General features: G+C 38.4%; 1 long non-coding RNA gene across 1 annotated transcript; it reads left to right on the plus strand.

The window, feature by feature from the left end:
* The first annotated feature begins 38,216 nt into the window (after nucleotides 1-38,216).
* On the plus strand, nucleotides 38,217-41,896 carry LOC146894284 (uncharacterized). The gene is made up of 2 exons (XR_015002038.2): nucleotides 38,217-38,315; nucleotides 41,708-41,896. It is a non-coding gene; the product is annotated as an uncharacterized LOC146894284 (long non-coding RNA).
* Nucleotides 41,897-72,089: the final 30,193 nt, after the last annotated feature.

Raw genomic sequence — 72,089 nt, forward strand, 5'->3', positions numbered from 1 at the left:
GAACTCATTATCATAACTTGCATCCTGGCCCTCATGAATTTGACTGAATTACTATGATACCCAAGGAGAATATTGCAGTCTACATTGCATGTGTGTTGACTGCCTCTAATTTCATTGTAATCTTGAAATCATTTATATGTGGCAATAGCAAAGAAGGAATTTGAAGCAATTATTGTAAGTAAGCACAGGAGTTGACAAAAAATATGTCAATGATAAGTAAACAAGTTTATGGGAATAATAAAAGAATAATCACATAGAAATATTCATTACATATGTGTGTGGGTGTGTATAAATGCATACATAATGTGGAGGTTAGAGACCAACTCATGAAAGTCTGTTCTTTCTTTCCACCATATGGAAATGGAATTTAGGTCGCAAAGTTTGGTGCTAAGCTACCTTTACCCACTGAGCCATCTTGCCATTTCAGGAATTTTAAGTTGCAAGGTAAAGCACCAAAAACAACAGTTTCATTCGGAAATAAAATGAATAATTTAATATTAAGGAATTAATTTGCCTAGGAATGAGTATTTGCCTATGATGTACAAGGCTCCAAATTAATCCCCAATGCTACAAAAAACAAAAACAAGAAAACATAGTATTTTCCAACATGTGTGTGCTGTGTGCCTGTATGTGTGAGTTCACACCACACACACACACACACACACACACACGACACTATGACATACAAGCACATACATACACATAAATGAATAAATATAATTTAAGAAATTAAAGCAATTTTTAATGAAGGTTTAAGAGATGACTCCATGTTTAAGAACAGTTCAAAGTCCCAGTACCTATGTATGGTGGCTCACAACAGCCCATAACTCCAGTTTCGGAGAACCTAATGCCCTTTTCTGGATACCCTGAACAGTGCACTCACATATGCAAATACACATACATATACACACAATTAAAACCAAAGTAAGTGTGTTTTTAAAATGTGAAGAAATAGCTATAAAAATATTGTGAAATTGAAGAAAGTATAAAGCCGAAATCTAAGCTCAATGAATCTTAAGCAGAAGAAACATTCCTATGCCAAGAGAATCATAAACAAATCGCTTGGAATCAATGAAAACTGAGAAAAAAATTCTAAAAGCAGCAACATTAAAAATGTCAAATTAAATACAATAGAACAAACTAAAAGAAAAGACTTTTAGTCAGAATAATGCAAGTGAGAAAATGTGCTATAGTTTGGATGCTCGTGTACCTTTGAAATGTTTCCAAAGCTTAATTCCCAAGTACAAGACTACAAATTAAAGTTTTTAGGGGGTAATTAGATTAGGAGAGTCTACCACTCAGTAGCAGAATTGGTGTCCTCGTAACAGGTGAACAGAGAACCTGTTTAAAATTTCTCTTTCTTTTAATAAGTTCAGACATAGAATTTTCCTCTCTCCCTTTCCAAAACTTGAGGATGCATACAAAAAACTATCTTTACAGCAGAGTGTAAGGCTTCACCAGACACTGAATCTACTGGCTGATTAATTTTCAGCTTTCCAATCATCTAAACTGTCAGAATAAATTTCTATTATTTATAAACTGCCCAGTGAAAGGTAAAACTATGTAAATATCTTTTATAGACACAGATAAAAATATTTATTAAAATATGAAACAAATTCAACCACATGTAATCAGAAGGCATTCTGATAATGTGTGGCTAACCCTATAAAAGCAAAGTTATTTTAACATAAAAATATCTTTAGTATAATTCATCATATTAACTTAAAATGGACAATGCTATAGTCTCTGCTTATGAAAGTAACAAAATGAAATGTCAACTTACAAAAATAGTTTCTTTTATATACATGTGAGCAACTGAAAATCTGTGTGTGTGTGTGTGTGTGTGTGTGTGTGTGTGTGTGTGTGCGCAGCTGCAAATGTGTATGAGATGTGTATGCATGTGTGTACATCAACTATGGGAGAGCTAGAGTGATTTCTATCAAAGTATTGATAAGACCTGTACCAAGAAACTATCATACATATTTATTTAATAAGACCTAAATAAATGAAGGCTATACTATTTTCAATGATCTAAAATCTGAACAATATAATAAACTAGGCAAGCCTAGTCAGCAATTACAATAGATTTTTTTTCTTTGTAGAAACTGTAAAGTTAATCTTTAAATTTATTTTTATAAACTGATGTAATAAAGACATTTTGGAATAATGGACAGATAAAACACAGTGTATAACTGGATAAAATGTTCAAATAATAAATACAAATATTTAGAAAGTAAAAATGAATTTTAAAAAAAGAAAGAGAAAGATTCTGTGGTAGTAGAGGAATAGGACAAGAGAGTTCAGGAGAAATACCAATGTTACTCATGACCATTCCAATGTAATTGCTGGGGAAGATATTAATATGCAAGAGAAATGGAAAAGTAAGCTTCCATTGAAGCCTCTACGGTATATAAATATGACTTCAAAATTGATAGTAAACCTAAATATAAAGTCTAAATCTTTTAAACTAATTCATCACAATTTAGAACAATAAATTGTATATATGAAATATGAACTTGAAAATTCGGCAAGAATTAACAGTAAAAGCTGTTCCAGGCTTCAGGTTTGGCCAAAGCTTCTTAAGTGGAACACAAAACGCAGATGTTTGAAGCAAAAATATCAACAAATTGGCATCTACAAATTTATAAATTTTCTTTCAATGAGGCTGTCTGAAGACAAAGAAATGTTAGCCTGTAGCAATGATAACCCGCAGCTTGGGTGAGCACTTTTGAGAGCCATGTTTGTGGGGCTGCAAAAGTGGTTCCTGCTTGCTCCGCATGTTATGATCTAACTTTCGCATTCTCTTTATTTTCTAATGAAAAATAAAAACACACATCCATTCAAAAGCTAACACATTAATAATTCATCTTCACTTTATTTATAGTTGCAAATGAGAAGCAATATAAATGACCACAAACCCATCGGCAGATATAAACCCATTAAGTGGAGGACAACCCAGTTCAGAAAAGTCTATCAGTGGATAGACTCCAATGTGATAGATGTAACTGCAGGTGAGTCTAGGAAACAGGAATAAACAAAGAAAGGGTTTCGTCTACATGTTTCCAGAACATATAAACTAAATTATCCTAACAGAAGTAAAACCTGTGGTGAACTGGGAATGAGTGAAGAAATCAAGAATGGGGAGGTCAGGAAAAAGGAATTCAATTTGACAAAATGCATCAAATCTGATGCTTAAAATATGTGCACTTGGTTGCATGAAATTTCTACTCGATATAGGTAGTCAAATTTATCAAAAGAAATCCCTTGATTTTAATAAAAATATATACTTCAATGTTAAAGCTTTCGGCTAATGGCCCAGAGGATGGCTCAGTCACAAAGGTGACATGATGTAAGTTCAAGTCCCAGAACACATATTTTACAGTTACGGGTATGGTACATGCTTAGAATCTCATCACCGGACAGAGACAGGAAAGTATCTGGTCCTCCCTGACCAGGTGTTCACCATAATTGTTGAACTCCAGTCCAATGAGCACCCCCGTTTTATAGGAGGTAAATAGCATTCCTGAGAGAAGCATCTGAGCTTGTTTCCAACCTCCACACACTCCCCCACAACACATACATGCTCTCACAGAGTGACCCACGTACACACATATATAAGCACACATACACACATACATTTATAACAATTCATTTAGCTGATCTGGAAGTAAAGAATAATTCTTTGGTTGTCATATACCTTACATCAGGGTCAAGTACTGATACTGGTTTCTTCCTACCTGTCTCTATTCTTGAGACAAGGACTAGTTACTAGAAAAAAGAATCTCAGGCAGGAGATTTACCTGAGACAATAAAATTACCAGGACTATTCATATTCATCAGGGAATGAATACAAAACATAGGAATTAACCCATTTATTCAAAGTCAATGACAAAATGTACTAAAATGTATAAACTGGACATGCAAAAGCTCTGGAACTCCATGAAAATGCAAAACCTATGTATAGGAATACAGTAAAAAGAACAATTTCATGTAAAATTCATAGAAAATATTTTAATAAAAAGCATGAAAGAAAATCTCCCAAATATAGGGAAAAGAAGGGCATTCATATACAAGAATCACACAGGACATAAGACAGTACTAGAAATGCAACTTCCCACATCATATTATTGTTAATACACTAAATATACAAAGCAAAAAAGTATACTAAAAGTTTTAGAAGGCCAAGTCTTACACAAAAAACATTCACATCCCAATAACTAATGACTTTCATTCCAAACAATAAAATCAAGAAAGGCTTGTATTCTGAAAAACCAAAATTTCCCACAAAGACTGTCATAATTAAAGGCAAAAGAAAAACATTCATGATAAAAACAAGCTAAAAGAGTTTGTGACCACCAAACCAGCCCTTCAGACAATAATAGAAGGAATACTTCAGCCTGAAGACAAACAAACAAACTCAAGTGACTAGAGAGGGAAATTTTTAGCTCTGTTACAGCACTCATTAAACAAAGGAATGGTACGAAAGCCCCAAACACTAGCAAAAATCTTCAAGGTGACAGGGAGCAATGCATGCCTCTTAATAACAGCTCTAAATATCAACGGTCTAAATGCACTCAATTCACCATCAAAATGCATAGAATAGCATATTGGATTAGAAAACAGAATCTTTTTTCCCCTGTCTTTTTACAGAAAAAGGTAAACATTACCTTACGATGAAAGGATAGATGAAGTATTCCAAGCAAGTAGAAGCAGAAAAGAAGCAAGCATTGCTTGTGTAACTGTTCCCATGACAGCTACACAGACATTTTTACTTATCCCTGCTCACTTCACAATAGCTAGAACCTGGAAATAGCCAAGATAGTCAGCAATCGATGAGTGGGCACTGAAAATCTGGTACCCGTATACAGTGGAATTTTTTCTTTTTTGTAATTTTATTAAATTATAAAAGTTTCCATTTCAGCCCCTCCTCCCAACACCCTCCCACTCCCCCCACTCCCTCTCCTCCTCCCTCTCCATCCCTAAGAGCAGTCAGGGTTTCCTGCCCAGTGGGAAGTTCAAGTTCCTCCCCCCTGCCTCCAAATCCAGGAAGGTGAGTGTCCAGACGGACTGGATCCGCAAAATCCAGTATATGCAGAGGAAACAAGTCCCAGTGCCATTGTCAATGGCTTTTCAGAAAGACTCCGGCCAGCCACATTCAAAGAATCTGGTTGGAATTCGTCCTCGTTCAGTCCCAGTCCAACTGGCCTTGGTAAACTCTCATTAGATCCGTCCCCTTGTATCAGTGGGTGATCACATCCCTCGCAGTCCTTAATTCCTTTTTCATTTTCTTCCTCCTTCTGCTCCTCATTTGGACCTTGGGGGGCTCAGTTCGGTGCTCCAATGTGGAATTTTTTTAATCTGTAAGAAGAGTGAAGTTTTCTGGTAAATGGTTGGAACTGAAAAACATTATACTGTATGCATGAGGTAACCCTGACACAAAAAGTCAAATGTCCTATGTTCTGACTTACACACAGATTTCTGTGTTTCACATGGAGTAACCATAGACTCCAAGAAACCAGAGAAAGAGGCTAATCAAATGCAGGTGATATGAATGGGCACTCATGATGAGGAAGGATTAGGCGAGGAGAGGGCAGTGAGGTTAGGGCAGAAGAGTGTTTAGAAGAAGGATCACTAATACTGGAAAAGACATTTGAAAAACTATCATTTTATTGTTCCCTAAATATATACTCACATTCATAGAGAAGAGTTTAGTGGGAGTTACCCTACACAGGTGATAATTTTCTTCCCAGAGGACGAAGATTGCCAAATAAAAAGCCCTGTGAGAGGCGGGGTAATTTTCCTCACATGGTCGATCGAGGAAGTCATGTAGGCCCCCAAACCATACAAGCTACTGCCATTGTTCTTGGTGGTCCACCAGAACTTGTTGGTAAGATCTGATTGATGAGGACAGCACACATTTTGCTTATAGCACATAGAGAAATCAAGTTGATGCTGACTAAGAAGCTTTCTTTCGGCTGGTTAGCTTTTAACGTGTTAAGCCGGCTGCTGGAGAAAAACAGTCAACAGTTTTTTGAACTGTGAACTTCGTACTTTAATGATGACCCACATAGGAAGATATGCTCATGCATGCAGTGGTGGCAGGAATACCATGATGGTATCCAGCCATCTTCTGAGTGAATTTAATGTGTCCTTCATAAAAGAAATGAATGCCTGGTACTACAACTATAGCCTTGAACCCAAGGCTGAGAAGTTCATAAGCCCCAGGAATGAAGTTTACTCTTACTTTGCCAATTGTACAGAAAATTAGAATTATCTCCATACTGGTATATTCATGAGGCACTGTATATCCCAGACTTCATTAGCGAAGTTTCTTTATGCTGTGTACAGGAATTAACGTTGAAACTCACAAATGCTCCAAGTACAGAGAATAAGTGTTGATCACTTATGTCACCACCAACATCACCTCAGGCTAAGGAACCATCTCAAAAGAGGGATCAGAAGTATAGTAAGAGCCAGAGGGTGAAGAGGAGCAGAGGAAAACTGTCCTTGGAACATGTCAAGATTCTGCTACTCAGAACCTCACAGGAACTGTCAGTGTCTACACAAGATCTAGTCCGTCAGCATTCCTGCATGGAGAGGGAACGGATGCCTCATGAATCTGCAACCCTAACTGAGGAGTTATTTACACTCAATGGCCTCTGATTTAGGGAGACTTAGTTTTCTTTACCACTGTCGTCCCTGGTAGGTCTGCCAAACCAGTAGATGGTCCCACACCCATAAATGTCTGGGAAGCACAAGGCAGATGATTAAAAATAAAAGACAAAACAAAAAGTTGGAGGCGAAAGTGGAGGTGTAGCCAGAAGGGAGTGTGGGCATGAATACAATCAAACAAAGCCTAAAATTCTCAAGGTTAATAAAATACTATATATTTTTGAAAGATACACTCCATGACAGAAGAGAAGATGCCCATTCCCACGAGTGCTAAATCCTCTAAAGTGCGGCACACTATGTTGGGACCATTGTGAGTTTCTTGGTTCAATGCATTAAGATCTTTTATGCTGCCAATAATTGTCTATTATTTATTTAACTATTTTTAAATAAATAACTATTTATTATTATTTATTAATATTATTTTTTATTATAATATATTATAAATTATATATATAATATATATATATTATATATAATAATATTATATATAATATAATATAAATATATTAAAAAATATTATTTTTTATTAAATAAAAATAAGTTATTTATTTAAATAAATAACTATATTTATTTATACCCCATGAGAATAAGCATTCTGAGAATGGAGTCCTCAGGCTGATGAACCAGGACAGTGCATATTGCTTTTTCCATCCTCAAAATCTTAAAATGAGGGTGGCTACAGGGCTTAGAGGACACAGTGGGGAAAAATGGTGAATTCAGGTGAATCATATTTCTGAATTCAAACTATAGAATGAATAAATGGAATATATCATTTCTTGAAAGAAATCCCTAATTTAGCTCACTTGAAAAATATCTATAAACAATTATAAATTCCTTCCCTATCAGTAGATGCCCCTATTGTCAGTATTGTGGTCTCCAGAAAACTTGAAAAATCACTGATTCCAGGAATAGAGGGAACGATCTGGGATGCTTTATCAAACTAGAAAGCAAAGAGTAATCAAGAGCTGCCAGAGTCATGTCCAGATTGCTAAGAAGATACTGTTAGAGCAGATACTGTTGGCAATAATGACATAGTTTGATTATCATTAAGAATCATAACTACAATGCATTGAAATATATGAAAAATCTATGTGTCCCAGGGAAAAGCTTATATTTATCACCCCAGAAGTTGCTGAAAAATGATTCTTTATACTGAAAACAAGCAAATAAAGATGATCAAATGTTTAAATGTTTAGCCTACCCTTTTTATGAGCACTAAATGTTAGCACCATCCCTGCCACACCACAATTTAATACGATAGTAGGTGTGGGAATGGGCCATTAGAGCTGCTAAGATTGTAGTCATACGCAGACATTGAACTTCCTGGTGGAAGCAGGTTACAAGAGTAGCAAATATTCTTGTCAGAAATCGAAACTTGATCCAGTCAAGACTGTGTACCTGAATATCTGTTTACAAGCCCTTCCGACTAAACACAGTGTTAAGACATACTACATAGAGTCCAATGGCAACATGAAGACCACAGGAAACTATATCTGAAAAACAACAGATTTTCTCTTATGAAATAGGAGTAAAAAAGAAAGAGAAATCAAATGAGATAGAAATATATAAGAGATAGATGAAAACTGATAAAATATTTTCAAAGGGAGCATCAAGTGATTAATAACACAATGGACAGCAATACAGATCCAGGTTCAAACAAGTTTTGAAATGCAATTTGGAAATGTAAGTAATGTTGATAATTGGTTATATTATACTCTGAAATGGCCCCATTTGTAATTAAAAGTAATAATTATTTATTTGAATGTCATGTTTCACAATTGCCAGGAATTTTATGGCTAAGGGAAATAAAAGGGTGTCTGATATTTGCTTTCAATTACAATAAAGCAATAAGGGGTGGAGTTAAACCGTGATGAATATGATTGATCTTTGTTGAGGATGAGTAGTAGGTACATAAATTTTTTACGTTATTTTGTCCATCATTTTATGCTTAAATTTTCATAATAAAATGAGTAAGAGAATAAGCTAAGCCCACTCCTAACTCATAAAGCAGAAGATTTAAGAAAAGGATAGTCTACTATTTTTTAAAAAAAAATGTGCCTATCACCTGCTTAGAAGGAAACAGTTTCTTCAGCGCTTTTAAAATAGCTACTTATAAATCATTCAATATTAAACACGGGGCAGGAAGAAGGCAACGAATAAATGTAAATGACAGGCGCCTACATGAACTGGAAATTGAACATAAATGAAGTATAACTGGCTCTGAAATGATAATTCAAGTTTATGGTAAAGTGGCTTTGGATTAACAAACAGCACCCCGGGATCAGAACTATTTTGCAAAGCAAAGTACACTAGCAAACAAATATGAGAAAGATGTTTACCCTTTAGGAAAAGGCAGGCATAGGTAACTGTAACCAAGCTCCCAGCCTATTTGTAAACAGTGAGAGTGAATTTTTGCTGCCTTTCAGACCATGGTCTAAATATTTGGCATCTTTAATGTCTTTCAGAGATATTAAATGTTGCAGGCGTGTGAGAAAGGTCATATATCATTCCTGATTTGTTGCCGGCGTCACTGGCCAATGTGCACTTGTGCACAGCTATCTTTAATAAACTGCTAGCTTTCCTGTTTGTTATGTGCCTTCTACCACTTTGAATAATTTATCGCCCCCCCCCACATTATTGGCACCACTTCTGAAAGATGTGAGTAGAAAAGAGATTCTAATATATCACATTAAAAAATAAGTCAGAGAAAACTCTAAATCACTATGTTATTTTAAACAGCTTCTGCTCATTAGGGAGCAAATGTATGAATCCAAAGTAAAAATGCCTCCCAAACTGTGCAGTGAAGCAAAGAGCGATGGGAATGACTGTGTTGGTGACCCACTGATCTAATGCTACTTGGTGTGGATTCTGAGCTGCATGAGCTAAGCCTCATAAGTTTATTCTTTATTTAATCTCGTTTTCATAAAAGTATTAAAAGCATGGGGAATTTAATCTACATCCTCCTGACAGACTAACAGGTCACATACAAACAGTTAATCTTGATTGTCTACTTGACAGGATTTACAATCACCATAGAAACAAACCTCTGGGTTTGCCTTGAGGGATTATCTAGATTAAGTTAATCAAAATGGGAAGTCACCCACCCTAAACCGGGGCAGCATCACACCATGAACTAGGGTTCCAGATGGAATAAAAAGGAGGGAGGAAGCTGAGTAACTCCTCTCCATGGATCTTGCTTCCTGAGCTCAGACCCAGTGCGACCAGCTGTCTCAGCTTCTTACTGCTCTGTCTTTCTCTCCATGCTGGCCGATGCATCTTTGAACTATAGCTGAACTAAACCCACTCTTCCTCAAGTTGCTTTTTAAGAGGTGTTTGCCACAACAAGACAAATCACTAGTCTTCCCTTGTATTAATGTTGTGATCAGAATTACTGGAGCACTGTATACTGGTGCTCACTGACCAGCTCCCAGGTCCACCAAGGTTCATGAACACATAAGTTCCCCTGTAGAACCATGGTAGGAGTTCAGTTCTTTGTAACTGTGGGAGAGTTAAATTTCTGGCATTAGAGCTTTCTAAACTGACAGGAACTTCCTAAACTTGGCTGTGCCTCTGTTCCTGCATGTCCACTTTGTGATGACTGTCAAAACCAACATTTTCCCAACCTTTATAAGTTTTGAAAGCCTCTAGGAATGTAAGAGAGATATTAAACCTCACTACATAAACATAAGCATGCTAAAGAAAATATTACATACCATGTTGAGGTTTTTTTTTTCTTCTTTCAACTCCAAACATCCAATAAATGGCTCTTTCACTCGAAGGAAATTTTAAGTAAATATTATCTAGAGTTCTGCCTGATGATTCCATTTTGTGGAAGATATTCTTCTGATAAAAAAATCAAAGTGATTTTAAATGAGTCCAAGCTGCCACCTCTAATTATCCATAACCCAGCAAAGTGACCTGGGTTTATCGAAAGTGAAATCATTGCACATGATCTTGGCTTAGTATCCCAGAGGACTCGCAATAGAAACAACTGCCCATTTCTCATTTGGGCACACACAGCAGGTGCCAAATCCCTTTCTAGAATGTTCACTCAGCTTGCTGCCCATCACTTTCCCTTCCAGTAGTCCCAATCCAAGACTGTTAGACACAATACCCTGTTTCTCCTCGTACTCCAGAGACCGTTGACATTTCAGGCCTTGCTCATTCCTCTCATATACATAGTAGATTCTGTCACATGCTGTTAGTCTCTCTCTCTCTCTCTCTCTCTCTCTCTCTCTCTCTGTGTGTGTGTGTGTGTGTGTGTGTGTGTGTGTGTGTGTGTGCGCGCGCATGTGTGTTTCATTTCTGAAAATAGACGGTGAGATACTGGACCAAAACCACATGGTCAGATCTCCTTTTTCATTATTTCTAGAGTACACACTCCACTCAAATAATACCCACAGACAGAAAGTCCATTTATGATTCCTGTCTGTAATGTGTTTAAGAAATCGTAAGAATGCCATGAAATAATACAAAGGAGGCGTAACATGAAAAGTTATCTAAGAATTAAAGAGTAGACACTATCTAATATGTAAGACTATTGCAAGCTTAAAATGGTGCACTGTATAGAAAGAATGAATTTAAAGGAAACTGCAAGATTGCACTCGGAAGTTGAAAACACTAACAATAGGAAATAGCTTATAAATGCATTTTAAAAGGTCTCTCACCTTATTTTTTTCAATATCTTTTTTCAAACCTGAAAAGCTTTTGTGTTACAGAAACTATTTTTTTAAAAAAAAATCATTTTGAGAAGATGTTGGCTAAAGTAGTGTTTAAAAAACATACAGATTCCACTAAATTAGCAATGGTTGTAATTATCCATCACCCACCCTATCCTCCCCCAAATGGCTCATTGTCACCCTAGAAAGTAGCAATTCCTTTGCTTTGTTATGAATACCCTCAGCTGCCTTTGGATTAAACAAGGGGTCAGTGCCACTAGAGAATATAGAGTCAATTGCAAATTCTCAGCCTCAGAGTCTAATTAGAGGTAGTGTATGAAATGCCTTCCTTAATTACTTCAGAGTCATTGGGGTATTTCATTAGTCTCAGTTTTTATCTTGTAGCTTCATTCATAAAATATGTTCCTTATCAATTAGCTCCACTGGGATCTGATCGCGAGTCCTGTGCATCCTGCTCTCTGTGATCTCCCAGCCCTGAAGAAGAAGGTCATAATCATTCTGTATAACAGCACTTTCAGCTCTCCACCACACAGGATCCTATGGTGGGGGAGAAAATACTGTTGCTCATAAAACAAAATGCCATCTCCAAATTGTGATTAAAAATTAGTGTCCCTAAAGAAGTGGAGTAACAAATGTTATTTATATAAAAATTGATCATAGGTTCACCTTATTCTTCTCTCAGATTCAGTAAAAATTATACTCTCTAGAAATGATTTAAAAAGAGAAATTAATATGATACTCCAATCAGAAAAGAGATGGAACATTCATGTTACAGAGAGAGATTACCTTGGAAAAGAAGAAAATTAAATCTGGGTATCAACATAACTGAAGACCAACAAGGAAAAGAGCAATGTCACCCAATATGTGGCTTTGTCTGAGAGTCATCACACCAGGCCTGCAAGCACCCACTTAAATTAGTTAAACATCTAAATCCTAAAGCTATCTTTCTGTTGTTCTAATTCCACATTTATGATGATTAAACTTCATTGTCAACTTGGCTGCACCTGGAATCACACAGGAGAAACAGCACCAATCGTGACTGTGACAGGGTTTCTAGAGGTTTAATCGAAGAGGGAAGACTTACTGTGAATGTGGGGGGCACCATCCCAGTGGCTGGTATCTTGAATGGAGTAGAAAGGGAATCAAGAGAAAACCATAGAGGCATGAACTCTCAGGTATTCATCCTTCTTTCTGGATGTGGGTATCATATGAGCCATGAAGGACAGTGCCCCTTCTTATACCATAGACCAAAAACTAATCATCAATACAATACTCACAAAGCAATCCTACATTACAATTCATCTTTAAGGTTTCTATATGCCAACAAAGAGATATTTCTCAGTGTTCTTTAGACCTGCTCACTTCCTGGAGTGATTTTAGTTGTTTTAAATCCTTCACTAGGATAGTTTTTACTCTTATTCTAGCTTTTGTTTCAAGATAGTTCTCATATGTAGCTCAGGCTGTCCTTGAACCCATAGCCCTTTCAGCTTCCTACGTGTTAGAAATATAAGAATACACAATCATACCAAGCTCTATCTCTACATTTGTTTATCTAAAGACCAATTCCCCAGGATAATTTAGCAAAGAGGTCTATCATACATGGTTTCCCAGCATCGTTTCATTAGAAACAAACAGTGGGTTTTGACTTACTTATTTGCTAACTTGTTTCACTGAATATCCAAGGCAAGAAATATCTACTCATAGAACCATGAAAAGAAGGATTCATATTTTGTGGTAGCCAATAGCATGACCCTCAGACATCAGAGCTATTGATCACACTTATCCATTGATTAGCTGTTGATTCATATCCACCAGTAGCAAAACCAGTGGGTCAAAACCACCAGTCATTAAGTTGCTTAGGAGTATGGGCTTTATTGACTTGAGTTCTGCTCAGCTGGGCACCTCTACCATAATATGCAATGGCTATAGTATTTTTCATCACTGCTGACAGCAGGCTGTGCTTATGTTGCTCATATTGATCTTATTGCTTTAACCATCAGATTAGCTGAGGTTTGCAGCTCTTCGTTAACCATCAGACTAGCTGAGGTATGGAGCTCTTCTTGAGGTTATAGTAAAGACATAACAGTGTTGCTGAAAATACTCAAATCCAGTCCAAACCTTAGGGAAAAGGGGGGCACTTGCTACACAAGTCTGACAACCTGAGTTCAGATACCTGGACCTGCATAAAAGTCAGATGCAGTAAGATATTGAATCTTAATCCCAGCATTCCTGTGGGAAGATTAGAAGCAGAGTCAAGAGATTTCCAAAAAGCTTGTGGGTCAGCTAGCCTAGAGTACATGGTCGTGAACAAGAGACTGTTTCAAGGTAGAAGGCAAAAAATGACATCTGAGCTAGTCCTCTGCAACTCCACGTGTGTGCATTGGTTTGTCCTACTGACATTCATTATACATTCATATGAACACGCACCCATCCAACCCCCGCCACACTCACAGTCTCAGAGCAATTTTTTTTCCTGTCATTACAATGGAATGTCTAGGTCAGACATTATATATATTATATATATTATAATATATTATATTATATATATTATTATATTATATTATATATTATATATATTACTATTATATATTATTATATATAATAATACTAATTATTAATTATATTAATATATAATTATATTAATTATAATTAATATAATTATTAATTAATTATATTTAATTATATATTCATTATTATTTATTATTAATATTTATTAATAATAATTTATTAATAATATAATTAATATATTAATTATATTAATATAGACTATTATATATATTACTTGTATGGTGCTCCCATTGCCACAACTTAATTGTAGTTTAGTCCTCAGTATATGACATTGCAGGAACATGTATGAGAAGATCACATCACCAGATAGGAAGCCAGTGTGGTAGGAGTGGGTAAGATCTTTTGTGTTAGGTCTTATCCCTGAGAGGTTCTACCATGGTAACAGAGGTGACCATGAATGGACATATCATCACATCTGCCTCACACCAAGCTTTATCTCAAAACAGGTATTCCATCAGTCAAAGCAATTTAAAAAACTAAACTCAGTACCAAGGGAAAAGGAAATTGGCTCTTCTGTCTTAACAGAAAGAAGTGTGGTTACTTGAGATGGGATCTGGGTAAAGACATGAATGCAATCAGGTTAATCATGCAAATAGTCCATGAGGCCACATGCACATGTCCAGAGGCCATGGTAGATTCAGGAGCAGTACAAGATGTTCTCAAAGCTTTTTTTTCTAAAACTGAGATTGCTTTGGCTAGGCCACAAATGTGGAGAATCTTTGTATCTCATACTCAAATCTCCTAACATAAAGAATCTGACAGCATAATCATGACTCCCACATTCACTTCGCTGATATTTATGGAGCTCCTAGGTCCAATCGGGTTTTCTTTTCAGAGGCAAGCTTAATTTCTCAGTGTGTTAACTGCGTTAATATTTCCAATATGCCTGTATTTATAAAAATAGGCACTGGACAATGTTTTCCAATTACTTTCCACTCTATCTTGGCCAGTGAATGAGCTAACCTTTGCTTCCTTGGTACCATCTAAATATTCTTCCTGAATGAGCTAAGTCCTTGGTTGGTTACTGATCCCTAACCCTGACCACAGAAGTGGCCTTGACTTAAGTTTTCTCTTGTTGAGCACTGTCCTTAAAGAGGACAGCAAAGCACATCAGGATGGCACAAACACCTTCTTTCGTCTCCTAGAGATATGACTGGAAGAATGTAAGCAATGAGATGGTAGCATTGAACTATTTTACATCAATGACTTTGAAGGAGCAGCTGTACTGCACCCCAGACTAGCAAGACACATGTTACTTCCAGAAAGCCTACAGTCAGAAAGAAAATTGGGGTTGAACTCACAGACAAATTAGAATTCTTTTTCCTAATACAGTATTTCTGCAGTTGTTTGAAGGCAGGGAAAAACTCGGGGAACATTTGAATGTGTTACCGGAGAGTGCAAATTATCTATCAAGTAAGTTGCCAGAATACATTTCAATCTATTGTCATTATCTTGAAGGAAATGGTACAATTTCCGTTGATAATTTACAGAAGGAGCAATGAGATGCAAGTCCCATTGAAGGCGTGATTTCCCTTATAGGAAGACACTGGGAAACCAGCAGAGGAATCCTAAGTACAAACCTGTTCTGCCTGCACCAATTATGGAAAACACAGATATAACCTAATGTCTAAGCACTATGTACATGATCTATTGTTATTTTGTTCAAGGGCCCTGAGGCAAAAGAAAAATCAAAATAATTTTTACAATAGCACCTGTTTGAAAATAAGCAATTTATTCCATCCTTATAAAATATTTATGGATTTCAAATAGATGTCCTTGAATAAGGCCATTTCATTTCTTTTTCCACTGAGAATAGGTTAGTTAGAGAAAACTCTGGGTCTATTTCCTGCTAATTTAATACTGATCCAAACCTTTTGTGGAAAAGCAGCCACCCAATAACTTTATTTACTAAACTTTATTCTTAATGATTCTGCCTTAGCAATTGTACCAGCAACAGCCCATGGATCGTTTCACCTATTGAATAGAGAGGCACCGCTTCTATGCAATGAAATAATTTGATTTCCATCGAGAAAATGTATTTCAAAAAACCCAAGAGATTGAAGAAAACTATTACTTTTTATTACCCATATCATAATGTTCATCTTAATTACTGCTAAAGCAGGTTCACAGATGTAGTCTAATTGAATGTATAACTTTTTAATTGAAATGGGGAAAAGTATGAGATTTGAGTCCTAACAATAGGGTGAGCTTCAAGTTAGGTCCATCCCTTCCATCATGCGTTTCGGAGACAATGGAGGCATTTAGAAATGGTCTGATCCTCGGGTCTCAATAATGCATCAATCAAATACTTTTAAATTTGGAGAAACATAGAATAAGGTTTAGAACCTAACCCGAGTGCCAGAGTATTGAATATTGAAGCAAAACCTTTACCTTTGAAATTTTCATCCTTATCCCCAATAACTACCAATGAGGTAGTTTTTGGGGATACCAACGAGGTTTTAAGTACCAACGAGTGGGTGGAGTTCTCTCTTGTCTTTCGCGAATGATCCAATGAGCAACCTAACTCCATGGAATCCTATGAGCGATTTCCCTGAAGGTTCACTCTTGGTGACCACCACCTGAAGTCTCCCTCTGGAACAACATGCATTCAGGACATAAGACATCAGAACCAATCAATACCTTTGGCTCATTGAAACTCTGGTCCCTGACCAGTAAAAAACAACAGGAAGGAGTAGCCGGCTGCAACCTTTGCCCTTTGGGCCCATATAGGACTAGCTGTTTGTCTAAGTCAGTTCGGAATAAATGGGAAACAGTATTAACCTCCAGATAGCATTTCCCTAATAATCTAATATTCTATGTATGCTATAAACAGCAGGTAACACCTCACCGATTTTGTAAGCCTAGACGTTTTAAACAGAAAGAGGGTCCAAATGGTATGTTTGTATTATTGCTGTCCCATCCATCTAGAACTGAACCATATTTCTCAGATCTGTATTTCTGTGTTTCATATTAAATTACTTCACATTTCCCCAATAGATCACGTACTATCCCAACTTGTACAAAGAACATTGGAGTCTCTCAGGAATAAAAGCAATTAGTTGTAATAAAATACATAAGCGTTAGATTCTTGTTATCTGGGGATGTGTTCGAACATGAAACATTTTTTTCAGGCATTTCATTTTGCCAAAACATCAATTAGTCTCGCTCATCAAGTCCCCTCTTCATATTCTGTAGCATGAATTTGACATGTTTCTATTTATGCACCAGAAAACAACCTCTCAAACTTCCACTGCAAACAGCCTCTGAATACATAGATGATAATGATATCCTTAGACGGCAGTGGAAGTCTTTCACAACTATTTTTAATGTATCTATAACCACTTCAGATGTCTTTTTTGGAAACCAGCTGCAGAATCAATGTGTTCAAAATGGCATCATCCAGTTGTCGCTACCGTACCAATTTCTTCTAGGCCAGGTTCTCTGCTCACCCCATGGCAGAGGGAGTAATATGACTTTAAGGGGTGCGGGTTATAATTCAAGTATGATTGTATTAGCATGAAAGAACATAAGCTGCTTTTTCTGAATGCAAACACAGTCCCTAAACCGAGGATGTAAATTAGTATCACAATGAAAGCCGCCAGAAGGACAGAAGCTTGGAAGTGTGTGCTTCTCTGAGCAGCAGGGGACTGTTCAGGTCCTGCTGTTTTGAAAACCTTTCTCCCCCCATGCAGGCTGCCCTGCTAAGAGAAATCCATTTGAATATTTTGGCAATCACATAGGCCCCCACATAAATTATGGATACAGAAATGCAGAAGACAGTCTAACAAATGGAACACGGTGGAATCTGTTTTTCCACCACCATATGGTGTCGACAGAATGCCACTTTGTTTCTCAGGGAAACAGCTCATCATTAAAAAATAAATAGCATCTTTTCTGTGGGGAAAGAACCCACAGTCATTATTTTGAAAAATAACAAACAGGAAACTCTGTCCTTTCATTTTACAATCTTTCCCCCCTTACATTATTATTACTGCCGCACATATAGACGTTTTCTTCCAGGAAAATGCATCATGGTTTGTACCTTGTTGATGCACAGGGAACTCAGCATCATGTTTTCTTGATTGTGGAGCTGAGCCCAAGCACAACACACACCATGAAAAATAAGGGCACTTCCTTATAGATCTTTCTTGTGGAGAAAATCCTTGCAACCTTATATACGGATTTCACTCATCTCATGCTTATAGATACAATGCTTATAGTATAACCTACCGTGGTTCATGGAAAGCCGAACAATTTACAAATTAAATTAAGGTATCTTTATAATTTATGGATTGAAGTTGTTACTGGAATTCATTCCAGTATTTGATAATTTACCTTGTCTTGGGCACAAGAAAAACTTTTAGCACTTTGCACAATTAAATATGAAGCTTGTCTGTGCTGTTGTTCCCTTTCTACAAAAAGATCTTTCTGTCATCCTTAGGCTGATCAGATTGCTGAAAAATAAATGTTTGTGGTGCTGTCAGTATATAAATCACATTATTTTCAACTCTGCCTAATTCCTCAAGTATTTTTGCAAACACTGTTTTATTTGATATGCAAATGCTGAGTATGAAGCAGAAACCAAAAGAGGGTTAATATAACCACACTAAATCTTATCTCAGAGTTGGCACCAGGTTATCTGGCTCCTAGGAGGAGGACTTTTTCTATGTCACTTTATTGGCTGAGACAGAGACTTAAGGCCTTCACCGTCATTGCGCACATCCGCTCATGTCTTCACTGGAAGACTCCAATCGTGTGTATGTATTGCTTCTGATACTTGTAAAGATTCTCTGCGTTCCTCTGTCAGGCTTGCATTCTAGGATACGGCAGGGAAACAAATGGTTTCCAAAACCCAGTTTTCTCAGAGCAAATGCAAAGCTCACATAGATAAAGGTTTTAAAGGTAGTGTTTTTGTTTGTTTGTTTGTTTGTTTGTTTGTTTGGTAGAACTTTGAGGCCAGAATTATCGCTCCCATTTGCTGAAGTCTAACGTTGAATCTGGGATCATAAAAACAGTTGTGTGATAAACAGCTTTTCCTTATGGTGTGTTAATATAATGGTGTCATGAAACAAGTAGTAAGCACTTTCAGGAGATGTTCTGTTAGACAAAATGATAAAATTTCATTGTCACTAAGTTAATTAGGAGAACATAAAATCTTGTGGACCAAAAGTCAGGACCAGAAGAGAGAGTGCAGCCCATACTCTCCCCAAGCAGTCTGTCAATACAAAATTCTTTCCCAAACGCTAACATTAGGTCTCTGACAATTGAAAGAGAGTCCTCGGAGTCACAGTGGATGGAATACTTTTCTGTTAGTCCTTAAGAAAGCATACTGGAAAAATGGAAGTGATCTTGGGGTATGTATGTTGCTTTATTTCTTCTGTTCAACACCATAAGGTTTATCCTCTGGTATTGCCTGGATCTATATTTGTACTGAGATTTTTCCAACGGAAGAAATGGGAAAACATTTCCTATCTGCATAGTTCCAAGGCACATGCTTTGTTTCTGCTAACTTGAAGCACTGTCCTCAGGAAGTACTGACAACTGGCAGATAATTCTGCGGTGTTGTCGACAGCTTGTCAATAGTAGATGTTGATAGTTGTGTGCATCAAGTAGAATAAGCCAAAACTGCAGAACATGAACAAGCATGAAAACAAAGATTGGAAAAAAATGCAAAACCAGCCTTAAATCGATTACATCATTACTTTAAAGGTTGTTCGTTTTCAATGCTGTGATTGGGGTGTGTGGGGGGGTGAACACTGTATGTTAGACAATCTACCCAACAGAAACCTGAATCAGTGGAACACAACTGAAGCTGAGAGAAAATGAGGAAAGAATGTGTTATTAGTAACTGAAAACTGGTCATTCATCATTGCAACTTGCGTTATGTTCTAAGTATGACTTTCAGCCCTCGTAGAGATGCTTTGTTGGAGAAGATATAGATCAGTTGGTCCAGAGATAATCCAGACAATACTTAAGATTACTCTTTCATGAAGAGAACAAATAATTGAGGTGATACTTAACTCCAATTTCATTCAAATAATGTAGTAATATTTAGCTCCTCCTTCACAGCACCACGCATTTCAGGTACTCAATGGCTGTAAATATCTAGTGGCTATTCTTTCCCACTGATGTGCAATACATCCATCCTTTCTGAATGTGTTCTAGTACAACATAGATGTAAGTGTCCCTATGCAGCCTTCACTTTTTCAGCAATACCCTTTATGGGTGGATACTTCCCAGGGAGAACATCCATGCAGATCAAAGATTTAGCATAAAAACCCTGGGTCTGAGGAGCATGTGCAACTAGTTGCTTATCTTGTAAAAGAGAAGCCCCCATGGAAATCACTATATGGGCTGCTGTGAAGATACTATAGAAGAAACAAATAAACCGTATTGGCTAGCTTCCAAGTGTTCTAAGTGCTTTAATTATATTAACAGTCACAGTCAATAGATCATATCCATAAATTTAGTTCTAAGGAACAACTGTCAGGTCATGTTTTCTGTGTGTTAGGAGTTTATCACAACAACCATAAATGTTTATTGCTTTTTAAATATCATCTAGGTGCCTGTGTATCCCATTAGGGCCTGGTTTTGTTAAATACATTCCAGTGAGACAAGACCTGAAATCATCTCTCCACATCAGTCTTGATTTTCCTAATAGGTGAAGTTGAGATGACAGTAGTTCTTGTGAGAAAAAGAATCATGCTGCATATTTGGATCTTATAATGCTGACTTATGCATGGTAGGTAGGTAACCACCTAATAGCCATTTTTTATCAAACCTCCAGATAGTTGGATAAGCACTCTACAGCTATTACCATATGCTACGTCTTTTTAAAACCTTATAAGCTGTGTATAATCATACACAGTATTTGATTATAGTTTCTGCCTTGGTTAGAGAAGCTTTCCCTTGCAGTTGGAAACAGCTAAAACAGAGATTTCTAGTGCTGAAATTAAATGACTGTTGAGTGCTTAGCCCTAAAATGAATGAGACAGCTCTAACACATGGGGGGTTGATGGAAGGAGGGGGGAGAGCGAGAATATAAAAGCCGGGGAATGGGGAACCGTACTGTAGAACCCTGTCTTCTGAACATGATGTGACCATTGCACTCATGAACTCACAGCTGTGCTTCCTTGTATGAGGCTAGCACAGGGCAGATGTCATTAACATTCAAGTACGTGTGAGGGAGGACTGCAAGTTGCCCAAATCCCTAGCTGTGGAGCTACTGGCAGTTATGGGTTACTGAGAGGGGTCAAATAAGTTTTTCCAAGACACTAACTATGGATTAAGTGGCCATCTTTGGGTAGATAATCCCATACCCATACATATGAAAAGCAACCTAACGAAGCTTGGAGGATTACAAAAGAAGAAAGTTTTCATATTTACAAGTACTTAAGAGTAGAAGGAGATGTTAGAAATAATTCCAGAGGAACAGGGAAAAATAGGAGAGGAAAATGGGTGCAGTATCATCAGGATACATTTTATCCATATATAAAATTGTCAAAGACTAAACAAAAAATTTTTGTAATAGGAGAAAGAAGAGATACATGATCTTTAGTTCCATTGAACAGAGAAAACCGAGACTTACTAAGCATAAGAAATTTCACTAGTTTTACACAGAGAAAAGAGGTGAAAGCAGGTTTTTTTTCCCACTCCATTCTGTGATCTGGAGCCATGAATGTCAATCTCAGACCTAACCTGTAAGTTTATTGTGGAGAAAAAAGTTTTAGGGGCTAATGCATGCAAAGCAATTAGCAGCTATATTTTCAGTGAGTGTATTATGGTTATGCCTAGGCTCATTAAGTAATGCTTTTCAGTTTGGTAGCAATTTTAGAATTTAGAAGTGAGTGCATGGTTATAGTGTTATTAGAGTGGAGGTTGCATCTAAGGTTTTAATATTACAGAGCACTTTAGAGCCATCTAATATGCATCTTTTATGTTCAAAATGTTATTCTTCCTCTCAAATTTCTTTGTGGTTAAAAATAATAATTACAGCCACTCTATTCAAACAAACTGCTAAGCAAGGAATATGCAAGTGAGCGGCAGTGGCAATATAGTTCCTTGAAACCATAAGCTATCTTTTGTGCCCAAGTCTACTAAAAAGGGGAACTTGTAACTGCAGAAGGAGCTGTCCTCAGACATGGTGCTGAAGTAAGCATTCTGAACTTTGAGAACTACACTCAGACAGGGGTGTGCATACTCCCTGCCGATCTGGCATGGAATAACATCAAAAGAAATGTATGGCAGACCACAATTTTCCAGCGTGTTGCTGCAGCCTGAAGCACACTGCTAATATTAACATAAAGCAGCATAAGTCATTTTGGAAGGCACACTGGGGGAGACAGTATTTTGTATTGTTCCTTTTAGAAATGTGTTAAACTGCAACTCTGGATACATAAGCTGACTATTTCTGCCCCAAATGACATCTGACCTGTAAAAAGGAAAGCTCTTTAGGAACTAAATTCAAATCAAAGAAGACTTCTTGTGGGCCACTAAAGAAAAAGAAAAGTCAGCAATAAGAAATCATTTGGAAATTCGGGTTGAGGCTAACATGTTACAGTAGAAAATATCTTTCTACAAAATAAGTAACATTCTTTAGTAATAAAATTGGATAAATAAAAAATTTTGAGTTTTAATAAGCAGTAGTGAATGAGTATTTTAAAAGTTTGTATTTCTAAATAATTCTTACAGTAAGTACTGAAAAGGCACACAGGAGTCTTTAATATATAGCTTGATGTTGTGATTCTTTTTAAAAATGTGATTTGTTAGAATTACATTGACAAATTTCTGTGGAGGATACATTGTGTCATAGGAATTCTGGCAGAAAATGAAACAAAAGCATCCGGCTTCCAGAGTCTGGAGAGATATCTACAGTGGAACAAAAGCCTACTCAGTCAAAAGTTCACACAAGGCTCGATTGTTTTAAAACAGGTAGGCTCTTCAGATCACAGGAATACTTGTGCAGATTGGACATGGAACATCTCCAATATTACATTCACTCCCTATCCTGTTTGGATGTTCTGTGCTGGAGAAATATAACCCAAATTTCAGGTAGTTTATATTCCACATTAGAAAATCTTATAAAAGCTAGAGGGGTTGCCTATGTACAAAAGAAGTATTGTTAGCAAAGCAATGAAGTCTAGAAATTGTGCAGTGGGTGAGAGATGTCTGCACACAGAAGAAATTATAGCACTTCTATACATTAATTAATAGCAATTATATTTTAGGGTTTTTTATAATGTTCCATTGCAATCTCAAGTAGAACAATGCATTGATCATACATCTCCTTCCTCTAAAGCTACACAAACCAGAGGAATTTTGATTGCTTTCTTATAAGAGACTATTTGTTTGTTTCTTTGTTTGTTTTTCAGTTAGCATTGTAAATAGTTGATCGCCATGGGTTACAATGCACTTCCCCAAACCAGGATCCAGTATTGTTTATTTAGTTGAATATTTCCAGGAAGCACTAGTTGTGTTGTTGATGTCTCTCAACCTGTCAATCTCTGTTATTAAGTTAAATATTATTCACAGTCTGGAGAAGTTCTATTATAACTTATCTCTTGTTCCTGTTCTTCCATATGGGCAATCAAGGATATTTATCATTAACAACAACTTAAATGCCTTAACTGAAAAAGTTAGGCATTTTGTACCAAGGGTGCCTAATATCCAACTCAGTTTATGTACTCTGCTATCTACCACTTGGAATCCAAAGCAGAAACTAAAAAGGCATTAAGGTAGAAAATGTTCTAACTTAATTGTGAACACCAGCAGAGAGCAGATGATAGGTGTACAAAGAGGATAAGGAACAATCCTCCATTCAGTTCCTATGCACACATCCCTATTGAGTGGTGTACCTCAACAGTATAAGCCAAACCTGCCTAGGGAAAAAAAGACATATCAAATAGAAAGATATTTGAACATGAACATCACGTTCAGAAACAAAGTTGAGATTATTAATGAAACTATTCCATCCCTTTCTTTTTTCCCATCGCAATCTAAGTTATTGAGGATAGGAATTCAAATAAACATATCTTACCAAAAATAGCTATTCAAATAGGAATGTTTGTCATTTCTAGATGTATACTGGCAGAGGGGAATCAGAAAGATAAATGACTTTCCTGCCCTACTCAGGAGTTATTGTTATCTTCCAGTCTGCGATGCTCACTCATTATCCAGAGGTACTCACACCCAGGCAGTGCATAATTTGTGAGCCAAAAGTAAAATGGTGAAACATTTCTCAAGGTGCTCTCACCGTTTAAAAAGAATTAAATGCAAGAAGCATACCTCACATTGTCTCTTGAATGCATTAAAATTCCGCATATAGAATTCTGTGCATCATTTCCCCATGGTATGCTAAAACACTTTTCAAATCCCAGATCATGGAACTTCTGGGCTTTCTGGGAAAATGGTATGCTTTCCAAGGTCCCCAATACTCATGCACCATATTTTACAGATTTTCAGACTGAGACCTAGGCATGGTAAGCAGCAAGAGTCACAAAGTGAATATCTCCAGCCTGCTTACCAATGGACAAAATAATCACCTGAGCTGTTTACTTCCATTTTAATCAGTCAGCCAATCAATTCTGAAATGAGAGCTTGCTTAATTATGCTCTTAGCCCAGTGCTTAGCTCTGGCAGGAAGTACCCAAAGAGCATAGTGCAGTTCTGCCCTCTAGGAAACTTGACTTGGACACACCCAAGACAATTAGAGAACCAAACAGGATGAGATGCAATTAAGAGAGAAAATGTTAAGTGGAAAGGCTATAAGTGCTTTAAAGGGCTCAAGGGCGTGGCTCCAGCAGAGAGAGAGAGAGTTCTGAAGAAAAAGAGTTGCCTTTCTCTCTGCCTTGTCAACTTTCTCAGCTCTTTCTTACCACATCGTCAATGCCTACAAATGAGAGAAACCAAAAGATGCTTCCAGTGTGTTCCAGGGGATGTGGCTGTCATCTCAGCTCCTAGCTGCTTCTAATTTCATTGCTTTTATTTTTGCATGCTTTCTGTTTTTAGTTTTGTTTTTAAAACAGAGCCTCACTCTGTAGCCTGTGCTGGCCTCAGGCTTCTTTGTGGCCGCCCTCCCACTGCAGTCTCTCATGTGATATGATTGCAAGTATGTACCGATTTGCCCGCCTTCTGATCTTTTCCCACTCACTGTGTTACTTTGGTTGATGCCCATGTGTCAGTCTGAAATCTTCTACTGGCCCACTGCAAACATCTTCAAAGCTATCCTATGTCATTTCTCAACAGTTGCCTGAATCCATCTCCTCTCTTACCAATTGTTCCATTCATATACATTTTCAGAATGCACTATAAAGTGAAAGTCATGCACTCGCTCCTCTAACAAGACTATGGCTCACCAAAAGGCTACAAGGGGACTTTCAAAATTAGAGATGTTTAAAAACAAGAATATTTCAATTTTCATCAGGGTGGTCTCACACAGTTTGCCAGTAATATGAAGCAATCACGGTGTGATAAGGCCCTTCACTTTATCCCTTTAAAGATGATTTAGTGTGTGTGTCTGTGTGTGTATTAGAGAGAGAGGGAGAGAAAGTGCATGTGTGTGCACACATGTGGATGTGAGAGGAGGATGACACTTGATTTCCTGCTGCATCATTCCTCACCTCCCCACCCTATTCCTATGATACAAAGTCTCCAAGGGAAACTGGGGGTAGGCTGGTGGCCAACAAGCTCCAGAAATTCTTCCATTTCTCCTCCACTCCCATAGATGCATGTGCAATGTAGGACTATGCCTTGGTTCCTACATGGTTATTGGTGGTTTTAATTCATATCTTAGGAGTACAGCAAGTACTTTTACCTGCTGATCCATTTTACCAACCCAAAGACACAAACTCATCTAGATAAATGTAGAAAACCTAGTGTTTGATTGCAGATGAACACTTGAAGAAAAACAATTAATCTTTTGAAGAACATTTTTTTTGCCTACACTCAAATTATTTCTTTTTGCCTACTGGCTATTACTCACTGGCCAATGACCTTCATCTTATCCTTCTTATTACGCAGCCAATGACGACCAGAATCTTGTGAAATAGAATGCTTACAAAGGGGAAATGGAAGGAACCATTACTCCAACCTGACACTTTCTTCTGTCTTCCTTTTTTACTAAGTAATATGTCAAACTAATTCAATTCATGGTGTCAATTTTTCTCCAGCAGATCAGAAGCAAATGAATGTGCTCTACATAATCAGGAAGGCAATGAAAATACAGAGTTCAACATGGACCAATCCAAGACTATAACATGCTCAGAGATAAAAATATTTAATGCAGAAGTTAACATTAATGCAAAAGTTAACGATTCATATATCACTTGTTATCGTCACCTGTCAACACTTCAGACAGTCCATTATAATATTTAGTATTTTTTCATACTTTATCTTGTAAAAAGAATTTTATCCCTCTTTCACTGTAGTCCTCAACATGGAAAAAAGGCCAGAGCAGAGCTTTAAATTTTAGACGAGAAGGCTGATAACCAGGTTTTCTGGTGACAATGAAATTCCTACCCTCATAGGAAGGACTAATTTTTTTCAGCCATTGCCAGCAGGTTATCACCAGAACCAATTCTAAATCCATCCTAGTTGATCAATGACAGCTTTGCATCATTAACCATGCTTCTGAATGCCAGCCAATCAGTGACAGCCCAATATTTCTGAAAAATAGCCAATGAGTAACAATGATTTTTAAGTAACCATGCTTTCATTGCTAAAGGTCAACCAATATCTAAACACTCTTGCTTTTGATATTTTTGTCAATGCCTGAACTCTACGATTGCTAACCCCTTATATAAGATGAGGTCACAGCTTTGCTCAAAGTGGCCCCACAAGCATAGGTCTCCATTGTCATAAAGCTAACATTGTGTTTTATGCAAAAAGTGATATCCCTGCATGAATAAACTAGTTCGATCGCACATTGATATATTTAAAGATTTGAATATCTTTTGCCTATTTATTTATGTTCCCACTTATTTAAAATAGAATGCTCAATGGTTAAATATCACAAAAGATCAGCAATGGTCCAAGCTGCAATGTCAAAGTTTGTCTTTAATTAAAGCTTGATGTGTCAGCTTGTTCGGAGGAAGAATTTGCATCAATCACCCATATTTCTGCCCCCCTTTTCTAATGAGTCCTTGTATCTGAGCATCAAGTAAATTATCACACAATAAATATGGAGATTACACCAAAAAATCACACTGTTGCAACATGATGTGCAAATCAGGCCCTCCAACATTAGCACTCATCTCAGAATTCTCAAAATCCTCAGATAACACACGCTTGAAAGAGGCTCTCAGTGCCTGTTCCAACCTGCTCAAACCTAAGGTAAGAGATAAAAGTGGGCACTTTCTTTGACGATAGTTGGAGCGTTGAAAATCATGAAGTGTTTTCCTTTCTGAACAGCAGCTGCTTTTCTAACCCCAAAGGGCTTCCTTTGGTGACACTACAGACACCAAGCCCAGCTTCCTTCAATAGATAAGTTGTATTTGTCAAAATATTTTCAGTAAGAATATAATATACAAATAATATAGAACTTCAGATGGCATTGTTTTTCTTAATGTTGCTTTTTAATGTTCTTATATATCATCCCTACCTAAACTTATGATTATAAAAAAACATGCCTAAGATGCCACATAATATAGATACTCTTGTTATACAAAAGATACATCTCTAAGACTTATTCTTAAAACTATACAGAGGCCTTTCTGTATTTTATATAAAATAAATATCAAGTTGCTGATATATTGTATTTATCCATGATAACTACGGTGACTGCTGAGGATCTCTTAACTAATAGACTGGTCTTCTTCGTCTGTGCACTACCCACAGTACCCTCTCTGATCTCTCAGGTTCATATCCCACTGCTTCTGCCCTACGTTGTCACTGAAAACAGTTCTTCTGCTACTGCTGTAGCTATACCTGCCCGAACCCAACACCTCCTCCCCAGACCCTACCAAACACTTAGGATCAGACGCTATTTTATGAGATTGATATTCTTCCTATAAAATCTCTTGCATTTTAAGTCAATGTCTTCATTTATATATTACTTAAAATATTATTCTAAAATGGTAGTACATTAGAGAATATACTGGATTTTTTGATAATTCCCACCTGTTGCCTTGCATCGTAGCTATTGGTGAACTATAGGTAGCTATTATCCTTCCTCATTAGTTTTCAATGTCCTTTAATGTAAAATGATGCATACTTCCTATCATATGATACTTACCAGAAGCTGTGTAAATGAGCAATGTGTTCTCTTTTTTATGGGGCAGGGAGGCAAGGAAGGCTCCTCGACATGAGCCAATTACAGTATATGAGATTCAGCTATCAAACAAGAGTCTGACCTAATCTAGCTTATTTCTACTTATTTTTTTTAATGTTTCTTCTACAGTAGATGAATCCTGAGCTCTATAAGAAATAAAAGTCAGAGCAGTGTATTCACAGAGTATATAAAATAGGTTTTAAAACCTCCAGGTATTAGTAATTGTCAATCATTCAAAAGAGTCTATCAATTTAACTCCGTTGCAGCAGAAATGTGTGTGCTTGGCTATCCCTAAGAACACTATGTACTCCTAAAATTGTCATGTTTATGGATCCCTCAAAGTACAGAAGATGCCTCACAGAGGCTTGTTAAGATGACTAACAGGAACCAACATCACACAAGGAGTCATAAGGACACTACCATTGGTCCTTGCTGGATGGAGGCCTGAGCAATTGGTACCACTTCTTCATGACAACTAAAGGTATCAGTGGCTCCAAAAAGACTTGGAATCTTTATTAATACATATACCAGCCTGGGTGCTTTAAGAAACATAATGTGAGCTAAGGAGAGAAAAACAAATTTGGATAAAATGAAACCTGAGTCTAGATGGGCTCCTGCTTCTAAGTTTGCCAGTTTCCATCCTATGAGGCTTTTGTGGTATGGGCTCCTTCTTATGTAGTGCCCTCCCCTGACCTGGGTCTGGGCAGCACCTCATACTCACTGAGCTCCAGCTGGCATCCTGTCTCCACTCTCTCTCCTCCTGTGCCCCCCTCTCTCCTCCTGTGCAGGAGTCCCCCTGAGACTGTGGATTCTATCCCTTTTCTTCTCCACCTGTCTCCTCTCGGAGTTCATCTGCTTTCAGCACTTCCTCTCTCACCAGGATGTAAATGACTCCCAAATCTATTTCTCCACTTTACATGTCTAGCTCTCTCCATCACCGTGTGCTTACTGCATGCTGCTGACAGGCAATCATTACTTGGCAAATACTTGCTGCCTGATTGTGGGACGAGATGGAAGTGATCTTCTTTCAAGTAAATGAATAAAGGGCTTTGCTGGGTCAAGATGGCCTGCCCTTCCTAAATTCAAAAATTGAGAGAAAAGGATACAATTGCTATAGGTAAACTCCTTGGAGTAAAAGACTGTATAATCTTTGTTCATTGTCTCCTGTTTTATTTGCTGCACACTGCCTCAAGAAAGTACTTCTCTCCCTTCATATTTGTGCCACCATCAGGAGGCTCACATTAGTGTTAGGTCTCCCTTTTATTTCTGTTTTTCATTCAACTATCATGCTTTTAAAAATCATGGACCCATTATACTGGCACTTGACTCAAAAGAGGCTAAGTCTCTCATCTGTGGGATTTTTAAACTTGGAACTCAGAAAGTTCTCTCTGCTGGTGTCTGAAACTGGAAAATAAAAAGTACCAGTGATGTTTCTCATCAGTCAGTCCCTGATGTTATTACGTGCCAGGTACCATGAGGTAAAAACACTAGAACAAAAGCGCTTCTTGTTATTACAGAAAGATAGAGGATAAAGAAGCAAGTGGATGTGTAGGATGTCAGAAGGCAGCCATTGTCCATCACTAGTAATATACAAACCCAGGATACTCAATTCTCAATGAAAACAAAACAATCATAGTACCCATTATAATACATCCTTACCTCCCGTTCTTAGATGTATGGGTGTTGAACATAAGAACAATAAATATCAAAAGTTGTGTGCTTACTGCTGGGACCCTGGGCAAGAGCACTGGTTAATCTCAATGGAGCATGAAACAAACAAATAGACATGAAGCTAAGAGAGATGTTTGTGAGGAGGCTGGGAGATGGACAGGGACTGTAGGGAGCTTGGGGAGGGGCGTGTGAGGGGTCAATATTCATTGCATACATGCTCCAATTTGATCAAGAATGAATTGAGTTAATAAAAAAGAACAGTGCCCGTAGTAATCACAAATGCTACTGTGGGAGTTTGGGGTGCCATGCGTTGCATTAAGCATGGTCGGCAGCACAGTTTGTCCAGATAGACAAGCTTGGAACATCTGCCTTATTTGATAGCTGAAGACACTGGGATGCTGGTCAAAATCACAGAATGGGCAACAGAAGTGTCACTGAGCCCCAGCTTTCTCCCTTGTAAACTTGTTACTTCTACCCACACCATACCGTTGCTAAGCAGCCTGTGGGTACCGGAACCTGTGCTAAATAAAGTACATCTTTCCTTAAGTAGCTCACATCCCACCTGGGGAGGCACATCCAGAAGGAAGCAAGTCAAATTAAGTTGCTTTTCACCGAATAGGCAAAATTGAGTACTCATAGAGAAAACGAGTGTGGATTTTAATTCTCAGCCCCATTTAACTACTTAATTCTGGGTGGAGCAGGTCTGGCCTATTTGTGTACTACCTTCACTTGAAGCTGGAGACAAGGGCAGTTGCTCCAGGGTTACATGTGGGCTAGGCATCCCATCTACAGGGTGGTACCTTGGATAAGTTATGCTGGGAATTTGCTGATAGATAGAAAAATGGGAAAATGACCTCCTAAAATGCCTGCCTGACTCAGCGCCTTTAAGATTCACTCAAAGGCATCCTTGGATGTGCTTGGATCCTGCTCCAGGGGTGTGTACTTGGACTGTGAGCTCAGGAAGATGGATCAGCCCAAACATTAGTATAGCCTTTGATGAAGGAATAGCTTTGACTCTTCATCAAATGCATATTTATCATCCGAAGTGCAAGGATATTACTGAGTTGTGATTTTGAAAAGTTGTTTTCTTCTTCTTTGCTACTGTAATATATTTCTATTAAGTTAGCTGCCAGTGAATTAAAAAAGTAGAAACCAGGAATGTGCAGGCTCCCCTTCTGTCATTTATTCTGTTTTCCTACTTCTCGACACTCCATTTGGCCTTTCTCAGAAATCCCATATCAGGAATTCTGTTGTCCCAAATCCCTTGGCCTGCAGCACAAGCAGCAACCCATAGGGACATTGCAGAGACAGGAGAGGGACCAGGGAATGGAGCAGAAAAGTAGATTAGGAAGTACCTCTTAGAAGCTAAAGTGCTTAGAAATTGAATGTCAAAACTCAGCAAGATTTCTCGTCCCTGAGGGCACCTTTACTCATCTGGACAAATATTAAGTTCATTTCCTCACTACTCTCCTGGAATTCACATGTGAGTTAGTTCAGGAAACAGAGGGAAACCCAAGACATGTCACCGTCTCCATAAGTTCTCCTTCATACTCAGTCTAGGCAGGATTGCTGCTACCTCGTATCTGTTATAGCTATGTTTGTGGTCCCCATTGCCAGTGATATCTATGTTTGCTGTCCCCATGGTTAGTCCATCAAGAACTCTGCCTATTCTTCATTGATAGTTTTATGGAGCTCACAAGATCAAAGAGACTCGGAACTGATGAGGTTGAGGTCTAAACTCAGACAGACAAATAAGTTAGTGACTGAAAAGTTACAGAACCCACTCTGAGGCTCTATTTCCCTATCAGAACAAAGGACGATAATAATAACCCATGCCTATCCAGGTTCTTTGATAAAAATAAAGGAAACAAACAACAGCTCACAGTTATAGAGAAATTGCTTTGTGCTAGACACTACTTTGAGCTATCTGAGTGCATATGCATGGCCTCCTTAAAACTTCCCGACATACTAGAAGGTGGATTCTGGTATGAATTCTATTTCACAGTGACTTAAAGTCTGAGAACTGTTATATACTTAAGGTACTTAGCCTAGAAAAATAAACATGATACCCACAGTAATAAGACTAACTACACTCTCAGGCACATTGAATGTATACTGCAGGGGGCACAGACCCTGTCTGCAAGAAGTAGATAGGCACAGCTTTAGAATGTATGTCAGGGCTGGATAGATGATTCAGTGATTCAGGATCCAGGTTCAATTTCCAGCTCCCATATGGAAGTTCACAACTTCAATTCCAGGGACCCCAACACCTCTGGCAAAACACCAGTGCACATACAAATGTATGTCTGATCATGGTTTTGTAACACCTGAGCTGTATCTGTGCTCCTCATGTTTCCATCTTTATAAACTGAAGGAACTTGCTGAGATTTTAGTCACTGTCAATGTGTAACCCTGGCCTTCCTGAGAGAGTCTTTGAGTGTGATTATTGCTGACACCACATATATCGCAACTGTACTAGAACACAGCCCCTTAATGCATTAAGTCAAGCTGCCACTATGGAGAGTTCTCTACTCAAACACATTAAATTTCTCAGAGAAAACATAAGTTTCAGCACCTACACATAGTGGCTTTCATACATTTTTTTTTCATTTCTTCAGGAAATGGAACCTGAAAGATAGGATGGGGAGGAAGCTTCGGGGTGTTTGATGTTCAGCCAGAGTTGTTCATTCCTTGGAGAAAGCCAGCTAGCATACCAACTGCTTTATATGGGAACCAAGGCCCACAACATTCATTCTAGGTGCCTGTGCTTGACCTCATGATCACATATTTGTAAAAAAGTATGAGCAAATAAACAAACTAAAGAATCTTGTATAGGCTTTAGTGTCAGACAACAGAATATGAGTAATTTAAACATCTAAGAGAAAGTTGACTCTATGATCTGCTACCTTGGTACAATATCACACATCCATGAAAATATTCACTATGAAGATGAGATAAACTAGAAAATAATACTTAAAATATTTACAATGTAAAATTAACTAAAAGGAAAGCATCACAATATGAATGTTCTTATTGAATATAAGAGCACTTGTGAACATTAATAAAAAGTTAATATAAAAGGAACTAAACATTTGTATTAGGATTATAGGATTCTGGGCAATGTTTCTTTATATTTAATACATATTCTATTAGCTTGTAGTAAAACATCAACATTAAATGTCAAAACCTTAAGAGAAGAGGCAATGACTAACAACTGTGCTTGCTGTCATTTCCCTGCTCTACTGAAAGTTAGCCCACAAGACATATCCATGTGCTGATGATCACCTGACATTTAATGGTGCAGGAGAACTGTCTGTATTCTGTCAATCATGTTGTAAATAATCGCTGATTGGCCAGTAGCCAGGCAGGGAGTATAGGTGGGACAACCAGACAGGAAGTAGAGGCGGGGCAATGAGAACAGGAGTATTCTGGGAAGAAGGAAGCACTCTCCCCAGTCCTGCCCAGATCACAAAACAAGCAGGATGTGACCTGCCTCACTAAAAAAGGTACTGAGCCATATGGTACATTTTATACATAGATACAGATGCATTTACACATAGATACATAGGTACCTAGATAAGGATAATGGATTAATATACATTATAAGAGCTAATACGAAGCCTGAGCTAATGGGCCAATTAGTTTATAAGTAATGCAGACTCTCTGTGTGATTTCTTTGAGACTGAATGACTGTGGGACCTGGTGGGAGGACAGAAACCAGGCAGGACAGAAACCCCAACAAACAGCCCCTCCTGTTACAATTTAAGTCATACTTAGGCCTATTACATACTTCTCCACATCCATTTTCAAGTGAAATACAGACTATTTGGGGACTTCTTAATGACTGTAACAGAGGGTTAAAAGTCATGAGTCACCTTGCACTTTCCACAATTGCACATTCATTTTCTGACCCACAGTTGAGGGTTGTCTAATGAATGTTCTCTGAAAGTCACAAGAAATTCTCTTCATATTTTACATTTTATTGTATCAGTTTTGGTTAGAGGTATAGACTTGCTGGCAAAGCTGAAGAAAGAGTACCATTGGAAATGGTGAAACATTTTGACCAGAAATTACCCTTTCTCTGAAGCCTGTTGAAACCGTCCCAGAGTGGACCCCATGATCATCTCTCATGGAGACAAGGATACCTCAGTCGTAATTTTCTGGCCTGTATTCTGAAAGCCCATTTCAAGCCACAATCCACACTTTGCCAATTCTCCTATTCACTTGTTGGAGTCTTATATCGCTGAGTTAAGAAGGCTTTGTTCTGCTCTGTTCTGGACTGGCTCCAATTGGTAGCACTAGTCTCCCTGTAAAATGGAAAGCTTACCCTCTGTGCCAGAGGGGAGAATTTAGCAAAGCATTTGAGACATCATAAACATTCCACAGTCAGGTTCAGCAGCTGAGTCAGTTCACATCCTTCTGGCTTGCATCTTGCTCACATTCCAGGGCAGTAGAGGTAGGACAGTCACCCCGGGCAGGAAGCTAAGGCTTTCTGTCATTATAGGTAAAGTGTTCTGTTTGAGGGACAAGGAGTCACTAAAAGATTTCTAGCCCATGTGATGGGGCCAACAGAACATTCTACATCTGTATGGCAAAATAGTTATGTGGGAAAGACACTGACCCAGCACTTTCTATATAGGTATTCTAAAGGCACACTCAAGAAACACATCCAGACATGAAATAGGTCCTGGAAGTTAAATTCAGGTATTTTGAAATGTATAAAAATAAATTTATGTCTGTGCTAACCTGGGATCTAATTTCCTGTGCTAGCCAGTATCTCCATGTAATAAAGTCAGAAAGACTGCCTATCTCAAATGACTTGCCTTTTATTGAAGTGTCACCTTACCTCCTGCATTGGCTGTGGGTCATGATCTCAGTTGCTAGCTGCAGATGGAAAAGGTTGACTCCTGGGTCTGTACGTGACCACCCTACTTCAAGGGAGTCTGAAACACTTCCCTGTGTTTTAGCTTCCATGTCATCTGCCACTGACACCCCCCTCATGCAGGAAAGGACAAGAAGATTGAAAGAGTCTCCATTTGCTCACAGGTCACCTTTACTGGAACACTGGCTAACATGCTTCTTAACTCTTCATTCCCAGGCACATCTGTGTTCCATGAAATAACATGGCAGAGTGGAGAGCTCTAGTCAAGACTCTTGGTCCTATTGTTCTGGAATGTGCATAACGCTCACAGGGCAGGGCATTTCAAATCCTGCCTCTCAAAATCAGCTTTTAAAAGCCTGGTTTTGTAAGAAGTCATCACCCAAATGACCATGACATCCTCTACAATCCCAAGGAAGGAAAATCAATAGAACACCACTACATAGATTTAAAGAGAACTGAGCTCTGAGCTTCACTGTAAATATTTTTCCTCCTTCAATAAATTCTCATTTCTCACCACTTTCTTACTTTAATACATTAAAAAATAAGATTTATTTATTTATTTTTATGTGCATGAGTGTTTTACCTATGCCCTAGTTACTTTTATATCTCTGTGAAGACCCATCATGGCCTAGGCTACTTATAGAAGAAAGAGTTTATGGGGGGCCTTGCAGGACCAAAAGGTTAGCGTTTGTGACCATCATAGCAGGGAGCATGGCAGCAGGCAGGCAGGCTTGGCACTGGAGCAGTAGGTGATAACTTTATCCATAAGCACAAGGCAGAGAGAGAGAGAGAGAGAGAGAGAGAGAGAGAGAGAGAGAGAGAGATGAACTGGGAATGGTGTGGGCTTTGAAAACACCAAGGCCCCAGGTAGGCAGATTTTCTTTGGGCTGTCAGCTCACAAAAAAATGACACAGAGACTTATTATTAATTATTAAAGCCTGACCTATAGCTTATCTTTGTCCCACGAGCTCTTATAACTTAAATTAAATCATTTTGATTCATCTACATGTTGCCATGTGGCCCATGGCTTTTGCTTCTTCTCATATATGTCCTGCTTCTCTGTGTCTGGCTGGCAATCCCTCCTTTCTTCTCCCCAGAGCTCTCTCTGCCTAGCTGTTGGCCATTTAGCTTTATATCAAACCAATTACAGTGACATATATTTACACAATGTAATTAAATATGTCTCAACACCCCATATGCCTGTGACATACCTCTTCCAATAGCCTGCACCATTCAAATACTTCCCAAACAGTTCAACCAACTGAAGGCCTAGTATTCAAATATATGAAACTATGGGAACCATTCTCATTCAAAACACCACAACCTATGTATGTGTATGTGCTCCATGTTTGTGTCTGGTGCCCACAGAAGCTAGAGGAGTGTTAAGAGTCCCTGGAACCTGAGTCCTCTGCAAGAGCAATAATTACTAGGCCATTTCTCCATTATATAACACTTTTTTAAAAAAAAAATTCAACAAAGCATAAAATCTTGATGATTGTATAGATGGTTTTATTTAGCTAATAGTTCTTAAAATTTCTAGTTCACTGAACAAGATCCTGGAATTCTTTGATTTTCTTTGACCTATTTCGTTTTCTATTTGTGATGCTTGATCATATCTGGGATCAACTAAAACCCAAGCAGCTGGACACATCTTTGAGAGGATTTTTTTTTCTTCTTTGGTTTGGATCATCTGAGGTAGGAGAACCACCCTAAATTTGGGCCGAACCTTCCCTTCTGATGGCAGCTCACATAAAAGGACAAAGAATGAGGAAACTTGTGCTCTTTGCCTGATTGCCCTCAGTCTCACTGGTAAGGTCATCTGTCGCTCTTGAGGTATTTCTCCATCTGGGGTTAGAACCTCCTTCTTCAGGACTACAATATAGACTGAGACCAGCTGAGACATCCAGCCTCATGGATGGAACAATTACCAAATACTTCCTCTTTCCATCAGGAGACAGTCATTGTTGAACTAGCTGAACCAAAGCCTGTAAGCCACTCTAATAAACACATACACACACACACACACACACACACACACACACACACACACACTTACACACACTATTTCTTCATCTAGAGAACACTAACTAATAACTGTTCAAACTTAAACTCATGAAAGTACTCCAAAGATGGATGGACATAGGATCATCTTCTCTTCATCTGTTTACTATGCACATTGGGGCTCAATTTGTCAATTGTAGTCTATTAGCACATTGGAACACCTATATTAAATTCCATGAACTAGATATCTTATAACCTGGAGGAGTTACTTTTTTTCCATTGGTAATCAAAGTAGCCATTAGGTTCAACCTCGGTTGAGGATCCACTTTCTGGTTCCTAGAAGCTGCCTTCTAGCTACATTTTCAAATGATAGAAGGCAAGGTAGGCACCTGGGCTTGTTTTTAATAGGAAAAATAATTTAATCTGGAGGGGTTTTATCTTGTGAATTAATCAGTCCATGTAGACCTATCTACTGTCACCACATTTAGAGAATAGGTGACAATATGCAGATGGGAGGGGGCACAGACATGCAGACCATCATAATAAAATGGCATTGGAGAACACAGAACACCCTGTGAGTCCTAGATGCTTTGCACACACTGTCCCATTTAAGACCAATGCTTTATTTTACCGTTTTACAGGTAAGAAACCTGAAGCACAAATCACCTGTGGTTCAGAGTACTAGGTCAGCTCTCACTTGGTTTTACAACCAACAATCTTAACCGCACCACTCAGCTTCCTTTCTGCCGTACTAGTAAGCAACCAGCTCTTGCACTTCAATGTCTGACCTTAAATCAAGTCCTGTAAAAGATTTACCCTAAAGTAAGCCACAGGGAGTGGTGCCCTTTTATGATTCCTTCTATTTGGGTGCACATGGAACAGAGGGCTTATCTGTAGATGAAATAACATGGCTAAGTTAATGGAAGAGTTTCTCATGGTAGTGCTACATTATATGAGGGTCAGTCTTAGCACATGGACTGAGAAGTTTTCCTATTAATTCTGTAGAATGAAGCTGGGCTGCTACCGAGGATCGATGCAGGGGCCTCATGGTAAGCGACTGTAAGTAGGAATCTCAAATTCAGTGCAAGGAGTCAGGCTCTGAATCTCTGGCAGAAAGAAAATGGAGCATGTGCCTTACGATACCAAGAATCTAAATCTAGTCGAAAGTCACATAAGTGAGAATGTGGCCAACCCAACACTTTATGAGAACCTAGCTGACCCATGCCAACCTTCATGAATCCTAAACGCTACGTGAAATACATCTTGTTGTAAGCTGCTACTTTGTAGTCATTTGTTGACCTTCCAATTGTTTGTTGGGTTTGCTTGTTTTGGCCAATGTTCTGGCTTGCGTTTATTTCATCAGCCTCTTATATGGTGCGGGAGAATTGTCTGTATTCTGTCAATCATGTTTTAAATGAACACTGATTGGCCAGGCAGGAGGTGTAGGTGGGAAAACCAGACAGGAAGTGGAAATGATGTAAGGAGAGCAGGAAAATTCTGGGGAGGAAGAAGTTGATTCCTCGCATTCCTGCCCAGATCACCAAAGCTGCAGGATGTGAGCTGCCCCACTGAAAAAGGTACTGAGCCACATGGCTAACAGATCAGAAAAATGGTTTAAACAAGGTGTGAGAGTTAGCCAGTAAGAAGCCAGACCTAACGGGCCAATCAGCATTATAACTTATAGAGATTTCAGTGTGATTTTTCTCTAGGACTAATCAGCTGGGGGTACCAGGCAGGAGAGAGAAACACAAACAAACAGCCACTCATGTTACACCTATAGATCTCATAATCTATCTTCCATTATTTATTCTTCCAAATTTCCCTAATATGGGCATTAGGGACTCTCTCTATGCCATTCTCCAACGTCAAACTTAGCAACAACACGATAAAACCTACTGGGTGAAGCCAAACTCCCAAATCAATTGTAAATGGCCACCATGAACTCTTTCTGAGAGTTAAGGAAGTCAATTTTTGTGTCTAAGTCTCAGTGTGCTCGCATGTAAATGTTAGAACTGACACCTACGTCACAGTATCATTGAGAGGGATTAGGCTGGATGATAGAAATAAAGCTATTAGCATAATGCTGAATACAGAGTGAGAAACCAAAAAAGTATTAGGCACAATCACAATCAGGATGTGAAGCTTGGATTTGCATTTATGGACATTTATTTTGTGAACAGAAAGGGAAGAAGATAGGGATCCGAGAAAGAGAGGCAAGGTGGAATGACCTGGGGCAGTAAGACTTATTATGCGTGTGGAATGTTGAAAATGTGGTTTCCAGGTAGGTGGGGGGACCAGCTGAGCAGATGCCTGAAATAGCAAGCCAGACAGGGCTGAATTCAAGGAGGAATGGGGGCACAGAAGAGAACAAATGGAAATCTTCTTCCATTTCTTTTACCAGCGCCCACCTCTATTCTCCAAACAGGATAAGACTGGGTTTTTATTCTACTGCATGGACTGACTTTGTGGGAGCCTGGTTTGTTTGGATGTTCACCTTTATAGACCTGTATGAAAGGAGGAGGTCCTTGGACTTCCCATGGGGCAGGGAACCCTGACTGCTCTTAAGACTAGAGAGGGGGTGAAGGGGGAGGCAGGGAAGAGGTGGAATTTTTAACAAATAAATAAATAAATTTAAAAAAAGAAGAAGAAGGATATTCTCACTGTCTGAAGCATTTTCAATGAAGGAATCCTGCCTAAGGACATAGATATCACAGTTACACCCCATTGTGCAGACCAGCAAAGTGAACCCAAAAGGTGGAAAGTATTTGCCTTGGGGGTCATTGAACTATTAGATGGAAAGTCTGAGATTTGGACCCAAACAAATGGAAAAGGGAAGGATTCTCCATGCAGTGCATATTCATTTCCAAACCTACCCACTCTCACAGACCAGAGCAATCATGGAAGGAAACTAAAAGCAGCCATAATAATTTGCTTGCCGAAATTAGTCTCTTTAACACAAATTTTAAAAAATGACAGAAAAGAAAACCTAGGTTGGATTTTGATTTCATAGTAAAATATAAAGTTAATGTGCTAAGACTAGACTTTAAGAAGCATCAAAACAAGAGCTTTAGTTGTTAGTGAATATATCTTCACACACGGTATACCCATGCACATGTGTTTGCATATTTCTTTGTATGCATGAATGTTTGTATAGATGAGTACATGTCAGGGGTATTCATTTAGCAGAGCAACTCACTTCTTCCTAGAGTTGTGTCCTCTGATGCTGTGGACACGACATTCAATATCAGATGTGGCCTTCCAGTAGAATATAACATAAAGATAGCAGCCTTTTCTACCACTTCAAGAATAACATACCGAAGGACCATCTCAGACAGAGTTCTTGGTGAATAATTTGCAGCTTGCTAAAAAAGAAAGAAGAATATTTAAAGTGAGCAAAATAAGAGCTATAATGCCTATATGAGAAAGGGCTTGGTATAGAATATAGATAATGAATTCAAAAGGCCTAAGGTCACTAGACATATTTTTGCTTTTGAATTTCCAAAACATGCCTCTAAATATATTCAGGTTTCACACATGATTTTTTTATTTTCATCATTTAATAAGTATTTCTCGAATGCCTACTAAATGTTATATACAGTGGTCCATGCCTTAAGGGATGTCAGAGAGACACAACCCTATGTAGTGCTTACTATATAGGAAAAGGAAAGGAAACAAAGGAAACAAGCATTTATATGTATGTATATATATATATAATTTATATGTATATATTTATATATAATTTATATGTATATAACAAAGTTACATAATATGTGATATTTGGAGGAGTAAAGACAGTGTTTGAGGATAGTGTATTAATTAATAGGGGCCGTGTGACTTTTTAGAGAGAATGGCGAGCAAAGGAAAATGTGAAGATGGTGAGAAAAGTAGGCTGTTAGGTATCTGGATGAGAACCTTCTAGACAGAAAAAACACTTAGGACAAAGGCCAGGGGATGAAGTTGTCTAAAGAGTTTAAGGTCTATCAAGTAGGCCAGTGTAGGCTCACATAACATGACCAAGGCTACAAAGCAATGAGAAGACAAGGAAGAGAGCTAGGCCATGAAGGTCACATAGAACCTTCTGTTCCACTTTGAAGTGCAGAGTCACTGTGGAGATGCAGCAGAAAACTCTCACAATTTGACAGAAGTTTGTAGAGGTATGCTGTGCTAACCCAGGTGGATGGTGGCTCATGTCTAGAATCTTCTAACAGTGGTTAATAGAGGCTTCTAATAGTGGTTAATAGAGGTGGTGGTATTGTTTTGCTCTTGGTCACCATGCAACATGCTTCCTATTGACTGGTTAGAGCTAACAATGTAGTCTTAGGCTCTATTATTCATTCTCTGTATTATTTTAAAACTATGAATCTATGTTAAGGCTAATCAATAACTTCTCAGTTGGTATAGCCTTTGTTCTTATCTACCTGTGATGAATCTTACTGCTGATTTTTCCGTGTCAAGGTACCATTGTAAACACACTGTGAACTTGGACAGTGCTCTTTTATTCCTTGCATCTTCATTCACAGAAAAATAAAATTATAGTCATCATCCCAGTCACAGAATAGAGTGTTTTCTAATCTACTGAAGTTCTGTTTTCTTTCTAGTATTTGCTGCTGTCGAGTTTCTAATTCATCCCAGTCACAAACTTGATAAGATCAAGACATTTACATTCTTGAAGTGAGGTCTAAATTGCTATAGGTCATTATTGTTTAACACACTGGTAACATTAAATAAAGTTATGCCCTAGCTTTATTTACGGTTTTTAGAGTTATTATCCAAAGTAAAATTGGCCTGCTGGTTCTTACATTTGCCCTTTTGAATTACAAACACACACATGTATGCATGTATACACGCATGGATTTACGTGTGTTTGTATGCATACATGCAGGTATGCATGTGTGTATTCTAGAATTTAGTTTGGGTTGAATCTTTGGTTATTGATGGCTGTTGTTTGTTTGTTTTGCTTTATTTTCAGACATGAGCTCATGCCGATCAGCCTGGGATGAAAATCACCATATTGTCAAAGCTCCAAGGCTCTCTTTAAACTACTGATCCCCTATCTGGGCCTTTAAGAGCTGGCATCAGAGGTATACAACTAATGCCACTTGGCTCATGCTTTCCACTATCCTAAAATAACTAAGCAACAATAAAAACCAATAAAACATGCTTGATATTTCTTTTTTTTTCTTTCTCCACCATCCTGATTTCTAAGAACTAATAAAGATTTCCATAATCCATTTTTTTATTTTCAGGTTTAAAACTATCAATACTTTCAAACACGTTATTCATGTTTAATACCATATTCTTTTCTTATAATTCCTGAAGCTATTCATTGTTTTTCTTCCCTTTCAAAATGTGTTAAGAATATTAGAATGTTTAAAGTAGCAATGCACCATCATTATGTTATTGGTATCTATATTTCTAGTTTATCTTCATAACAAAAGAGCATTTCATGTTTACAGAGAGTGTGTATATATGTGTGTATGTGTTACATGATAGGTGCTTGTGTTTGTCCCTATCATCCATGCTCTTGTTTAGCTCTCCTAATGCATGCATGATAATGAATCTTTTGGTGTTGTTACATAAGTGGTGAGTAAGCACTGTGTGACCAAAATAGAGTTCTACAAAACCCTCCCATGGGAATAAAAATTGCGCTGAGCGTTAAAGCTGAGGTCAACAATGCATCCCTGAGGATTCCGGGTGAACACGGCTGCTGGCGTCTGTATACATTTCTCTATGCTAAACCAACACTCAGCCAGACTCAAACTCGTCAGCGGGCAGCTGTCTGCTCTCTGGTAGCTTTGTTTTCCTCCTCATCTTTCATGGTTTAGAATGTCACTTCTATATTTCAAGCTATAAATTTGTTTTTTTGAACGATCTGAAATCACCAGTTTGTGATTTTGAGCAAGGACCATGAGCTTCTAAGCAAATTCAGTCACTACATAATGCTTTTTACCACTGTGTCTGTATTTTCTTTCAGAATACAACTACATAGCTATAGGTTTGGAATTGTGGATTATACCCGCATTTACTTAAGGATTTTGTTTCTTGTAGTCTACTTCCTATATTCTTTAATTTCAACATTTGCAAGTTCCACGTGTATTGTGTATTAATGTCTCCAGAGAAAGAGGATGAAAAGATGTATAATAAGATATACAGGTATAACAGATTTACTTGATTATGGAGTTTGGCAAGTAAGTCTGCTGTGGACAAGCAAGTTATAGATCCAGGAGAGCCAGTGGCACGGGTGAAGTCTGAGAGTGGTCTGCTGGCTAATTTCTTTTTTTGCTTAAAGTCAGGTTTTTGCTCTGTTTGGAGCTTCAGAAAGTTTTAAGAATTAGCCATATTGTGGTGGGAAATCACCCTTATCTAAACTTCCCCAACTCCAATGTTTAACTCATCCAGAAAGACCTTAAACTGCTGCATAAGAATTGCCATCATATTAACATTGTAATTTGACTCTTTACATGGTTTAAGTCTATTCATGTCTTAATTAAATGTCCCAAAGAATGAATATGGTTCAGTTATTTACTTTATGACATCTTAAGGATATTTATTTTCATTATTTAAAATAGTACAAATTTCATTTTGCCAGGAAAAATTTGTAGTGGAATTAGAAAGCCTTCTTTCTTGACTTTTGCGATTGCCCTAGGGTTCAGAATTATTTCCAAAGTTTCCTGTACCTGTTCTCAACCTTCTAGTGTTGCATTGATTCTAGAAGCTTTATAGACTCATCTGGGGATCTTTCCCTTTATTTTCTGAGACATTTTACTTCCCCTTCTTCCCTCCTATCCTCGCAGCTTCCTCTAAAAGGAAGGATCTGGGAAATGTTCTGTAAAAGATGATGTCAGCCTCCTCTTCCTGGCTGTGGAGGAGACACAGATCCTGTCTCCAATCTAATAGGAAACACTCTTCCCACTTACTTCCGAGTCCAACTCCTGTCTCCCACCTCTTGCTTTCTCCCCAGCAAGAGCACCTGTGGCCTCTAGATACACAAATGGCAACGCGACCAACAATCTGGTCAAGAATACACACAAGTAAGACAACCTTGTGAAACTGTGAAGACTTCAGAATCCGTGTGATGGGAGGGTCCAGACTCTGGAAAATCAGAGCCCACTGAAGTGACTGTGGCTTTCTGGAAGCCATGTGTACCCCTGACGACACTCCTCTCCTTGGCATAAGAGGTGGTGCTGGAGATGCTTGGCAGAGCCTGCATGGTGCAAGACGGAAACCCAGCAAAGATGCTGAATATGTATGTCATGAGGCTGAAGTTTGAATGTTAAATGGAAATCTGCAGCTTCCAAGGCTGCAAGGACTTGAGGAAAGATGATCTGCGAGAGAATGAACTTAAGGGAATTGCACCTGCACTTATTGCTTAGACCGGGACTTCCTGTCTGCCCTCTACAATACTGAAGTGGCAGCCAGATAATTCTTCATCATTGGTGAAGCAAGGTAGAAAGGGGGGCCAACCTACTTATTAGACAGTGTTTGGAAATGCCCTAGCCTCAGCATGCTAGATATCGGTGGCAGCTCAGCCACCTTTTTGCACAGCTGAGTCTTCCATCACTTCTCTGTGTCCCCTAAGGAACAAAACTTCCCCAGCTGTGATCCCCACTCTACTCTCGTGAACTGTTTGAGAAACTATTAAGCTGAGTAAGAAGGGTAAGAAGACAGAGAAATAAGTGGGTAACCAAGTAAAAATTTAATTCATACAGTAGCAATGAAAAAACAAAACACATTTCCTGTGGAGAGGGATCCTCGCAAAGAACTATGGCTCTCAGTTGTCGCCTCTAGAGAACTGTGAATCATGCGTGAGACTGAATATATCCATGCCCCATCCTCAAGGAGCCTAGGCAGCGACTGGAGGTGATACACTCAATTAAAGCTGCCTTCCAAATAACAAAGGCAATCACACAGCGAACAAAGAAAATATTAGCCTACAAATATGTTGGGCAGGCCAGATGGTCCAGTGGATAAATACATCTACTGCCAAACCTGATAGCCTGAGTTTAATTCCTGGCATCAATAAAGTAGAGACCCAACTACTGCAATTTCTTCTCTGATTTACCCATGTGCATGACCCTCTCCACTCCCCAACATACACACATAAGTGTAACTTAAAAAAATTTAAGTGTATTTAAACAAAATATTCTTTATCTATCTAATACCTAAAGTGCATACCAAGTAGAATCAAAGGAAAATAAAGCCAAATGAAATGGACTTGCAGGCAACATTAGCATTTGGAACTCTTAAATATGATTGATAAAAATTACTACCAATCAATAAATTAATACAATGACATGATTAAAGAAAATTGGAAGTTGGAAGATAAATATGTAAAGTGATCAACTAAGTACTCAACTGTAAATTTGTAACTAAAAAGTAAATTGTTAAAGAAGTAATAAGGGAGATTTAGCAGTAGATGGGGTGCTGCTAAAGAAATGGCATTGGCCAGTAGCACAGACACTGATAGCAGCAATTAGTAAATGGGACCTCCTTAAACTGAGAAGCTTCTGTAAGGACATAGTCAAGAAGACAAAATGGCAGCCTACAAAATCATAAAGATCTTCATTAACCCCACACAGGACAGAGGACTAATCTCCAAAGTAGATAAAGAACTCAAAAAACTAAGTATCAACTAATCCAATAAAAAAATGAGTAAAGATTTAAACATAGAATTCTTAAACAGAAGAATTATAAAGGTCCAAAAGACACTTAAAAAATTGCTCAACATCCTTAGCCCTCAGGGAAATGCAAATCAAAATGACTCTGAAATACCATCAGAATGGCTAAGATAAAAAACACCAAGGTCCTTTATGCAGGAGAGGATGCTGAGTAAGGAGAACACTCCCTCATTGCTGGTAGAAGTGCAAATTTGTGAAGCCACTTTGGAAATCAAAGTTGTGGTTTCTCAGGAAATTAGGACTCAATCTACCTTCAGACCCAGCAGTACCACTCTTAGGCATATACCCAAAGGATGTACGCTCATACCACAAAGACATTTGCTCAACTGTGTTCTTAATAGTGTTATTTGTAATAGCTAGAAACTGGAAATAACCCAGGCACCCCTCAACTGAAGAATGAATAAAGAAAATGTGGTACATTTACAATAGAGTACTACTCAGCTGTCAAAAAGTAATGACATCTTGAAGTTTGCATGCAAATGCATGGCACTAGGAAAAACCCATCCTGAATGAGGTAACCCAGATCCAGGCAGATAAACAGGGTTATGTACTCACTCATAAGTGGATATTAAGCATAAAGCAAAGGATAACCAGCCTATAGTCCATGATTCCAGAGAAGTTAGGTTACAGGGAGAACCCTAAGAGAGTCATACATGGAACCCCTGGGAAGGAAAGACAGTCAAGATATCCTGAAAAAAACTGGAAGTGGGGGAGAAGGGAGGGTGAAGAGGGAGGGAGAGCGGAGAAGAGGGGAAAGAGAAAAACATGATAGAACAGGATGCTCAAGAAGTGGGAAGGACAGAGAGGAAGGAGAAAGGAAAGAGATATCTTGATTGAGGGAGCCATTAAAGGACTAGCAAGAAACATGGCACTAGGAAAATCCCCAGGAATCCTCAAGGATGACACCAGCTAAGACTCTAACCAACAGTGGAGAGGATGCCTAAACTAGCCTTTCCCTGTAATCAGATTGATGACTACCTTAATTGTCATCATAGAACCTTCATCCACCAACTGATAGAAGCAGATACAGAGATCTACAGGGAAACACTGGACCAAGTTACCAGAGACCAGTCCAAGAGAGGGAGGAGCGATAATATGAGCAAAGAGATCAAGACCATAGTGGAGATACCTACAAAAGGAGCTGATCTGAACTAGTGAGAGTCACTGGCTTTGGACTGATAGTGGGGCAACCTGCATAGAACCAAACTGGGCTTACTGAGTGTGGGGGACAGTTGCAAAACTTGGGAAGTATGTGGGATCACTGGCAATGGGACCAGGATTTATCCCTTGGACAGGTGTCTTGGAGCACATTCTCTTTGGAAGGACACCTTGCTCAGCCTAGATATGGGGGGAGGGCCTTGGTTTTTCCTAGAAGTGAAGTGTCAGACTTTGCTGACTCCCCATGGGAAGCCTTACCCTTTCTGAGAAGTGGATGGGGAGGGATGGGAGGGAAAAGGTGGAGTGAGAAGAGATGAAGGACGGGGAATGGGGATAGGTATGTAAAATGAGAAAAGATTGCATCTTTAAAAAATTCTTTCAGAACAGTGTTTAGGATGGAAAAAGGCTTAGTAGAAAATATTGAGACTTAATTGGGAAAACAAATGAGATGGGATGTGTAGAATTGGCACAGCCATTGTTGTTACCTGGTGGCAGTGACCTCGCTGTAACCACAACATCAAGAAGAAAATGCACACACACACACACACACACACACACACAAAATGTAGCATGATGATAGTACATTCTAAATCTACTATTTTTCTAAAATATTAAAAGATGTAGCATTACACATTATAAAGCCTACAAACGATGAACATATTGAATAAAAGGAAAAAAACAGGGTGAATAACACTAATCTTTTTGGGAAACTAACAAGTAAAAGAGAAATATCGTATTAGGACAAAGCAGGAAATGGTGATTCATGTCTGTGGTCCCAGTACTGGGGACCTAGGTAGAAAGATGGTGAGCTGCACCCTGAACTACAAAGTGAGACCCTAAGAATTGGCAGAGGAAACAGTGTATAATTTCAGAGGAAATGTTAATCCTCAAAGTGAGAGACATACACTGCTCTAAATTCCATCCAGAGTTCCCCATCCCACAGAAACATTATGAAATGACATCACAACACAGTTAAAATTAAATCCTTAGGGAGTCTGTCATCAGTAAATATAAGTAAAAACAAGAGCATAAGTGAATAAAAAGAGAGGCTTTGGCAAAAAGTAAAATGACACTAGATAAGAATACAAAAGAGTGAGAAAGAATTGGAAGGGGCTACCAAGGCTTAAGGTAAAGGCTACCAAGGTAAAGGCTGACAGAAACCTTCATTGATTTTCCTGCACATCAGTGGTACTTTCAGGAATTACAGTGTTAGTTGAATTATAACACAAAAGAGAAAACAGCAAAAAATGAGGCAGAATAAGTAGAGTTTAAAGTGTCCTATAAAACAAGACTGGGATAGACCATGGGACAAATGACCAATTAATAATTAGCTTGGTTTGCATTTCCTATTTCAACTCTAATGGTCTACCACCAAGTGAGTGGCTTAAAATAAAACTCATTTCTTATGTCAGTTCTTGAACCCAGAAGTCCAAATGGCACAGCCAAATTGCACTTCTAGAGTTCTATAGTGCAATGTCCAGCAACCAAGTCTATTTGTTCCAATTCCAGAGGCACCAGATTTCCTGACTTGTGAGCCTACTTTCATTGTTGCTACCATTTTTATGTCTGCCTCTCCTCTGACACTTGACATTTTTACCACTTTTCCATGAAAACCTTTGTTGTAGGAGACTTGGAGGTCCTCATGCTCACAGATAAGCACCAGGGGAACCTAGAATGTTAAACACATAGGGTTATTCTTTCAAAGGCAGAGATGCTTCGCCTATTATCCAACATGAAGGCTGAGAGAGGACGTGGTTAATAGCCTGTTGACTTTGCACTGTGTAGCAAAGACCACACCAGACTCTTAGAGTAAGTTTGTTTTCCATACTCAACCTATAGAATCCATATGGAAGGTGTCACATGGACTTTACAAAGGATTCTGATGTAGTCACATCTGATGTTTATTTAGCTTACAGTGTTCCTCATGGAGATTTATGTATGCTTTATTGTGCACACAGATTTGAGTTCATTATAATCAGGAAAGTTTTTTTAACCAAATTGTGATTTGCTTAAATATGTCTAAAATAAACTACTCGAGGTCAGATTCCCAAAGTTTGAACCAGTACCTGCTATCCATGTTGAATTGAATTGCCTGATTGTTACTCTGTGGGCCAATGTTGTTGCATAGAGTCACAAAACTTCTGACTACATTGGATGGTGGATAAAATATAATAATCCACCACTTCATGTTCTTCCATTTAATTGCATTTGCAAAATTTGTTTTTACCTGTAGATGAATGTATATGCAAATCTAAAAATCAGGATACAAATAACTTTGCTTGTGAGGGTGTGCATTAGAAGTTGCAGACAGGAATACATGGATATCTATTATAAATATTCTACATGGATTCAAAAATGTAAAAGAAAACATGACCATGATGTGTATCTACATTGGTGTGTAAAATACTACTGAAAGAATCTAAGGGCAACAATAGTGAGCAGGTATACCATGTTCATGGATAGGGACATTCAATCTCTCATAGTTGTTGATTCTTCCTAAAGCAGTCAAGAAAGATATTGCTTGTTTATTGGTTTGCTTGCTTGCTTTTTTGGTTTTAACAGAAATTGATCTTTTGGTTATATTTATTTATTTATAGTTTTAATTACATTTATTTATTTCGGTGTGAATGTGCATATGTCACAGTGTGCAAGTGGAAGAGAAAAACTATGTTAGTCAGTTCTCTCTTCACACCCTGTAGGTCCCATCATATTTACTGGAAAATGCCTTTACCTGATGTGGGATGTCCTTCTGTACAGTGTGAATATGTGTTGCTTTTATTAGTTGATGAATAAAGCTGCTCTAGCCTATGGTAGGGCAGAATATAGGCTGGTGGGAAAGCCAAACTGAATACAGGAAGAACAAGGGCAGAGTCAAGGGAGACACCAGAGGCTGCTGTAGGTGAAAGATGTCAGAGTATCACCAGTTAGCCATGAGTCATGTGGTCATACACAGATTAATACAAATGGGTTAGTTTAAATGTAAGAGCTAGCCAATAGTAAGCCTGAATTATCAGCCAAAGAATTCTAATTAATATTAAGCATCTTAGTGATTATTTCAGAAGGAAATACAAGACCCAGGTGGGGCACAGAAAAGCCTATAGTTACATTTACCCACTAAGCCATCTTGTTGACCTGATTTTATCATTTATAGAGAAACTCAAACAATGTAGAGTAATTTAAAAAAACAGTTTTGAAAACCAGTAAAAAATAAAAGGCTTACACTGTTGAATTTGAGTTCTATAAATCTATGATCAGCAACGATCAAAATGTGTTGTAGAGTGTTTTAGTCAAGTAAATATATATATATATATACATATATATATATATATATATATCTGTAGAGAGAAACTCCCTCTCTTTCTGTATGTGGAGAGAGAGAGGGAGAACAATTTACATATATGTACAGGCAGAATCTACTTAATACATGGTGATTTTCTATCTCAAAACACTCACCATAAATAAAAAATTGTGCCAGAATGTGTTTGGTGTCCCAGTAAATCCATCATGAAATTTCAAAAATATAAGGCAGTCTCTTGTTATTTGAGAATGAAATTATACTGTGAGTGAGAAGCAGAGAGTAACAGAGGGGGTGGACGGAGGAAAGGAAAACAGAGGCTGTGTGTGTTTGGACTGTTGAACAATGGGAATAACGTCTGCAAAAGAAATGCGACCTTAGGCAATTTTGTCATAGACTTCACTTACATAAATCTAGAGAGCAAAGCATATTATACTCCTAGTAAAGCCGCATGTGCAACCTGTGCTTAGGGCAAGGATGAAATGAGCACCGAATGGGAGATTAAATCAAGCACAAGGGAGAGCCATGCAATAATCACTGGAACGGAACACAGGATCCACAAGTGGACTGATGTGCTGTTTTCCCAGCAGCATTTCCTTTTTAACAGTTAGCAAGGTGAGAGTGGAAAAGAATGAACTGCTTCAACTCAAGGTCCTGGTTCAAATGCATGCATCCGACTACTGATCTTTTCCCACCCCCGTCAATTTGCACAAATAAACCTGAGATGGAATTTAGAGCTGAATAGAAGAATAGAAGAGTGGAAGCTAAAGCAATGTAAGGAAATACATAGCAGAAAATCTTTATAAACTTGCTTGACAAAGATCCCTTGGCATAGGAAAAGCACAGACCATAAACAAAAATAAAGTGTATCTTCTCAAAATGAAAAAAAAAATACCTTTTCTCTTCACAACACACTTTTAAAAACTTTTCAAAATTATGAAAAACAGTTTTACAGCCTATACTTCAGATAAGCTTGTACTCATAATAGATAAATTATCTCAACTCAATAGTAAAAATCCACACAATTCACATTTTCAAATGGGCGATAGAGTTGACAGTCACTTTACCACATAAGACAAATGAGTGACAAGTGCATGCAAAGACGTTTAACATCGTTAGTCATCAGTAAAATGTAAATTAAAACTGCAGCGAGGCATCATTACATTCGCAGTAAAATAGCCATAATTAACAACACTAACAATAGCAGGTGCTTGGAACCATTTAGAGAAACTGTAAGTCTTATATGTTGATGACAGGAATACAAACTATATAGTTGTCTGGAACACTCACTGGTTCTTACTGCAGAGGAATTCTCACCAGGTGACTCAGAAAACTGTATCTTTAGGTATTTAAACCTATTAATACATGTGGCCAAATGGTTCCAATGACATTTTAGCAGAAATTTGTTTCTGGGTAACAATAAATTGGGTATAAAACTATTTATCACCAATTGGTGAATAAAGAAATGCCTTTTTATACATGCCACAACCCGTAAGAACCACAAACCATACTATGGAAATGGCACATGGCACAATTGAATTTCATGCTCATGGAATTCTAGAAAAGTTGAAATGATAAGATAAAAAAATACTGTGCTTTCTTAGAATTTTCTGGCTATTTTAGAATGGGCAGAATCATAGGGAAACATTTTGGGGTGATACAAATATTCTATATTTATATCTTATGGGTGGCAGTGCTTGCAAATATATATATATATATATATATATTGTAAAGAATTCACTGAATTACATATTTTAATGTTGTCTGGGATTCTGTTGATGTAAAATACTACTCAAAATCAAATTAGGGATAAAACAGTTCATTTTATTGTACAGTGCTATCATTAAGGGGGACTCAAGATAGAAACTCAAGGCAAGAGCTTGGACAAGAAACAAAGGAGGAACACTGGTTACTGACTCCTCCCAGGCTCACATTCAGTTACTGTTCTTACACAGCCCAGACCCACCTGTCTAGAGACTGTACTGCAAGAACAGATGGGACCTTCTCTCAGCTAGAAATCAAGAAAATGCTCCACAGACAGGCCAATACAATGGAGATGGTTCTTCAATTAAGTTTACCTATCCCCAGGTATGTCAAGTTAATAACCATCACAGATAGGATAAATTTTAATGTATACAAATTGCATCACAATGTAAGTCTTAGAATCCAGACAAAGAAATTTGAATTTGATGTTAGAAACAATAAAGAATTAGTATACTTGTGTCATAAATAAATAGCCTTCCTGAGGTTTAAAAAGGATTCAAAGGGCTTGGATGTTATTTTTTGGCATCAGTAATTATTTTATTTTTCTAGTTATAAGGAGTCTTAGGGATTTATTTAATTAAAAAAAGTTAAAATATGTATTTTTCACCGTATCTATGTAATAAAACTGCAGTTGGTAATGTGGAAAGATGGATGCAGGTGGAGATAATTTCCCAGACCAGTAATGAGTTAATGGATTCCCTTAAAGATGCTGTAAATTGACTAAATTTTACATCTCACATTCAAATCTAACAGGAGCGGAAGGAAAACGCACCTGCAGATATAATAAATATCCTTTGACCCAGCAGCCTGAAACAAAACAAATAGGAGCCTTCATCCGTGTATGCTACCCTTAAGAGAATTTACCTGCTATGACATGATGAGAGTCTGATCAAGCCAGACCCAGATGAACACATGCTCTGCAGGTGTGTCACTTCTCTCTTGAAAGAATCTGTTAAACCATGAAGGGCATGTCAGAATCACTATCATGTTTTTCTGAACACCAAGGAGTTTGCCAGGAAGAACTTTGCGTGTATGCACATCAAATCAACCCAGACTAGCGTGCAATTTCATTAACTATTCAGCTCTATGAATTACTCCGTGTTTTACATATAGGATTGGATTTCCTTTGGGACTGAAGTGGTGTGAAATCCTTGTTACACAGCACCATTAGGAACAAAAAGGCTCCGTCTGATTTTTATTGACATAGAAGTGATATGAAATGGCACACACCAATCCACAACTGCCAAGAAATCACATTAGACAATAAATTTTACAAGACAATTTTTTCCCAAAATTCTTGTAAATAACTAGAATAAAGAATTCGCTTTGTGTATTAACAAAACTAAAATTGCTTCATAAAGTAGGAAACCAACGCGAGTGAATGAAGACAGTAGATAAGGAAGAAATTTTAAGATATAAATTATTATCCATCTTCACAAAAATATTAAAAATGCAAATTAAAATAAAAATTAAACAATTTTTAATTTGTGAAACTGACCCAGACATTTGAAAATGTCTCCTCTAGTAGCCAATGAGGGTGAAAATATTGCCACAGTTAAAAACTGACACCATCATTTCTGCAAAACATTTTAACAGAGAATACCAAAAAATTTAAATCATATGTGCTTGGACACATCAATTCTTTTGTAACAGTTCTTCTACATAAATATTGACATGTTCACAGTGATATATATTGCAGGGATGTTTGAATAGGAAAATACTGGAAACCATCTTGATAGCCATTAGTGGACAAGTAGGATTATTAATTCAATTCTACACACATTTACAGAATATGCCACCATATACCACTGTATAATACCAAATACTATCACTTCCTAAGTCTCATTTATATATCATCCTGTAGACTATTTGGCTATTTTTGTAGTGAAATTTCTCTATTATTTAAAAAAAAACTATTTTAAATTTTAAGGTTGAATTTGTGTGTGTGTGTGTGTGTGTGTGTGTGTGTGTGTGTGTGTGTACCACATGAGAGCCTGTGTCCACAGAGGTCAGAAGACGGTGTTAGATGCCCTTATACTGGAGCTATAAAGGGTTTTAGAGTGACAAATGACCCAGTGTGAGTGCTGGGACCAGAACCTGGGTATTCTGGGAGACTAGCAAGCTCTCTTAATCCTTGGCTGTTTTGTAATCACTGGAATAAAAACAATTTAAGAAGACAGACCTTGACATGATCCAACAGAGCCATTCTAGTTCTCTTTTTTCTTTCCCTTTCATAGTCTTTTTATTCTCCATCCTCATGTCTCCCTCTCCCCTCCCTTCTTTCATCTCCTGAGCATTTGCTGAATGGTTTCTATGAACTAGTTCTATATACTGATAATGTTAGTATGGGAAATATATAAAAACAAATTGAAGATATAGTAGATTATGTTTCTACACCAGAGACTCAACTTAAAGTGTTATTTAATGTTTTGAGCATGAGAGAGGGATGTCAAAGGTAAAAAGAATTTCCCAGATGAACAATTAGAGAAGGCTCTTTCATTTTGAAGTAGCAACCAAAATTCAACATTAATCAATCAAGGTTTTTTGATTGATTTGTTGGGAAATGAGAGAGAGAGAGAGAGAGAAAGAGAGAGAGAGAGAGAGAGAGAGAGAGAGAGAGAGAGAGAATATGATATAATAATTCTATCTATAAATTTAGAGGAGAAATATCATAAGGCTTCGTTCCAAGGAATGTCAAACTTCTGATCCCACAGTTGGCAAGCACACAAATTGTTTATACTCTCAATTTTCCAGGATAAGAATCTCCAGAGTTCAGAACACTTTCCTCCCCATTAGGTTGTGGGTTTGTTTGTTTTTGTTTGTTTCTGTGTGTTTGTGAAACTTTTTATTCTATTTTCAAATTTCAAAAGCATTAATGAAGCCACAAGCCAGCACAGGGTGATCATGAGACCATCGGGGACACAATGCTTCTAATTCGTAATTTCTGACAATCACAGTGACTAAGAGGACCTCAAAAGAACAGCAGAGGCCTTCTGGGGAAAATACTTCCTATTGTTTTGGGTAATAGAAAGAAGAGACTTGAAGTCATTCGTCCAGCACCTCATTACTCAGGCTCTAGAGAGCTACAATTGTGTGCAGCTTTGCCAGATGCTCCAGAGCCAGCCCCTTTCCTCTCCCAGGACAGAGGCAACACCGTAGACATGCAGCAGCACCCGAAGGAGACAAAGGCTTTTGGTGCTCTTCTGCTCTGTTCTGTTCTGTTCTGTTTTGTTTGTTCTACTATAATAAATTTAGTTTAGATTTTAGGGCAGAAATGACAATGATACTATTCCACACAATATTTTTTATTTTTGTTTTTGTTTTGCTTTGCTTTTTGCATAATTCTATTGTTAGAAGGATGTAACTTCTAAATTTGACCATCAATATACAACCTTATTTTCATCTAAAATTGATTAAAAAAAATACCTGATGTTAAATGGGGTATGGAGGCAACATGCCCAGAATTGAAATGCCACACTAAAGTTTTTATTAAATTAAACTTAATTTACACTTTGAATAGCAAGGATATAATTCCTAAAGCCATGGAAAGAATTTTTTATCAAGTAAATCCTTAAAAGGAAGGTTGGTCATTGGCTAAATCTACATTTACATTAGAAGGATTCTAAAAGGCTCTCCCTATTCGAATAGGATGTATGTTTTTTAATGTTAAACATGAGTTTGTTAAATTGAATTTTGCTAAGAAAGTGAAAAGACTTCCCTTTACCTTGAAAGAGAAGTTAAATGCTAGTTAAACATACACTTCTCCACAAAACTTTCTAAGTGTCTCCCTTTGGTATTTAAACTCAACATTGCTCAGTTTTAAATTAGTCATACTTTGAGGCTCTGTATTTCTCATCAACAAGATGCTTGATTGCCTTTCTATTATCACAGTGCTTACAGAGCACCTCACCTGGTTTATAGTAGCTATTTTTCTGCGCGAATTTGTAGAGGATTGCGTATCTATGAATTAAACAAGCCAGGCTTTTGTACTCCGTGTGTGTAAGGCAGACTTTGAAGAGCTCAAACATGCTTGCTGACTTTTGAAGAGAATTATGTTTTCCTGTAATAAAATAAACACAACGTTCATCTGGAATATCAAACTAAATCTACATCAAAAGGACCTAAGGAAACCTGGGGCAGTACAGGAACACTTCCACCCAACCTCCTCAAGAACAGAAACAAGGATGTGAAACTATTTGAAGTCTGAACTGGGGCAGGGGGAGAAGAAGTGAGAAATTATTCTTAAAAAAAGAACTATTTTAACATATGTTAAGTATTTACTTACTTTGTGGCTGAAAATATGAAACTCAAGGTATGCTATAGTTTAATAAGTGTGTAGCACTTCTCCTGCATGGTTGTAAAGTGTATTCCAATGCCAAGAAGATCTCTGTCTGCTACACAATAAGCATCATTCGAAACAGAGAGGCAGTGAATAGACAGGATCAGTCATAACATGATCAGACATTTTCATCAGGATGACTAATGATACGGGAGTGAGCTTCAGCTCTAGAAAAAAAAATGAAGATATAGAACTCTAGATCTATTGGTGCTTCTGTTTGTCCAGATGGGGTCTGTGCCTGGAGAGAGGAGGCAAGGGATAGACCAAGAGTGGAACTGGCATTTTGAATGATATGTCTGTAGGTTACTGCACCACAATCTGCTCAAGAACGGGTTGCCAGGAAGATGACACTGCCGTTTGACATCCCAATAATTTCTTTGATAACATATGCAATCAGTTCACAGACCCAGCCCAGCACAGTTGGCTGGAATTGCAGGAATGGGCGGGGACTTCTTGGCACTCCCAAGAAGACAGGTGGGGAAGCTTTGGATTAAGCTGTTTGCTCATAGAGCAAAGAGAGCGAGAGGTGGCAGGAGCTTCTTCAGATCTTCCTCCTACTGTACTAAATACACTGTCTAGTAACCTGACCAAGCCTGGCTATGAAATAATGATAAATCCAATTGCATAATCATGAGCTAATTCTTTTATGTCTGTTTCTAAGTCAATAGATAGAAACCTCCCGGAAGACAGAAAACTGGCTTATTTTTGACTCCCTCCAAAGAAGCCTTCTATATTTCAGACATTATTTAAATAATAGACTATGCATAAATGTACTTGATAAAGTGCTTAACTGTTCTGCTTTATTTAGAAAGAAACTAAAGCATAAAGAGCAAAAAATAGAAGTTTTAAATTAAAAAAGAAATCAGAATTACAGGATATCAATGCCACACCTTAGAAGAAAAGTCTCAAACTCTGTAATAATTCTTAATGCTGTCATGTTTCTCTAAGGACCTTCTTTTATCTTCTTTTTTGAATAAAAATTGAGTGTGCATTAGTGCACTTGAGTCCTCTTTGGAATGCATTGAGAATACAAGTGCAATCATCAGGCAATCATAAAACTCAAAATGGGGAAAAAATATCTAACAGTGCATTCTAACTATCATGGATGAATACCCAAATATGGGCAGGTTCACAGGACAAACCATAAGCCTGGGCTTTAAAAGATCACACCTGGCTTTATCGGACTCCAAGTCTGTTTGAGAAGTTCAGGTCTCTGAAGACCCAGAATGTGAAATAGAGCCAATGTGCCCAGGCACAGTGACACATCCCAGTAAAACTGTGCCTCTGTTCAATGACACAGAAATTGAGGCTCATGAGGACACTGACAAGATTTAGTGGATAAAATAGTACAAGGAATTCTATTAGCCAGTGGGTCCTGGATATGCTCCTTCCCACTCTTAAGTTGCTTCCCTCACAAGGAAACTGGCAGTTAAAGCAATGGTGAACCAAAACCAGATCCTGAGAGGTTGAGAAGAAACCACGAAGTGAGACTACGCTGCTGCCTTACTTAGCAAGAAGGGACTGGAAGGAGTTGGTGGGATGGGTTCTCAGCAGCCTCCCTCTATCTACAATGAGATTAAAAATAATGACAGAAGAACAGTCAGAGGGTGGGAATGGGAAAGAGAAATTAACAGAAATATAGATAGAAGGAACAAAATGAATATCCTCAACACATGGATTTAAAATTCAAGAAAACAAGTGTAAATAGGCTCCCAGACTGGCCATGATTGTAATTGAGAAATAATCTTGATTGATTTAAGGAAAAAAAAACCTTACTGGGATGTAAGTGCAGGATAATATGGGCAGTCCAGGAAAAGAGAAACATGAAGGATTTGAAGCTTGCAGCCACGGGTAAGGCAGTGGGAGACCACCCAGAAGGGAGCTAGGGCAATCAGATTCTTCTTTCTGTGCTTTCACAGCAAAGCAAACAAGGCTGCAAATAAATAGGAACCTGGGGTTCACCCATGGGTCTAGAATTTAAAATGCAATAGCTATAGGCATGGGGCAGCATCCAGCAAACCTGCCTTACCCTAGTAGTCAAAGCTAAACAATGAGCTGCCCCTAACTTAGCTCAGACTCAGGCCAGACAAGACCCCTCTCTAGACTGACTCCCTTCTTTGAACAATGGATGTAGAAAGACGCTTTTGGCAGCAACATCTCTACCTGACTTCTCAGTCACTTCTAGTTTCTTTGGGGGAGTTGATGACCGACTTGCTTGTGGTCAGGGCATCTCCATCTGGCTGTAACAGATGTCCCAGTAAAAGCTCTGCCTGCATCCATTTCACTCCTCTCTTTGCTCCATCTTTTGGACAACAAAAATGTGGCTCCAAGAACATACAAAGAGCAATGCACTCGAGATGTGAGAGTGGCTGAAATAAGCAGTTTCAGAGGCTGCTGAGCAGCAGTTCAGGATTCAGAGATGAGGAGAATTTCCTAGCCCTTTTCTGAGGATGTAGAAGCAAACGAGAACAGTTACAAAACAAATTTGGTAACAGCCAGTATTTATTGAATTCCATCCGCCTGCCAGTCACCACGCTAAGTGCTTTCAGTGCATCTGTATCATTTACTCCTCAATGCCACTCAGAGAGAGAGAGATACTACCCGTCTTTCCATTATGTATGTAAAACAAATAGGTTAGGGGTGCTTGGGCAGCCTCCCATCTTCAGGTGCCTAGGAACCAGAATTCTGCTTATAACTGTCAATCACTCCTCTCATTACATGTTTCTTCATTGATATCATGTAACTTTGACTTGAGATTAAAGAGTCCAGGGCATACAAGGTACCTGAAATTTTCTTGCTGATAGAAAAGAAAAGGAACTTTAGACATTTGCAATCATTAATGCCAAGCGTCCTTAAAAGAATCATCATAGCAAACATCTCAGACTCAGCTGACTTTCCTGCCTCCCTTATATCTGCTTAACATAAGCCATGTTCCTCTTTCTCCTCAGCTACTGTAACACCTCTCCTAAGTCTCCCCCATTCTTCAATATCACCTATGCTTATCTTTGAAGTTGCAATGATTCTTTCAAAACGAAAACCAGATTATGATTCCTTTTGTCTTAAACCCATCCAGAGTCCAGATTTATCACTTGCAACCAGTGTCCAAGCTCCCACAATGGCATATAAGACCCTACATGATCTAGCTTCCTATCTGGCCTCACCTCCTGGCTGCTTCCTCCCTTCCTTCCCAGCATCAGCCACAGTCAGCTCCTGACTGCAGTCTCTGGTCTCTCTGGCAGGAACACCCTCCCTCACACAGTTCCACACATGATTTCCATGCCACATTCTCCATATTTATAATCAAGCATCAACTTATAATTTGGACCTTCCTTGATTGCTCAAAATAAAATGGCATCTGCACGCATCCCTACCCCCACCCTATCTTATTTTCCTTTATAGCACTTATCACGATCTGACCTTCTAATTATTATGTTCACTGTCTGCCTTCTCCCCAGGAGCATGCACTTCAAGAGGACTCTCTCTTCGCTGATGGATCTCCAATGTCTGAAACGTGGAACCAGTGAATACTTGTTTGATGAATCAAGGCAAAAAAAAAATAGTTTAGTGGCTGCATCTCCTGGATAGTTTATTGTGAATAATGAGAAGATAATTAACGGAGAGACAAGGACGCCAGACTTCTGGTGGGTAAAGCAGAGAAGAAGATTCTAAAGAAACTGGAGGACAGCAGCAGATGGAGTCGGTCGATAAGCAACAAAAGAGATTCTGAAATCATTTCTATCCATTATGAGAAGCGGGGAGTATAATTCTCAAGAACAATGAATGACACGTTTTGAGGCCTGTTCCTTCTGCTATTGACGTATGGAAGCCTAGGGACCCAGTTTCCGAGAAAATCCTTATCACCCATCACTGTCCAATCAATTGGAGCTCTTGAGTAGAGGCAGGCGGTGAGAAACCGAGAGCTCTGGATTAGAAACCATCCAATTAGATCGCCAAGCACTCCACTGTAGCCTGATGGCCGAAGTGCAGGCCCTCAAGTCGATGAGTCTCGTCATTTCCAGGTGGGTGGGGAGGAATGCACATTTTAAAAAAAGCGCTGTTACTTCTTAGATTTAGCCGGTCACGCTGATTCTCTTTCAGTAAATGGCATCAGCCAGCAGAAACTGTCTGATGTTGAGTCTTCAAAAAGGTACATCTGACAGTCTGGAGGTGACTCCGGGGTCATCTGTAACATGCTAAATACATCTAATGCCGAAGGCAAATTTAGAGCCATCAAAATCGATCTTTTTGTTCTCAAGTAGGCCAGGTGTGCTCTTTATGGCTTCATCTTACTGGAAGGCCTTTCTATTTTGGCTGCATTTCATTTTAGAGGTGTTGATTGTTTGCAGATGCTTACAAAAGAAACAACGGAATATATATATTTAAAAAAGGGTTATAGAAGTGCTTAAGAAAGTTTTATAACTAGCAATAAAGAACTCAAGGTGGCTTCGGGACACCATATCTAATAGAGCCCAATGTGGAGCGGCACAGGGTGCAGAATTTAAAAATCTGGATGATGGGCTCAGACTGAAGACTCCGTGTGTTAGCTCTATTCTGTAAGCCATCGCATCGCTCTGAGTTCTCCATTGCTTCATCTGGGAAAATGAGAAGTGATCTTCCACTTCCCAGAGAGTGTGTGGGGAGGGTGGGGACAGTACACCACCTGCACCAGCTGTGACCCACTTTGCTCCCATCAGTGGCTCCGCCTACTACAGCTCTGTCAAAACCATGGTAACTAGACATGTACTAAAACGTGTGCCAGCCAGGGAGACAGGGCGTCAGGTCTTGGCTCTCCATTTCAAATGACAACAGCTGCCTAAGAACTGCATGACCCCTTTGGATGCTAAAAAAGATTTTGTTTCATCGTGTTATGTCACCAAGTGCCTTGGTGATCCCCGAGATAAATGTTTCTTTGCAAACTGCCCCGATTGTAACCCTACAGAAGCAAGCAAGCAGGCGCTGACGCTTCAACAATCTTTTTGTTTTGAAATTTTTTCCAGCGCTCAGTGCAGTCTTTGAACACACACTATGTTCTTTGCTTTAAATAAAACAAGAGGCATGAGTATTCCCACATTTAAATCAGAAGGAAAAAAAGAAAGATCCTGGAACCACTCAACAGCATTTTTAATTCTATAAAATTTAACACAGCAGTGATGGGTAATTTAACTTCGGCAAACGAGGCTGCTGGATAATCATAGCTTGAATAAGCACTCTCCCTTATTTAAAAAAAATTAATAAAGTAAGATTATTATGAACTTTTCCAAAGATTTTCCTCCCAAATTTCAACCTCAGTGCAATTTAACCATGTTGAGAATAAAATCAATCCATCCAAGCTTCATCAAAGACAAATCATGACCTCTGCCACACAGCGTCTGCAGCAGACAGAGCAGGCCACACAAGACTGACAGAGGGAAAGCTGGCCTTTGGAAGTCCTAACTGTAGAGGAGGACAAAGGCTCAGAAATCAGAACCGCTGGCTCCTTGCTGTACTCCCCAGCACCTCATGGTTACCTTTTTAAATGCTCTTCATTCCTTAGTACTTCAGTTTCAAGATCGTTAATGAAATGATCAGCTGGAGAAGGCAGTACCCAGGAGGGCAGTGATGAGGGCAGGTGGGATGCTGTTGTCGCAGCCATTACAGTGGCTGAGGCTGTAGTCGTGAACAGGGCATAAACTTCATGGAAACATATCTAGAAGGAGCCATGAGGTTTGGCCCAATAAAGAGCAAAGAAAAAACTAAATTTACAAAGTTTTAAATTCATCTACTTTCAATAAGGTTTACTTATTATGGTTCCTGTTATAAAACCATTGAGTATATATTAGGGAAATTACAGAGAAAAATATTAGTAAGTTTCCTAAATCATTAAATACATTTTCTTCCATTTACTCATACATATATAGACTTTTTAAAAGCTCCTTTTTTTGCTCATGTCCTATATATGATGCTAGTTAGTTCCCTGCTTGTCCCAGGGACTCTATTTGCTTTCCTTACTCATCATTTTCTATTTGGTCTTTCTTGCCAGGGATACTTTTGTGATATAGAACAGATTCTTGGTTTGTTTGATGAATCACTGGGTTCTCCCTCCAAGTTGGTAACTCATTCTCCATCTAAGGTCGTTTTCATGATTCATTCTCATGTTCTTCTAAGCTGATAGGAACTCAGTCTTGAGAACGGTCTTCAGAAACAGCTGGAGGTGGAGGACATGTTACCAAGCCAGACAGGGGATTCAAAGAAAAAATATAACTGCTCTGAGAAAATTGAAGCATGTGTGGGAATTAAGTTGGTCAAATAAGACTGAGTTGGTGGGCATGCATAGATCTCCAGAAATAAATCTGAGTTATTTAAGAAATAAATAACTTAATCTCCAGTTAAGGTTAAGCGCAATATCTTTTCACCTGTGCTTCAGTCATTTCTGGATATAAACATGTAGACAATGAAAGTGCTTCTGAACCTGCTATTGCCACTTTACTAGACAAGCATAATTCTTAACTACATTTTAATTATATGCCCTTCTACCCACAGGTAAATTTAGCACTTACCCCCATCAAAGATGCCTCCCTTGATATTAGACACAATTATGGAAAACTATAGCTGCTCAAAACACAGAGACCAAACTATTGTGGAGTGTGTAGCTCCAATGGATATATCTACAACCCAGATCCTGCACTTGAGAGTCAGGGAGTTTGTAGAAGAGTAGGCAGAAAGACTGTAAGAGCCCGAGGACTGGGCTGTGAGGTTGTGTCTCCTAGACATGACAGGGATAGCTCAGCAATATGGCTGCCTAAACAAAACCTAAGCGAAGACAATAGGAACAGATATACTACCACGTGGTGGAGGAGGTCCTTCTGTTTGTGTGTTGCTTTCATTGGCTGAATAAAGAAACTACCTTGGCCTTTTGATAGGACAAAACTCAGGTAGGCAGAGTAGACAGAACTGAATGCTGGGAAGGGCAGTCAGAGAGCCGCCATGGAGATGCCAGGTCAGACATGCTAAATCTTTTCCGGTAAGCCATGACCTCGTGGTGAACACAGAGTAATAGAAATGGGTTAAATCAAAATGTGAGAGTTAGCCAATAGGAGACTAGAGCCAATCCCAAGCAGTGTTTTAATCAATACAGTTTCTGTGTGGTTATTTCAGGTGTAAGCTAGCCAGGCGACCAGATGAAAAGCAGGCCCACTCCTCCTACAACAAACATGGAAAGGGAAAATCATCCCTAGCCAATAGCAAATAGTCAAGGACTACAGTCAACTAAGGACTGCTGAGAAATAATGTCTTTCCAAGGATTGAGCTATCCAGTATTAAGAGCTCAGCCATGAAATGATACACACAGAAGCAACACTAAGTGGAAAAGGCAAGTTTTGTGTGTGTGTGTGTGTGTGTGTGTGTGTGTGTATAACAATAAGAATAAAATAAGAAGAGGTCATGAATTTAAGAGGAAGTTAGAGGGAAGTGGAATAAAAGAAAAGGAGAAGCCGGGATGTGATAGCACATGCCTTTGACCCCAGCACTCCGGAGGCAGAGGAAGATGTATCTCAAGAGCTAGTTCCAGGACACAATCCAGAGCTACAGAGAAACTCTATCTCAAAAGGGGGGGGGCATGGTGGAGTAATAGTTTAATTTCTGAAACTAGTTTGAAATCACATCACTACTGCTTTCCTCAATGTTTAAAATAGTTTTTTTTTAGTAATACAAAGAAAATTCTAGTCAGAAATACAGTTGACTTTAGATATTAGCTAGATATTGAATATATTAGGTACAGATATTTTGGATGTTACTCTTTTTTTCTTGGTTTCTGAAATCATTCTCTCTCAACTCTTTGATAAATGTCTCCTTTAGACATTTCTCCTCCCATCTCCAATATCTAGATTTGTGCACCTCAGGGTTTGGTTTCTGAGCCTCTTCCATCTATATTCTCTTCTTGGTCAACCATTTAGCTCAAAGATTCTTGATTCCTGTAAGTTAACAGTTTCAAATTGTGAATTTCCAGTGTGAAGCGGAGATTACCCATGGCCACCAACCTTCAAATTCTAGGCCTTCATGTAACTGTCATCTAATTGGCCTTCCAAAATCACCTGCCTCAAATGTTGAACTCCCAATGCCCACATTTTTCACCCTCTAGCTCTCTTGCTTTCTTCAGGTCATGATTCAAACACCGAGTCACTAGCACAATCTTGCTTATATGCAGCAACTTTCTTTCTGCTCTCTTACACTCATCTCTGCACCATACCCTGCTGTATGGTTCTACTTAGCACTTCTCATTATCCAGCTTACTATATATTTGTTGATATCTTCCTCTTCTTGTTCTTAAGGATAAAACCCATCTCAATCAGAAATGTTGTCAGTTTTGTTCACTGCTATATTTTATTTTATTTCACTAGCAAAATGACTAACACGCTATAGGTACGCCTCAAATATTCAGGAAAAAGATCGCTATGATAAACTAACATACAAATGAATGATTTAATAAGTTCAATGCAAACTTGCAGTAGATACTCATTTATCAATTCAGTTCTGTCTTAGTGAGACTATGGTGACCCACGTTTGATTACTTTTTTGCCAATCTCTAAATCAATACTTGGTGACACTATTAGAAACAGCAAAGAAGGACCAGCAGACATCTAAACTCCACTCTACTATACTCTGCCTCATGAACACTACTGTGGTGTTTTATATTCAGAGCAAAAATGATAATAAAAATATTTGTGAAGTTGCATAAGATAATATGAGGTTTTTCTCTAGATTGGAAATTTAAGACTTTTCACAGCCTTTGAACTTTTTAAGCGTAGTTTTCTTTTTAAAATTTTCATTTTCTGAAAACAAATATATTAAGCTCCTCCCAAGCACAAAATACTACAGCTATGACATTATAGAAATGAACATTAAATTGTCTAATCCAACTGCAGATATGTTGAAATATAAACAAGAACTCAGCTCTCCTATTCTATACACCTCTGTTTCTTTTCCAATAATATCAATATCAAGCTTTTCAAGCTTCCATCTTAGTATTCATTTGTCTGTACCAGGCTCTGCCCTTGACTCTGAGTCCTAGGTAAATTGTTCTCTTTGGTTTTCAGTGTTGGGAGGGAGATAAAATTAGGAGACCTGGAAGAATCTGGGTTTACTTCCCTTTGCAACAAGAATTTACATAATAGGAGAATGCAGACTTGGCTATACAGGAAGATGGTGAGGTGTGTGTGTGTGTATTTATGTTTATGTGTATGTGTATATCCATGTATGTGTGTGTTTAAGTATATATGTGTGTGTGTGTTTAAATTTATGTGTGTATGAGGATATGTATGTGTATATGTGTGTATGTGTATGTATGTGCACATACATGTCTATGTGTGTGCACGTATATATGTGTGATGTGTGTGTATGCATTGTGTGTTTGTGTGTATGTATGTGTTTGTGTGGTGTGTGTGTGTGTGATGTACGGAATGGTTGGTTCTTATCTGTTCATCTCAATAGTCTTATTTTGTAGTTTATCCAGGTGATTGGTATGCCTGAAGTCAGGTATTTGTATACCTACTGGTCCCTGTGTAGCCAATAACTACATGACAGATGAGTCCCTAGCAGAACTTAAGCCAGCTGTAGGAAAGTTTATCCATTGATTGAGTCTAGAGCATTTCTGAATGAACCATAAAATACTCTGCAGGAGCCATTTTGTAAACTTGGATCCAGGCTTCTTAAAACAGGACCTGGTCCAGGTTCTTCTCATATATGATGCTACCTACATCCTTTAAGAGTCAATATGTATAAATGAAAGGTTTCCAAAGGTGCCTACCTCTGAGAAATATATAAGGTTATTTCTTCCTTTAGGGTACTCATAAACATAATAGAAATCCCTTTCCATAGGCCTACAAATGAACAATTCATGAAGTTACATCATTCTTCAGTGTGCCCATAGTATACCTAAAGTCTAACACTGTCTGTTATGAAATACCCCAAAGCAAGATAAAAGTCATTTGAAATGGAAAAAAAAAACAAAATTTTATGAAGCATGTCTTACATGCGTAAGATATAACTACAAACAATTTGCATATTTTAACTTTCCTTATTCTTTTGATACAGCATAATAAACTTAACGATGGCCTTGGAAACACCATGACTATATTAAACACTGTGTTACAATATCTGTAACATCATTCATTTAGGTTACCCCTGAACACATTAACCTCTACAAATTTTAAAGAAAATTTCGGATATTTTCTTTTTGGAAAAGACAAAAACTAAAAAAAAATGAAAAATGAAAATATTTTGAACTTCATTTAACAGTAGAATACCTCCAGTCAGCCATTAATTATTCCAGATGCACAATAATTTTTAAACCAACAGGATGATACCTGTGTACAGCTTGAAACTCTAAAATTTCTGCATCTTACTTCAACAAATAGGGCATTCTCCAGGGAAAAGACACTTACTGTTGATTGTGTTTAGATGAAAACTGACATGTCTTAAGGGAGCATTTAGCCTGGGCTAGTATGGTGAGTGATGAGACCACAAATTCATAATTTAACAGTTCAATGTTTAGCAGAGGTGCCAATATGAACACAGAATATTCACACTTGATATCATTTGCAGCTCTAAAAAGAGACATCTAAGATGGAGATAGCATAATTTAGACAAAATAATAATATAGAAAGAAATATAGTTTTGAAATGAAGACTAGAATAGTAGAACTACTATTGAATTGACCAAAAAAGGCGGGGTTAGCAATTCAAAATATGGCTGTCCTTTAGAGTACACATCTCTCAAGCAGGCAATGTTTCAAGTACATAACAGCTTTAATTTTATGTAGATTACATATTTACACTATAATAAAATGGAGAATGGCTTAGTGGAGATACTTACTGCCAGGGACATAATTATTAATCAATATGTCTGTCTAAAACTGTCAAGTCAGTTACTGGAAGCCATGTAGAAATTTAAATTCTCCTGTTTGTCATCCAAGTTCTCTTGAGGACTATATTTTACATTCCAAAAGCTAATGAAATATAGCCAAACTCCCAGGAGTTTATGTACAGAGATCTATAGGAAGAAAGAAAGAAAGAAAGATTGAAAGAGATTCAATATCTTTACAAAACAGATACCCAAGCACATGCTCCTTGTGCTATATCTGTTCATGCGGTTGTGTAAGCAGCCAGTCTAGCAGCTGAAACATAGTTTTGGGTGTCTGGCTTGTTTTGTCATCAAAGACCATAACGCCCAGCAAACAAATGAGGAGCATTTCTGACCTTCTTTATCTATAAGACAGACTATCAAGAGGAAAGGATGTTTTCTGTATGAATTGAACTCTTTGTAGTTTACTCCAACAGCACTGACAGGACCTCTGAGTTCTCAGCATATCTCCTTTGCCCTTCCTCCCTCCCGAGCCCTGGACAATAAAGAAAACAAAGAGAGTCTGGGGTTATAGCACCGTGACTAGGGTACTTGATAGCTGCACGAAGACCTGGGTTTGATCTCTGGAACCTCATAAACTAAGTGTGTGGCACACACCTGCAATCCCAGCACTTGGAAGGGGGACCAAGCAGATCGGAAGTTCAAAGCCATCCTCAGCTAAATAGCAAGATGCTAGCCTGTGCTGCGGAGGCCTTAACCAAAAGAATAAAATAATTTTCCTCTAAACATTTAGTTGAAGGGTAAAAGTTGACCTCTAAGTCTCCTTGAAACTCTCAGTTTTGGAATCAAGTTCTCTTCCATTTCTCTTTACGGGAACTTGACCCTTTTTACACGTAAGGTTTGGCAAATTCATTATCAGTTTCCTTCAGATATCCTTTCTCTCCATGTCCCAGTCCTAATAAGGGAAGACAAATCTCAAAGGAAACTTAAAATATTTAATGACTTTGACTTTTAAACATAACCCAAATTAGATAATAATGTCAGGTGATAATTCAATATTCCAAAATATCAAACTGAACAAACTGTATTCTTCTATAGAGTTTAGCGACTAAGCCCTCATTGTTTTAGGGTACTTGTTGTGAGCAGAGAGAGGACTGTATAGAATTTAAGAACACTTGGGGCTGGGGAGACGTCTCAGTCAGTACAGAACTTGCTGTGGAATCATGAGGACCTGAGCTCTGAAGCCCAGTGGTCGTATAAAAATAGGCATGGCAGCACATACCCTTAACCCCAGTCCTGGGAACAGGGGAGATTTCTGGCCCATTAGGGTTGTGACATATGCAAGTTCCAGATTTAGTAATGAGAGAACATGCCTCAAAGAATAAGATGGAGTGATAAATGAAGACACTTGATGCCTCTGAATTTTACACATATGTAGACAAATGTGTACATGCATACATACATACACAGACGTACCCCATACACACACAAAATGTGAGTATATTTGTTCTCCCATCATGTTCAGGTAGAGATAACTAATAAACACAAGTGTTCTACCTGGTAAAATTTAATACAGCTGTCCTTATTAAAACTGGATTAAGTATTTAAGAACATACGTATTATTCTATTTGTGTCATATAAATGGATAAAAAGGACATGTGAAAGAACTGAGCTAAATTACATAAGTGGACCAAATACCATCAGGAGATCTTTCAGTTTTAAATTATCTTTGAAAACAAATTCTAAACTCAATTAAAGCACAGAGGGGGCTTGAGTGAGGCCTAAAATCAAGCCACAGGAGAAACTAGCCTAGTATCCTACTGAATGATGCTTTTCTTTCTCACGCTAGATGTCATGCTTGCAAAAATTAGTATTTTAAATTGCTTTTGCATGCCTGTATCCTTGACGCAAGAGCAACCAACTTGGTCAAGGCTACTTCCTAAAACTGGACCTTTACAACAACGGGAATGGGTGAGGGGTCTGCACACATGCATACAATAACAATAATGAAAAAGAGGTCATGAATTTGAAGGAGAATGGGAATGTGTATATGGGTGGAGTTTGAGTGGAGAAAGAGAAAGGATGAAATGTTTTGATTACATAACAATCTCCAAGATTTCTATTTTATTCATGTAATGTCTGTGTGAGAGTCTGTCACATGTAGGGAGGTGCCCTGGGAAGCCAGCAGAGGGAGTGTGTCAGATTCCCTAGAACTGGAAGTTACAGAGAGTTGTAGTTGCAAACTGTCTTCTGTGGATACTGGTGACCAATGAACCAATGAACTCACATCTTCTGGAGAATCTGTAAGATTCTTCACTACTGAGCCACCTTGCCTGTCCTTCCTCTGATTTTCTTCAAACTCCAGAATGAAGCCATCCACCAAGACACAGCAGAGAACAACCCAAAACTGGAATAGCATTAAGATACTTAAGTAAAGTAGAGATGGAAAAATGGTCCTTGCATGAGACCTGAAAGTTTTACTATGAAACCTGAGATCTCAGATATTTAAGATATTTAAGAGGTCTCACTATGTTCAAGTCAAGGATGACTCCTAAGTGTCCTCAAGCAGAAAATCCCTTAGCCTGTTCTAATGGGCACAACCAATACACCTATCTACACTGCCCTGATCTTTAAAACTTACCCTATGTCAAGGCAAAACACGCTGTTTCCTTTCTTGCTCAATTGTGATTTTTGATTTGCATGGCTAATTCTGTCAAGATTTGTACAAAAGAAAATGCAAACAAGTAGAGAAGAAATTATTTACCATGGATTTTAGTGCTCTACACTGTGTTTGTTCAGGATGTACACACAAGAACATGTGACAGGGGAGGGAGAGAAAGGGAAGGCGATTTTTGTTGGAGACACAATGGAGAGAGATAAAAAAAATGTATTATAGAGACCGGGGAGATAGCTCAGTCAGTAAAAGTACTTGCTGTGAAAGTCCCTGGCACCCAGGTAGAAGCCAACCGCGGCTGTTAGATCTGAACTGATTGAGGCGATGTGGAAAGAAAACAGAGAGGAGATTGATCTCAATGGAACAATAAAGGGCAGCAGCAGGTTCTTAGTGGCAGCCGAGACTACGCACCAAGGTGCAGGTGGGTTGTTGCAGATTTTATAGAGCAGGAAGGGTTGGGAGACTGGTGTGTCAATCTTTTTGGCAGGGGTTGTCTTATGATAACTGTCTGCAGAAAATGCTATCATCCATTCAACTTTCCTGTTTGGACTTTCTTGGTTCATCCGAGGGGTGGAGACATGCAGGCACCTGGAACATGCTGGCCAGCCAGCCTAGTCCAAATGGTGAGATTCATGTTCAATTAGAGACAGTGTCACAAAAATTAAAGGCCAGAGCAAAAGAAGAAGGCACCTGACACCCTCAGCTGGCCTCTATATAAAGTACATAGTGCTTGCATCTGCATGCACCTACACCCAAGTGTGTGTGTGTGTGTGTGTGTGTGTGTGCACGCGCGCGCCCACACATGCATGCACACACACACACACACACACACACACACTTTTTTCTTATCACTAGTCATGTCTGTGTCAATGAATACAATTCTAAGGCAACTAACCTAAAAGTCTAAAGGGCTTAGGAATTGTAAGCATTGCAAGTTACCTTTTTCTCTTGGTCTCTTTTCTTGTGGTTGTAATTTTTGAATCCTCTTTTACCCATAAACACGTCACTTAATTTGGCCCAAATGTTAGTGACAGGTCTTAGGGCAACTCCGCATGTACAGTTGGAACTCTTTAGCAGTGACTAGAAAGAAAGTTGTGAAAAATAGAGGCTAGAAAATAATGAGAGTGGTTCAGACGGGTAGGTATCTAAATATTGATAGCAGGAGGTTAAGTCTTACAGGTGGTCATTGATATCTGCCATGAGATCCCAGGACTTTCATAACCCACAGAGTCTAATCCTAAATTCCTTTGCCCCTTTGGCATCCTCTGATGTGGGATTCCCCTCTGTATGCTGTGAATACCATTGGTTAATGAATAAAATGGCTTTGGGTCTATTGCAGTGCAGAATAGAGCAAAGTGGAAATTCCAGGCAGATAGAGGAGGAGAGAGTAGGCAAAGTTAGAGGTCAGCCATGTAGCTGCCACAGGAGACAGATACTGGAATCTTACTGGTAGGCCATGGTCTCGTGGTGATGCTCAGATTAATAGAGATGGGTTGATTTTAGATGTAACAGCTAGGTAGAAATATGCATAAGCGAATAGGCCAAACAGTGTTGTGATTAATAGTTTCTGAGTGAGAATTTCGGGTCTGGACAGCTGGGAAATGAGCGAGCAACCTCTACCAATAATTCTCTCTTCTTTTTTTTAATTTGGTTTTTCAAGACAGGATTTCTCTGTAGCTTTGGAGCCTGTCCTGTCCTGGAACTAGCTCTTGTAGACCAGGCTGTCCTTGAACTCACAGAGATCTGCCTGCCTTTGCCTCCTGAGTGTTGAGATTAACGGCCTACACCAATAGCGCCTGGCCCTTCCTTTTTTTAAAAAAAAATGTTTCCTTATAATTAGGACCTGTTTCACAAGTCACCAGATATGACACAATCATATAATAAATAGTAGAGCAAATGCTAATCTAAGTAGCATGCCTACAGTCAAAACTTGACCCAGGAGCTTGAGGAAAGAGCTTGTTGCACAAGTATATGGGCCTCAGTCCAATCCCCAGAACCCATGTAAAGGAAACCAAATATGGTAGTGCATGCTTGTTCTATAGGACAGGTTGGCAGATCCTTTGGGCTTAGTGGCCAGTCAGCCTGAGTCAGTGAGTTCAAGTTCCGGAGGAGTAAGAGACTCTGTCTCAAAATTAACAGTGGGTTACATCCTGAAGAATAACACTTAAAGTCAACCTCTGGCCAATAAACACTAAATGAAGTTACGTGTTCATGAACACATATACCTAACACACACACACACACACAAGATACACAGGCACACTCTCACACACAGAGAGAGACACACAGACACACACACACGTACACACACACACTTTTTCATGCACACACCGTTTAGAATTTATCCTTCATTCCCTCTGCCTCTTTTTTTCATTAAAATCTCAGAAAATCTCACTGTTCTCTTTCCAATCTATCTTCTCTCTGGACCTTCATGTCAGAGTTGCAGGTAAACTTTTCCTTAGCTAACCATAATTCTGCATTTTATCACAGACATACACTCCTAAACAAGGTAATTTGAGACTTTGTTACCAATTTGATTAGAAGAAGAACTTCTATATCTTAAAATCCTCATGTATAACTCTTATTTGCTCTCTCAAATGGGTCATC

This window comes from Myodes glareolus, chromosome 6 (genome assembly GCF_982192425.1).
Source record: "Myodes glareolus chromosome 6, mMyoGla1.1, whole genome shotgun sequence".
Lineage (NCBI taxonomy): Eukaryota > Metazoa > Chordata > Mammalia > Rodentia > Cricetidae > Myodes > Myodes glareolus.